At 41.1% G+C, this 72,089-nt stretch overlaps 1 protein-coding gene across 4 annotated transcripts; it reads left to right on the forward strand.

The window, feature by feature from the left end:
- Positions 1-5,517: 5,517 nt before the first annotated feature.
- On the forward strand, positions 5,518-58,832 carry esrrb (estrogen-related receptor beta). 4 transcript variants are annotated; one of them, XM_048228646.1, is made up of 8 exons: positions 5,580-5,610; positions 13,744-13,812; positions 24,335-24,747; positions 33,061-33,177; positions 41,143-41,253; positions 41,843-42,004; positions 52,581-52,850; positions 55,104-58,832. In XM_048228646.1, the coding sequence occupies exons 3-8, from the start codon at positions 24,348-24,350 to the stop codon at positions 55,346-55,348; spliced, it is 1,305 nt and encodes a 434-aa protein (XP_048084603.1). In that variant the 5' UTR covers positions 5,580-5,610; positions 13,744-13,812; positions 24,335-24,347; the 3' UTR covers positions 55,349-58,832. The 4 variants fall into 4 exon arrangements, with proteins under 4 accessions (XP_048084604.1, XP_048084603.1, XP_048084601.1 ...); XM_048228644.1 differs by lacking the exon at positions 5,580-5,610 and adding an exon at positions 8,678-9,154; XM_048228647.1 differs by lacking the exon at positions 13,744-13,812 and having other exon boundaries at positions 5,518-5,610.
- Positions 58,833-72,089: the final 13,257 nt, after the last annotated feature.

A 72,089-nucleotide genomic window follows, 5' to 3' on the forward strand; every position in this document is an offset into this window, starting at 1 on the left:
CACTATATAGCCAAGATGGCGTCCGTTGAGGGCAAAAAGTGTCCAGCGTTCCACACTCAGCTTTTTGACTGGTATGAGTGCACCATCCGGGGACTTGCAGTGCCGTTGGAATTTTCAGTGTGAACGCCCTCACACACTCAAATTAGGTATTGTAAGTGCAGAAGTACGTGATTTGAGACACAGTCCCACTGTCCAGACAGACCCACTGCCTCCTCTTCAGCACGGTAGCTTTTATCCGATCCATGGATTATTCCTTGTTTAATTTCACCCCCTTTCCCAAACACCCCGCAGGGAGTTTAATTCTTTCAACCATATAAATTCAATTGAATTATTTTTGTTCAATGTTTAACTTAAATTGGAGCCCTCATAAATATTCCAAATCACTCGCTATGTGTTTGATGAGGAAATGAGAGTGTGACCCCTGCAATTCCCCAGCTCATCCAGGCTGGAAAGGGGAGGCTTTGAGGGGGCTACATCTGAACTTAGCGGTAGCCATTAAAGACAGATGCACCACAAACATGTCAATGAGACGACACACTCATAGTGCCTCCCCTTCATCACACACTCTCTGACTCTCTTGTTCTCTTTCTGTCTCTCTCTCTCTCTCTCTCTCTCACACACACACACACACACATACTCAAACACTGCTCCACTGAAAATAACCAGCATGAACAACTCAGAGAATGTGCCCACAGCCAAATGTGCTGAGGGAGTATTTAGGCATCCCTCATGCATACTTACTACACTTAATTTTTTTTATAAATAAATAAATTAGAAAACTGATAAACACTTTTTGTTAATTTTGGCCATTGGGAAAACGTGGAGCATAGACATTTGAGTCCATGTTGCTATTGTCATTAAGTCCATGGAAAAGATAAACATCAACCTGAATTCTTTAAAAATAATGCAAGCAGATACTGTAACTGTATCATCTTTGTAAAATAAACCATTTGTTTCTATGTACCACTATAACAACACAATTGAATATACCTAATGACACATTTCTAGGCCTGTCTAGGCATATTGAACAAAAAGAAGTTCAAGTTTTAAGAAAGATTGAGAAAAGGGTGTAACAAAGCACACGTTCCAGTGTCCTAGTTTAAGCCCATGTTGCGCCATCACTAGACATGCGGTTTGAAATGACCAGTATGCAAGGACAAACAGAGTGCTCGTGATTTATATGAAGACCAGCTGAGAATGTAGGTGAGGATGCCGCTGTGGCAGGAAAGCTCTCTAGCTGTCCAAGAGTCTGCAGAAGTAGGTGATTGGTTCAGCGTCAGGAAATCTCTGAATGCACTGTGCATCAGTAAACTCCAGTATATCTGAACATGGTCAAAATATGGGATATAGTGGAACAGCAGTCAGGGTTAAATCCCTGAATGTTGTGACTCTCTGTTACTTTGATAGCATCTTTGATATCAGCATTTAGTAAACATCCCTTAACTTTACCGTTTTAATAGGCTACTCCAGGCGGACAGTGTCACTCGGCAAAAAATGACATATAAGAGATAAAGTTTGTCTGCTAGGGTTTCGCAGAACTTGTGCACACTAACTCAAAGTTCTATGTTCAGAAATATTGCCATAGTCACAGTGTTCTCTTACATTTCACAATGAGGTGTAACATTACAAAATGTAAACAGACATTTCCTACCATTGTGACAGAAACTAGATGTGGTACAGAACAATTTATTGCTAGCACAGAACTATTAAAGCCTACAGCGCCACAACATCAATCAACTATTGTTTTGTTAAACAACACTTGTCGTCTTAATTATATATTAGCTTTAAGTTGCGGCCGGCATTTCTGCACTTTGCCATCACATCTCTACTAGAGTTTATATATATATATATATATATATATAGAGCACGCATTTAGAGTAGGGTTGACCAGGTCTAGACCCTACCATACTCTAAATGCGTAGTATTTTACATGTAGAAGCCTACATGGATTTGGACATTTAATATCATATGGGGGAGGTAATATAATATGTTATTAAGATATGGTGATCGTCTGAAAGCTAGGAAGTAAACGCACAGTCCACTAAACCACACACCAAAACAGTCCACTAAACCACACACTAGTGACATTTTACTATTTTTATCCAAATTTTGAGATGTCCTGAGGGGCCAGTATAAGGAAAAAGTTAGACTGAAAATTTTTAAGCCGGTTAAACAGGGAAGCTGCCCTGCCATGCCCTGCCCTTTGCACATCACCATTTTAGCTCTGAAAGTTAACATTTTTTACCTTAATATTACAGCTTTGAAGTCATTTTGATGGTAACTAATAATAGAGAGAATGGGAGATTTTCCAAGAGCCTCAGTAGCAGCAGGCTCTGGAAGAGACTCTTCCCTAAGGCAACCACCTGCTGAACTCCACACCACAGCGCTAATAGCATCATTGCACTCAATATTCCACTACCACCAGTGCAAGTTTGCACAGACTGAACCACCCACACTCTGCAGATAACTTCACCACACCAATGTTTGTTGTTCATACCGTACAGACAAACATGTCCTCTCTCTGTCCTCTATGCTATGTCATATAATAGGCCTACACATACACTCACCAGCTTTTTTATTAGGTACACTGGCTAGTGCAGCTAGTACCTGAGTGTACCCCATTTGCCTTCAGAACTGCCTTAATACTTTGTGCCATAGTGTCAACAAGGTGCTGGAAACATTCCTCAGGGGCTTTGGTACATATCGACATGATCTGCTGCACATCCATGATGCAAACCTCTAGTTCCACCACATTCCAAAGGTTATTGCATTGAGATCTTGTGACTGGAGGTCATTTGATTGCAGTGAACTCACTGTCATGTTCAACAAACCAATTTGAGATGATTCAAGCTTTGTTACATGGTGCGTTATCGTGCTGCAGGTAGCCATCGCTGTGGTCAGAAAGGGATGGACATGGTCAGCAACAGGGTGTGGCCAAAGTGTGCCAAAAATATCTCCCACACCATAACACCATCACCAGCAGCCAATTGATACAAGGATGGATGCATCCATGCTTTCATGTTGTTTGTCGCCACATTCTGACCCTACCATCCAAATTTTAATTGAGACATCGAGACTCATCAGACCAGGAAACATTTTCTATGGTCTATTGCGCCATGTTGGTGAGCCTGTGTAAATAATAGCCTCGGTTTGCTGTTCTTAACTGACAGGAGTGGCACCTGGTGTGTCATTGCAAGCTGCTGCAGCAACATCCGTACCACATTCAGGTCTAAACGTACACGGGGACGCGGATTCGAATCAGACCCGCGGTATTTTCCCGATCCCACCCTATTGTTCTCTCCTCCCACTTCTTGTCACTCTTCACTTTTCTATCTGAAAAAAGGCAAAAAGGCCCAAAAATACAGTTTAAAAAATGATTCCGCTAAATAAAGTGTCATTCAGAATCAGTGGGTATGATGACTCTTTCTGACACAAAGAGTTGTAAAGTAGCCTACTGTCATTTTATATCACCTGGGAACATGTAAAGGGGACTAGACTTAGCTGTCAATAAGCAGTACCTGGATTTGTTTGTTCAGTAATTAGATTTGATGGTGTTGATTGATGTGTAATTGAGAGAAATTGGTCAGAATAGGTGTAATTCAATTCTGATTGATAATGGCTTGTCCAAGGTGGGAGCCCACTATTAGGCTGACCCAGCCCCATTTTGGGAAAGGAGGAGATTGTGAGATTAGAACATGTTGCATTGATCCCTGCTATCTGTGACATGCTCTGTGTGTGTGTGTGTCTCACCGTGCATTCTTCTGCACATATTGCATGTATGTGCCAATGTTACATGAAGGAATAACGGCATGCAGAGTGTTTTCTCCTATTGTAATTATTGTGATATAATATCATTATTGTAATGATTGATTGATTGTCATTGTTAATTAAGTAATTGCCTGCACATGGGCATTTTACCCATGATGCCTCTATACCTGGGACTATGTAGAATCAGTGCATGACTTGTTCCTTAAACCTTAATAAAGGTTGTGTGCCGAGACGTCGGTTAAATATACAAGAAGAGATCAGAGTGTGCGGCTACTCTGTATTTTTTTAATTTGATAAACCTTCTGGCTAGCACCTCCACTTGGGTGTGCGTCCCTCTTCTAAGCCTTCCATACTAGATTTCATCGTCAAAGTTGTATCCTGCATCTGAACCAGTGAGAAAGGTGTGTGGTGTAACAGGATAAGATCATTTCTTTTGGAGGGAGTGCTTGATTTTGTTTAGTTCAGGAAGACAACTGTGAGAGTTGAGAGTTAAGCAGATCTGTTCTGTAAGAGTTTCGCTTCTATTTCAGGCTCCAGTTTTTTTTTGACCTGAGTGATGTGCACGTTTATGACCTTAAACTTCACTGGTCAGACCTCACATGCTAACTACACTACAGGCTTTTGTTCAGACAGGCCCCTTAAACTGACACATTTTCATGATATGTAATATGTAGGAATATTTAAGAAATGTAAAGATTTTTTTTTTTCCCAGCAGAATTTACCAGCAATAACCTAAACCTGAGACATAAAATGAAACAAACAATGCTGATGCCTTTCTATAAGTATTAGGCCTATTAACATACTATGTTAATTTAAGAAGAGAAAAATATCTACATATAAATATGTACATATAAACTACAAATAAGGCAAATAAACAACAAACCCAATGACCAATTCACTGTAGGCTATTTTTTCCTCTGAGGGAATGCTCCCTCTAGCGAACGTCTTGGAATCATTTTCCTGGCCATTTTTATTTATTTATTTTTGAAATGGAGTGGACCCTTCACAGTGGACCCTGTGAATACCATTTCCTGGAAGGTTTAGCAGTATCAACATGTCATATGCGTAAAGCTATATGAACTAAACTCTTTTTCTATTTCTGGTTTAGGTAATTAGGGCGATATATGTGCAGTCCTAATAGTAGCCTAATCACTTCATTTATTGTTTAGCCTCTGTGGCAAACTATTGCGCACGCTTTTAGAGTTGATGGCCTAGACTAGAGCAGCATGCTCAATTGTTTTAATGTACAAATATGTTTTCATGTAGGCAACGTCTACTGTTAAGGGACAGTATTTTCGCTTCATTTTTATACAAATAACTTTCGTGTGCCTCCTCTAACTAACTAGGCCTTGGTCAGTTACAGTGATAGGGATGCCATTATCTCAACCTTCAGACGCGACAGGACTGTTGTCTTATAATTTATTCATTACCCTTGGAAGTCATCTGACCTTTTCCGGAATCATGCCGGTAATCAGAATTTGTGCAGTGTTTCACCTGTCACAGATGTCTTCGATGAGAAAATTCAACCGGACTTACCTCCACATGCTGCAGTTAATGGGACGTACTAGGCCACATGCGCTTAAACTAACCCATAGGCTAGTTTAATACGTAAGGCTACTATATCATGTTCAAGGTTAGAGAGATTTTACTGCAAGCCTTCCTATGACAGAGCCCATTTTGGTGGTGTCTGACTGGACTGAGGAAGCTGAGGCTGGAGGAGGAGCTGGTTGCCTCCACTGTGGTAGCCGAGGGCAATACTCGCGGCAGAGCAGAACACCGTTCACTCTTGTGAGCAGTAGTAGGCTACCTGCGGATTCCGCTATGTGCTGTGTGTTAAAAAAGGTAAATCTCTCTCCCACATCTTTTGATTTCTGAGGACACACACTTCTGTGCCATGAGCGATTATTTGAAAAATCATATTATTTGCAATCTTTAGATGTACTGTGGACTAGTAAGGCTACCCAACAATGTCGGTTCAGAATAAATTGAAGTTTGTTTCTCTTTCAGTGCCCTGCCAATTGCATTTGTTAACAGTCAATTGCGTTTGTTGTAGTCTAAATAGTTTTTCCAAAACTATGCAAAGCCTACATGGACTAGATGAATTAAGCTACAACAGGTCTGTATGGCACAACGAAAACCTCAGTGATCCGCTGTCCCAGAGATAAGAGTCCAAGTGGTATAGCCTACCTAGAAGCGTGATCAGGCTTGCAGTGCTTTACATCGACTGATTAATTTGTCGTGTGAACTACCCGTTTCTCCTGATTTGTCATCTTCTCATTATTTATTTCAACTGAAAGATGAACTAATCAGTGGAACTGAAACAGAAATAAACTTGGAAAATGTTCCTTCTGGTTCATAGCCTGAGCACTAGCGAATCTTGACAGGTGTTTGGGGGAGGCGGCATCTCCTTGTCTCGTTCAAACAGTCTGAGAAGTAACCGCCTTCAACCAAATTCACATCAATCAGCTAGACACACTCTGTAGACACTCTCAAATAGTAATAGTTAGTTAATTATTGGGATATATATATATATATATATATATATATATATATATATATATATATATATATATATATTTACGGTTCGAGTGTCAGGATTTAGAGGAGGGCATTGCATTCAGTTGGCCTATAAGCCTTCATTTTCAGCACACAGTAAACTTACATTGTGTGTATGTTCCGTTGCAGACTATAATAATAATGAAATGTGTTTATATGACAAATATATATGTCTAATGGAAGATAATGGAAGACTTGTCAAACACCATTGAGCAGGTGGGTGAATAGTAGGCTAATTTCATTAAAATAGCTTAGAACACACACACACACACACACACACACACACACTTACAGTATTTACATTTATATGCACAAAACCAATGAATCAGGAATTCCTAATCACTGTCGAATATAATTAAAATAAAATAAAAACGATAAAATGCTAGGATGTGCATTTCAGCATCCTAGGCTGTCTAACACCGAACCTACCTAATTTGATTTTGAAAGAATGACGCAGCTTGAAAAACAGCATTGTATTGCATAGCCACCTTGACACAAATGCACAGTAGGTTCCCTGAATTTGAATAAACACTTCCAAAATAAATGTGTGGTAAATAAGGAAACGGGATAAATTTTGACATTGGATTTTGAGGTCTTACCCATGTAATATAAGGGAACTTATACTACACACAGTTCATAAAAATGTCATTTTAATCAGAGGCTACATGTACGTATGGTATACACAGGTAATGATTGGTCAAATACTAGACATAATTTTAAAAAAGAAATTGGAGCCTTGCTTATTGATTCTGTCTGGTGTCATCTGGCTTTATTTTCCAATTTGAATATTTGATTGGATTATTTTTTATCATATACTTAAATAATTCTCATTATTAAAGAGGGTATAATTGATTTTACACTTTGATATGATTTTGGATCTCTAGCTGTCCTATGTAATTCAACTGACATGCACAACAGTAAATGACTTGATTTTGTATTTTAAAGAGGAACTCGCAGGTCTTATTGTTGTGCGTCAGTGCAACTGTGATGATCAATAGGGATTATGTGCTTTTTGGTATTGATTATGGAAATGTGAGATGGTGAATAGAATAATGTTGGATTGTCTTAAGTCTGATGTATGGTTTTGTGGTTATGGGACATCGCTGTGTAGCACATATCATCTGTGAAACTGAAACCACATGATAACTCACATGTGTGTTCTTTTATTTGCCTCCTATTATTCACACGTGTCTTCTCATGTTTAACGTCATGCTCATGATTTCAAGATAGCACTTTAGTATTTCAGCCTCAGCAGACACTCACTCTATAAATAATAATGCATGCTGGTCCTCTTAAGGTTTAAGGGATGTGTTTGTTTCATTAAGTTCAATATGCACTCTGCATTCCTTCCTTACCTCCAGTGCTTAATGAAGAGTGAGGCATAGGCTGTCCACAGGTAATTAAAGTTAGTCACTGATAACTAATGATGACTTACTGACTCAATTCACTCACTCAATTTACTGATACACTTTTGCCAACAATGCTAAGATATAGTGAACATGCATCTTCAGTCATTCTTCCAACAGTGTTAAAAGCTCCATTGTACTCAATATCATATTCTACAACTTTGGGATCGCTTTATAAATCCTTAATCTCGGCATCACTGAAAATGAGGACTACTCTCAATAAACTTCCGAGAATAAAAAAAGGTTGAATGAATGAATTTCCGTTCATGGGGAGTGGGAAAACCACTTCTATCCCTGTTGTCACTGTTAGGAGCAGACTAAGAATATAAAGGGTCCAAGGGATAGCGCTTGGTTTCGCAGGATCCTCTTTTGATTTATCTGGAGATGTTGTTAGTTGGTTACTGGCACTTGAAAGTCAATTTTAATATCCACAAAGTGACAGTGGAATGTGAAAAATTTTAGATTTTTTTGTAAATAATTGACTGTGATTTTGGTGGCCCATATTGTGTTTATGAAGATGACAAATATAATTTAATATAATGTATTTGAAAGTCTTTCGAAAACCGGTTTTAGCATTAACGACATGGTTTCCAGAAATGTCTTAGAAGTTACTTCAACAAACACAGAAAAACAAAGCTATTCTACAAAAAAATGTGAGCTGGTGTCAGTGCTTCGGAAACTTTATTTCAAGAATCTGTGTGATAGCATGGAGAGACATCTTTTTGTGTGTGCGTCGTAATGCACGTGGATCTGTGTAGTGGGTTGTTTGAGAGAGCCCGAGTCCCCTCCCTCTCTCCTGTTCTCCCCTCCCCCTCCATTGAGCCAGCCCTCTCTGTCTCTTTAAGTCCCACCCCCCACCCCCCAGAGCCAGCTAACAGCAGCTGTTCCATATTCATCAAACTCTTCAGTCTTAAAGAGCCCTATCCTTACCATGGAGAGAGTCATTCCTCTCTCTCGCTCCCTCACGGTCACTCCATCTCAGTGCTCTCTCTCTCTCTCTCTCTCTCTCTCTGTCTGTCTTTCTCTCTTTCTTGCACACTCCTCCCTTATTACTTTCCTTGTGTCACTCTCTCCTCTCTCTCTTTCTCTGTCACTCACTCTTCTCTCTCTCTCCTCTCTCACACACACAGACAGGACCGTACGTTGGCTCACTCATACTCGCACCAAAACGCACTCGCACCCACCCTTCTCAGACACATGCACTCGTACACATTGACATACCTGTGCAGATCGGGGGGTGGCAACGTGCTGGAGGTGTTTTGTTTTCCTGGCGCTGGCCAGTGAAGGGTCTCGACGTGTGTTTTGGGGGCAGAAGTGGCTCTGCGTGCCTTACCTCTCTCCACCTCTGATTCCTGGAATGCTAAATCTGGACTGATGGACATTTCAGAACTTTGCATCCCTGATCCTCTCAACTATCATAACCAGTAGGTGCTTTTTTTTGTCTTTTCCCTGTAGCCTATTTATTATGCTTTCTGTTTTTTTTTTTTCAATTTACTTGGTCACTCATACTCAGTTTCTTTTGTTTTAAGAGTTTTAGTGCAATCTTTTTCTTTAAGAGATTTAAGAATGCATAGGAAATTGCCGCTTCTTCTGAAAACTTTTTCTTGCTTTGGATACAGACTGGTACTTTCTCTGCATCTTACCCCAACTCAGTTTAAAGTCCAAACCTGCTGTGACACTTAGGTAGTGTTTCATGCAATTTTACAGGAACTATCCCTGTTTGACTTTGGAGGTGTGAAATTGTAGATGAATTGAACCACATTTTGTACAGCTGTTGTGAACAGGGCAGGTGTAAACATCTGGTGCAGGTGTTTAGCTAATCAAACGGATTTGTGGGGATCCCGTTTTCGTTTCTTCCTTTCTTTACTGCTTGCATTTAATTCTCTCTCTTTTACTCCAAGTGTATTTGGGTGTGCACTGGAAAGAGTAACACCAAGATGAACAGAAATAAACAAAACACAAAAATGGTCCCACGTGTTAAAAAAAAATCCCAGCTACTTTGGGAAGCAGTGGTCACTTTTCCCACACCACTTTGTAGAGATAGAATAAATCTGAGCACATAAGGTGAAATGCATCTATGTACTAGGGATTGGCAGGGATTAATTACATGCCTCAGTGTTTGTGGGACAAATGAAACCGGGCGGTGACCCTGTCGAGCTGGCCAGGCAGCATCCTGGTGCAAAAGTTATCCTGAGCTGGGGCAGTCCCGGGTGAGGAGAGAGGGAGACTGGGGACCTGTGTGGGGCAGTAAGACTGTGTTTGTCCACTACCAGGGAATTTAGTCAGTTTAGCTTCACTCAGTGGACAGCATCGTTATATTTCTATTGGGACATAAACTGTTTCAAGTCATTTGTGTAATTTTACTTTCATTTCATGCACATATATCATTACTTTTAATTTCTCCAAGAGAGATTTTGGTCTCTAATTTAGGTGGTGTGGAACTCAGCAGAGCTGAATACTGATCAATAGTTATTTTCACATTTCTCCATGCTAAAAATATTAATATGGCATGTATAAATGCCACAAGTGCATTCTAGAACTATTAGATAGGCCTATGTTCCATCCTAACCAGTTAATTATGTCCACACTGCTTGACAAATTGAAGAGAAAGAAATCATGACTGACATAAAAGTTTGATAACAGAAAAACAATGGGGTGAAACTACTAAAACTAAATTGCATATTTTTTGTCTTTTCTATGTGAAGTCATTTTTTTGTCTTTTCAAGAATGTCCAAAGTAGACAGGACTAACTTAATTTAAAACCAGATATCTTTGAAAGGTGGGCCTAAGCTCTAATCTTCACCAGTGTATGCTTGGCTATTGGCGTATTACTTTCTAAAGCAAGTACTGTAAATAGTAATCTAGTCTCTGCCTTAATCAGGTTTACAGTACTGAAACTACTCAGCTCCTGTCTGGGCTCCCTGGTGGCCCCAGTTTTACTGGTGTCACTTGCACAAACAATTTTTTAAATATATGATCATGTTGTAATTATTAAACAGCCTCTTTATCTGAAACAATAGAGCATTACGTGCTCACAGATAATAATTTTGACACATCTCTATATTCTAAGATAGCACAACACAAAGACAAACACAATGTGTTTATTGGAATCATAAAAAAGGATAGACAGCCATACAAGGGCATCATTAATAAACTTCTAATTTTATTAAAATTACATAACGTACAATCTATGTTTTCAATCTATGTCTTAGATCTATCCTCAAAACTGAAAGTAAATCCTGCTTGCGCAAAGGCTTTTTTTAAATTGATGCATGATTTTGTGAACTGGAATGGATGTGATTAGTGATTGGTACAACCAGATTACAAACACAAATCCTTTTCTCTGCAACAACTAAGCAAACGTTATGAAGGTGTTGAGAATGCAAATAAATACATATTTTTGCAGTGATTAGTTATCACACATGCACAAGTATTGTACAGAAATATTTAATAGACATGTTGTCTATTGAATATTTCTGGTTTTAAACAAAGGATCTGTTCCAAGAAACAAAAATACACACAAAGGTGTCGTTAGTTATTGCCTGTGGTAAAGAGCCCAATAATGAAGATTCAATTCAATATTAAAGAATAAAACATGATACAATATGAACTGCAATAACGGCGCTGCACACAAACAGGCAAGGAAGACCATGTGTTGATTTGTTGTTGTTTCAGTTACCCAATTTTCTGAATATTGGGAATTGCAGTGTGAGAACTAAATTCATGCTGTCATGCAATAAATAATGTAACAACAAATACCGCTGTATTGTTTCTGTCAATGTGTCCAAATTACATTATGTAGACTAAATTTAGTAGCTCAAGCCAAGTTTGTTAATAAATCTGTCTAGGCATTTTTATGAGATATTTTAAGTTTCTATTAAACAAGGTACATTTCTGACATTTTCAACCTGCTTAAACCTTATGCCAATTTCTAAAATAATACCTTTAAAACATTATGCTTTATGTAGACTTATTGGTCTCCATAAATATATCTCTATCTCTATAAAGGCTAATCTTTTCTTTGGATGTTGATGTTAAAAGTCAGCAGAGAATTTTAGAGAACTCTAAAACACCTTAAACTAAATAAATGTGTTATGAATATCTATGTGTGTTTTTTGCGTGTAATATTTATGTGTGTGTGTGTGTGTGTGTGTGTGTTCATTTTGACTGGACAGAAATGTGAAAGTTTACTCAAATCAGAAGATGGTTGAATGACACATCCTTTCACAGGTGTAGTCTATTTCAACCATGTAAAACCATGAACATTTCATGTCTTAATGGCATCTACTCTGTGTCTGTTTATCACAATGCTTTACATATAGAGCATTTCTTTTCTCATCTGAAAAAAAAAACATGCCACAATTCCTTTCGAGGTACAGTAATCTCAGAAAAAGTATAACATGAAAAAATAAAATAGAAATGGATGAATAAATGAAATAATATGTGCATTAGATGAGCATTAGGTGACTTGATATGCATGGAGCTGTGTGAAGAAGCTGTGGTGAACATGTGACTCCGAGACAGTGCAGTAGTACTGGACCAAATGTGCATATTCTGCCATGCTGAAGTAGAGTGTGAACATGTGTGTACTGTTTGAGCGGAGCAGGGTGTTGTGTGGGCTTAGATGTGTAGCAGAGTGGCCATAATGGAATATGCCTGGGTGCCTCTTCATTAAGCAGGCTCGGAGAGCAGACAGTGGGATGGTTGCATGGGTGTGTGGTGTGTATAGATTGCCCCCAAGGGAGAGCCATTGCCCTGGTTTCCGCTGGTGTGTGGGACAGTCCTGTCCACTGCGTGTTTATTGTTAGACGGAGAGGGCTGATAATCACATCTAGCCAATTTCCGTTTTAATGGGCGTGACAGTTTTATGTTCTGCTAGACTGTATTTTTCTGCAAGTATGTTTAAAGAGTAAAATTACTGTAATCACAGTTACTGCTAAGAACATGGACAGACCTGATCTCGAATGTGATTTTTGGCATATAGTTGTCATATGAAGAGTAAAATGAACTGTTTTGCGTGTGAATTTTGTCTGTTGGCATTCTCCCTTTTCTCTAAATTCCTGTCATCAGCATCTTCTATTTAAACCTACACTATTTGAATCCTCGTATTTAACCCTACGCTATTTGCATCTTCTTCCTTCTTCTTGACTGCAATTGTTATTTTTACAAGGAAATGATTGTAACTGTCCTGTACCCAGTGCAACAAGCACCCAGTTATTAATTACATTTCAATTTGTTTGACTCCTTTCCTGCCTTAACACGTGGAACATTTTCAATGCGTATTTGTAGTGTTGCATTTGGCCTGTGTCCATTTGTGTGTGTGTTTGGATTGCGCGTGACCTGTGTCTGTTTGTGTGTGTGTCTGGGTAGTGTGTGGCCTGTGTCCGTATGTATGTGTGTCTGGGTTTCATGTGGCCTGTGTCCTTTTGTGTGTGTGTCCGGGTGTCTATTTTCCTGTTCTCCTTCCGTCGTCGATTCTATTACATTTTCAGAAAACAAGGAAGCAAAATTGCATTAGCATGTCCTAAGTTAAAAGCTCTTTGGTCTTTGACTGAGTGTTTTCAGTACTGGTAGGTTAATCAGATTTTTCCTGTCTTCATGGTGATGGTATCACACGGTAACCAAAAGCAATGCTGAGCTCAGAAACTATCCAGATGGGATCAGCTTACGGTAATTTGGTTTTCGAATACATTACCTTCCGAGGCTGCCGGGCCGCCATCGGTCACTCCCATCTTCTTAGGCCCGGTCCCTTTGCTCTCCTTCCGTCAGGACAGAGGCCCACTAAGCACCTCTTTGGATTAGCAAATTTACTGCCCTTCTCCTCTTTATCACCTGCCCATCGCTGTCTCCCCTCCTGCGCCAAATACCAAAATGCACCGCTTCTGAAGTAGGAAGGGGAAGCCATCCTGGGGAGGGTTAAGAGCCATTTTACCATATATTTTGTGGGCAAAGAAAAAAGCTATGTTGAAGCTTTGTTTCGCCAGTCTCTAAATGCATTTCCTTGTATCAACAGGAAGTCGTTGTCCCACACTTTAGGCCGATTGCTCAGTCCTTTGGCCTCTCTGGATCCTTCTCATTTCTGGTAAGCCCTGCACAGCAGTCTCATTCCTTTGCAATGTTTAGGTGCATAAAGATGTTGTTGAGTTGTTTAAGTATTAAATGGGACAATTTCTCCGATTACATTCAAACTCCTAAAGCTCATCCCCGGGACCTGTTTACCATATCGGCATTTGAACTAGTTATTGAGTTTTCCTCTCCCTCTGTAGACCAGAGTGATATTCTCAAAAGCTGTAATAAACAACAAACTATTTTCTATGTACAGACTATGTTCTATGTTTATCAATGGAAAATCAGCTACTTGCTTCTTTTAAAATTAGCCCATTCTACATTTAGATGAACAGAAAAAGTAGCTTTGAGCTGAATCCAAGCCTGACCATTATGTTCTAGTGAACTCGTGTGGTCCCAGTACAGAGTCTCAATTGCTCTCATAGGCAGAGCATAGACTTTATGTTCAGGGAAGCAAGACGCCATTTTCAAAAACATTAAGGGAAACATTTGTCTCCACCCCAGTCAAATAAGAGTCATAGTTATTTTGTGTTGTTTATTGTTGTCTTATTATAAAAGCCAACAACATTAGGCTCTATTATTAACCCACTGTTTGAGGGGCGTGTTGGTGAAATAATTTTCTCTGGAGTAGGCTTAAAGTAACAATCAATTAGTGTCAATATTTGGAGAGGGCTGATAGTAGCAATACTGTTCTTCATTTACATTTATGATTGATACAGGCAGTTAATATCAACGGTACGTCTTAATATGCTGTGTTGCTGAGGAAGACCTGATAGCAGTGTAGCACAGTATAAATATATTTTATAGAGTATATATATATATATATATATATACTCTCTCTCTATATATATATACTCTCTCTCTCTATATATATATATATATATATATAGTTATCAAGGAGCTTGTGTATTGCACCTGTACTGTTAGCAGCTTTGGGGTAAATTAATTAGTATAGTAGGATAGTTATAGTTGTATTTTAAGTGGAATGTTTTGTTCAGCATTCAGGGTAATGCATTTCAAAGACCAGACTAGAGGAATATGACAGATCAATGTTAATCCCAGGAGATGTGTGTCTGTCCGCTCTGCGTAATAAGGCTACAGTATTACATCTTTGTAATGCACGTTACAGAGGGCAACAATATGAACTAGTTGTCTAAAAAAATCCTAAACATTCTGTCAGTTTGTTTAAATGCAGCAGTGTTCAGTAGGCTGGTGATGAGTCAAAACTCTCTAAGTGCACCCTGATTATAATGATCATTTATATGTACAAATCTGCATCCACCATCACACATATCACACAGCCACATTGTGTGTAAGGTACCAGACACCAGAGGAGGCACAGACCCCCAACCTCCCCCAATAAATAGGATTTTAAATGCAGACTGCTTTTCCATTTACTTCTGAATTTACTACTAATTCAGACTTTTGATTAACGCCTAAAACTTGTCTTACCTCCTAAAAGATACATATTCTAAGTTTTTATATGAATGAAATCCTTTCATAGCCTTGAAATTGCTTATATGCATCTTCTTTACTCCCTCTGCCTTCTATCCAATGTGGGAGCTAAGTGCCCCCACCCTGACACTGTATACAACTCTGTCAGCTTGACAACTCGGTTTGACAATGTTATCAAATGGTTAACAATGGTATGCAAATAGGTAACTCTGACACATAAACTTGCTTATCTTGTAAAACTATTTTTCCAGAAATGGTTTTGAAAAACAATGACTGGCTATCTGATTTGTTATTCTGAATAGTCAACCAGTGCACTGTCCATCTAAACCAGAAATACTTAGCCATGGTGTTTACAGATTATTTAGCGTGCAATATGTCTTTTAGCACATTAAAAACACTCAATGGGCATGTTGAAAAGTTTAAAGCGTTTAGCTGGAATGGGTCTTTAACACATCTGCTGACAGGCTAGCCTGCATACCATTCTCTCCTCTTTAGCATTGTCTGCTCTGATCTGTCATTGCATGGATTGTAGCACTCCTAACCTAAGAAACCGCTCCATGTCATTTATTGCAATAATCAAAGGACATTCTCAGGTAGTACCTTGGCAGGTTTACATCACATCAACTGAGTCCGAAATATCTCATCTTGGTAAAAGATCAAATATCTTCAAGTGACAACAGCATTTTTTTAACTGAATATTTAAAAATATGTTCACACAATAGAGTTAAAGTCTGTAAGGTATAGGCCATTTATGTTCCTTCAGCTGTTTGTGTTAATATTTGCGTTATTTCGATATTATAATATGCCAATAGATTCACATTCATAACTATAAGCTAAAAGTATTTTGAGGTGGGAAAGGTTGAGCAGCACAAAGCAGTTCCACGTAGGGCACCCAAATGGCCCGCAGCTGCCCTGGTGGAAATGAATTACACTGGGAAACTGATTCATTTACAGAGCGAGGGGTTGAGGAAAGCTGCACAATGTGTGTAACCTGCTCTTTATTATCCCAGCGATCAGGTCATACCAAAGAGATGACACGATAGGAAGTGCAAATAACTATAAGGAAAAGCACGAGAGACATCACATTCAGAAGGTCACAGCCAAAAGCAGGCCCATCATATAGCATACTGGACATAGTTTTTCTACTGGATACTTTTTGCTTTCCCTACACTGTTGATAGTTATATCCTCTGCCTCTCTTTATTTCTTTAAGTGGGTATATTTTTCATTCTCTCTTCCTCCAGAGCATAATGTACCAATACACTAAACATGGTTGCTTCTATCTAATGTTTTCCCTATCCTAAAGGTAACCTTGGCATCATGCCTGCAATGTGACAGTGTGTTTAAAAATAAACTGTGGTCCATTAGGAGGGTGTAGGACTTTGGGGGTGGGGGGGGGGGATGATAATGCCTGCGCCAGGAATGGGTCGTGCATGCTTGGGTCCTTGTGTCCTCCTCACCACTGCAAGGGTATCACTGACAGAGCGTCAGCATTTCTACTGTCTGTTCCTAGAGTGAACGGGCTCTGTCTGATTAGCACCTGGCAGGTCAGTTCAGAGTACCCTTCACAGTTCATGCACACATTCAAATTCACACACATGGGACTTGATATGTAGACATGCATACTGTGGAAGAATTGAAATGTGTAATTGTTGAATGCATAAATATGAGTGTATCAGAGGTTTTTATGTTAACCTGATGTTGGATGTGTATCACGTTGTGATTACACATACAGTACATGGTGTTTTTTTATTGACTTGAGGTTAAATCACACAGAAATTTCACACAACATTTCTGCTGATTGCAGCTAATAGACCGTATTCTTGATAATCCTGTGTAATAGCGCAGTTATATACTCCACAGTTGCCAGTGAGCATTGAATCACTAAGTCCTCATCCATCCATGAAGTATCCATCATGTCACTCTGATGTATATCTGCCTCTGTAAATTCTTTAGTGGATTTGAAATACTCAAGCCCGAAGGCAGCAGGGTGATGATGATGCTTTTGTGTCTTTCTGGTATGAATCAGAAGTAATCGCTACAGCATCTGTTAAGTCCACTAATTTTCACTTCAGAGATTGTAAGAAGAATAAAAAGCATACAGTACATGGTGGGTCAGACTACAGTATGTTAGCACTTAGCATTGGTATTATTGGTATCGAGCATGCAGTCATTTGAAGGTTATATTTCAGAACAGTAATTGGAGGGCAGAATAGCATTAGGTTCGACGCTTAACTCTGTTTATTTATTCAATCAATATGAAAACAGTCCATCTCAATAGTAGCTCTGATTTCTCCTGACAGCAGAGTGGATGGAGACCTCTTTCTGACCCCAGCAACACACTGCGTCCACCCTCAAATCATTACTATTACCACAGTGTGGGAGCTCCAGAAGTTCTTTATATTATCATTTTATGCTGGGATGACAGAACATAGAATTTCTTGAATGTTGGGTTGCAAACTACAAATCTAAGGATGTCCAAATATATATTTTTTAAAATACATGAATTATGACTATAAACCTTTGCCATTTCTACTTCTTTCATGTGATCTATACCACACTAAAGGTAGATGCAATGGGAATGCACAGCTCTTATATCAAGCCCTACCTTGAGACACAATGAGTCTATGACACATGACACTATTGTAGTCATTTTTCTCAGGCTGTGTTTGGTAGCAGAAATATCACACTTATACACACTTCATTTCTCTTTTATTATTATTATTATTATTATTATTATTATTATTATTACTATTATTATACATTCCAGTAATAAAAATAATAGATTTGTTTACAACAGTTGTTTCCAAGCACACGCTCCATGTCTATTAATGGGTATGGAAGTAGATTCTATCCTCCAGGAGGAAAAAATAGGGTTACTTTTGAATCTGGTGTCATAACCCCACTCAGACTAGATTCATCTTAAGTGGCAGCATGATGCATTGACAGTATGTGTTTATGACATTTATGCCATCCACATGCATTTTAAAAGTACAAGCAAGAGGCAACAGAATGGCGAAGACATTAGCGTCAGGTGGACACAGGACTCGGAACGCTGTTTTGGACAAGGCCACTGCTCTTATGTATGCATTGTACTTATTCAATGCATATTTAGCTGCATTGCTCACATTTTAGACCCAGCAGCTTTAACATTACAACATTAACAATAATACTTACTTGCAGGTGTTCTATTTACCATACCACGCCATCCAGGGAGTAGAATCAGTAAAGTTGTTGCACAGCATAAAATGATTGTGTATTTCTTGGAAAATGCTGACTTAAGCCATTCTAAAATATAGCTTGTAAATTACCTTTTAAACTAATCTACCTTTTTAACCTTAGTATTTTGGTGAGACTGACATTGTGTTTACGTTAAACTCATTTGTGAGAAGGGAAGTTGGGCGGGCCCCTCCTTTCCAAGCTGTGGGTAATTTGTCAATTATCTCTCCGTTGCTATGCAAGGCTACTGCATGGGCTCCAGGTGACACAGGTGGTCGTAACAGTCACAGGAAAGAATTAAGAACTTCTTTGTTGTCATACAAGTCCTTTTATGTGCCGGAAAAATCAATTATGTTGGTCACCAGTTAGCAGGTTCACTGCATTTGTCACAATGTGCAGCTGTGTGTGTACACGTGTGTTTAGTACCCAGTGGCAGCCGCGTAAACACTGTTGCGTTCAGCAATGCTTTAATTGTACAGCACAGCCAATAAACTCACAAGTACTCAGTGGTGTGCATTTCCCCATGTGACACCGTTCTGTGGGAATCCCCATGGGGGGAAGGGCATAATTTATGATCGTACAGGGAATACTGTGGTTTTTTTCAAAGCAGGTGGAGCACCCCCATCTCAACAAGGACAGTTTATGAGACAAAGATTAATGAACTAATTTCATGCATCACTCCTCCACCTCTGTCCCCCTGCTCACAATGCCATCTCCATCTCTATCTCTCCCTCTCTCTTCATCTCTCACACACACATATAAACACACACACACACACACACACACACACACACACACACACACACACACACACACACACACACACACACACACACTCATAGTACACACACACACAATCACCACTGTGATTTACACCAGACAGAGCATAGACGTCTTTAATCCATAACAATAATAACTCCATATCTCTGAGGCCGGGTTGAAAGATTGTCAAAATGTCATGATCAGGTTTCAGAACAAGTAAAAACCAAACCAAACACCAGAAATGCATACATTTTTGTAACCAATTCAAACTTCAAGAGACTCTTTCAGAGAAAATAATTTGCTGTTGTAATGTTTTTTTTAGTTTATTTTATTTAATTTATTAGGGACCATGTACAATTTTAAACGCTAAATAAATGCTACTATTCAATGCATTGTACCAGAGTTACAATTTAATTTACAGAGTAATTCACATCTGCATGTGAGTTTACCTTATAAGTGATGTCAACATATAAAATCAAATTTGATCTTCCATTATGACACCATGATGGAGGGTCATACAGATTTATTTTTATGGCAGGTAGAAAATGGAACAAAGATACTTTTTCTCTCATTTTCAGAGGCCATTTTCTGGTACTTTTGATATGAAAAATTACTTCTAAAAACCCACAATACATCTGTAACCCACTGTACTGTCTTAATGGTTTAAATGTTTAAATCACATTATACCTTACAGTTAGCCTGGGTGAACCCAGATGAACCTGTTAGCAAATTTGAATTTGCTCTGTAGGTCCGTCTGGAAAGGATTCCATGAACTCCTATCATTTCTTGTAAACAAAGGTTTTAAAGGCTGTTGTTTACTCAATTCCAAGGAAAATACACGTTCCTGGGGTTTTGGTGATTGACATTAATGGATTCACCCAGACTAGCTTACAGTCATATTTCTACAAAATGTTGCAAGAAACCAAATAGGATTACTTGTAAAACTGTACAACTATCTGAAGGTTCTGCAAGGTCCTAGAAGTGCAGCACTAAGTGAAGCAGATTAGGAAGACAATATATTGTAAAGGTAGTTCAGCAGGTTATAGTTCCATATTACATTAGGTCTTGATGGCTTTAGAATGTAAAACACTTGGCAAACAATGTTTGTCTATGTTATGCTTTGTTGGTGGGCAAACATCTTTATCTCCAACTTCCAGGTCACAGCAGTAAACAGGATGTGAATTAGTATCTTAACTAATCTTTGATCAATTAACATAAAGCTCGCTGTGAGTGCATAGCAATGTCCTTGACAAAGTGACATTGGGTTTCCATAGCAACTATGCCCTGCTGGGTTGCTTGACCCCTCATTATTCCTTTCAACTATGGTTTTGATGATAGTCAACTTAACAACTCAGGTTTCCATTTCCAGCTTTCTGTGATACCTGTGATTCATGTACCTTCCTTTTTACTATGCTGTGTGTATTCTATGCCGTTTGTATCTGCTTCTTGGGTTTTCTGTTGAATCTGAAAAGATGTCTACAGCAAAGACATGAACAAAAGTTTGCATCAATTGTTACATATTATCCAGGTCAGGCCTTGCACGACACATATCATTTTAGTTAGCAACATTAGCAAAGGACTTCCAAAACGTGTCTGATCTTTTAAAGCCATTATACCATCAGACATTAATTCCAGAGTTAAAAAGAAAAAAAAAATGATTAAAAATCCTCCCTTGTGTGAGCTGTACACGAAATGAACTACTTTTTCCATATGAACTGTTCAATTCAAGAGGGAGCTTCACCTCTGGGTTTTCACAGCTATGCATTAACTCCTTAACTGCTATGTAGTGCTGTGCTGCCGTGGCATTGAGCTCACATCTTTAAGCGTGTGTTTTACCTTAAGGTTGGAGTATCAGGGCTAATCATTGCATCCACACAAAATTGTTGTTTAATAGAACTTAGCTTGGCATTTTTGTCACACTCATTATGTTATCATTTGAAGCACTGCAAACTAGGGTTGGGTACCTTTCACATTTGAACCAATATTGGTATCGGTGCCTGGTGTTCGTTTTAGGTACTCAACGGTACTTTATTTTGGTACCTTACTCTCACTGAATCTGTAATGCCTGGTTTGTAACAGCAACAAAATGATTGGGGAAAGGGGATGTTTTATTGGGCAAACACATCTGATCATGTCCATTTTAACTGTTGGCATCAAGCCAATGATGGGAGGAGCATCTTCCTCCTCATTCCCCACATCCTATCCTTTTAAAGAGGAAGGAAGGAAAAGATTGATAGATACAATCAGCATCCAGTCACAGTGCTATCTCACTGGCGGAACACTGGATTTTCATGATGTTGTTTCAAGTGAGCATGGGCTGCAGCAGTAGGCCAATGAGAAGAAACGAGCTCTATTGAATTCTCCACTGAGCTGGGGGTCTTCATTGCAGGACCATGGAGCTGGGTGTTCCCCTCCCCTTCCAGTTTGGAGACAACCAAGCACCGGCTCTCCAGCCTGCACACTTTACAAACTATTGATTTAGCTAACGGCTATTCTCCATTGGCACGAGGGCTGTATGGCAGGCAGCTCTATTATTTTCATAACTAGCTCCCATGCTTTCTGTCTTCATCATGTTCTCTTCCGTTTCCTCCTCTTCCTCTGTCTAAAGGATCTGCTCCGTGGCCTATATCTTTCTCTTCATACTTGCCTTGTTCTATTCAATCCCACCACTTCCCCTCTCCTCTCCACTGTCTCACTCTCTGTTCCTTTGCTCACGTAGATCATCCAATAGTAAATCTGTCAGACTTGTATAAAGGACTGATGTTCTTCACAACAAAGAGTTCCCTTCTGTGTCTGTTCCTATAGATCAGCGTGTATGGGGACTAATAAATGAATGAACAAATCCAGAACTACTGACCGGTTGCTGAAAATGATTAAAAAGGGTCCCTGTGGGGTTGAGGGAATCTCTTTTCTCTCTAAGCCAATCCCATATTATATGCAGATGCATTCTCTCTGCCCCCCTGATATGTACACACAGGCCCACAGGCATATTTACACACTCCATCCACAGACAGACCTACACATTTGGAAATTGCCAGACTGAGGACCCCTCCCATATTCCCAGGATGGCTGTTAACCAAAAGCTTCTGAAAAGGCAGATGCATTATGGGCAGAGCTTTGTCTGGGCTCATCCCACTTCATTTACATGGCTGTGCACCAGATACCTTCTCAGAGACGGGCACACAGTCACACAGATACTGTATGCATAAAGACATGGGGTCCTGTTTTAGCCATCCATATGAATAGTCTGCTCTATATATATTTAGTTTTTATTTTTCAGTTTCAATATGTTTCTACATGCAATTTTGTTTTGCGTTTTCTTTTTATACTGACAATCCTTTTTCAGAGGGTTTTTTTTTTTTTTTTCGTTTTTAAAGTCAACTTTCTGTCTCTGTTTTGGAATGGTCGGGGAGGAGTTTGGTGGCTAGTAAATAAATGAAATTAATTGAATAAATGGTTACATTTTGGACAAAATTAATTATTGGCAAAGGTGTAGTCTTTTCTCTTCTCTTAACTACCCTAAAAAAGGTGAGTTAAGATGCCAACGGGTCACCAACTGTGCCCTCAGTGAGCTGATGCTAGACCACCATCTCGTTACTTTCTGGGTAGCAATGGCAGTACTTGAATTGGGAGGAAAACCTAGAGTGCTCTTGCAAAGGGTTTATTCTTCAAGGTCACTGGATTTAACAGGGGGCATTTTTTTATTATTTATTTTAGCCATTTGCAGAGATGGCTTGAACCTAGAGATGTGATGAATATACATGGCAGACCAAAGGGACGGGAACTTTGGAATGAGATTTAATTTGACACGTTGACCCTGTCCCCATGGTCGGAGAAAGCTGGGGTGAGAAAATAAGGTTGACCCTTTCACCCTTGGACCTGCTGTCACCCATCCTTACGATTAAATCAGATACGTAGAGGCAGTGTGTAGCACACAGAGAGATGGAGTGGAATCATATACCTATACCTATCCTATACCTATAGTGTACCTCTTCCAGCATTATTCTTGTTTTTATTTTCCTTTAGTGTTCTTTAGAGTCAGAAAAAAGAAAAACACTGTTACTCCACGGTACAGCCGGTTTATTGACGGACAGCTGTTTTATTTTTTCCGGTTACTCCTGCACCTGCAGTATAATCTATCAAGGTGTACAGGCTCCTTTGGATCTCCTTAGTGTTCTTTACCACAATATGCTTCATCATTCATTTTAGACTTTATTCCTCTTGATCATCTCTTTAAAAGCATGTGGCATTATTTATTTTTTGTGATTTGTGTTGTTACCCAATACCCAAATGTTCATTCCCCCAAGAGTGTAGCGCTGTAGCTGACTGGCTGCTTTACCAATATTTTTTTTTTTTGTTTTTTCCGTACTGACAGTACTCGGTGACTTTGTTAAATGGAGCTCTATATGAACAATTGCTGGATTTCTCTTTAGTTTCATTTAAGCTACATTTAAGCTACATTTTCTAAGTAGCTTGCCCATTACTGCTCTAGGAAGCACATTACACTGGCTCATTAAAGTTGCACTCAAGGGCCCCCTATAACCACTCAAAATCGGAAGTGTTCCAAGGGAGGAGACATATCTGGAATGGAGGTTTATTCCTCCATGATTTTTACTCCATCACTCCATCATTTGTTTTTGTTCCATCATGGAATATTCTCACCCACTTATTTCACTGATGGGAGGCAAAAAAAAAGTTGGGAAATGTCTTGCATATTAACTAAAGGTATCACGTAGCATGTGGGATCACTATTGCTGACCTATGTATATTTCTGGTTAAGATCTTGCTAATGGTACTAAATTAGAAAAATCATTTTTTTCCCAGTTATTAAATTAGCTTTGCTTGTTGCACATCAATGACATTTTGCCTAATGTCTTTAATTGGGATCACTTTATATCTATCTATGCCAGGCATAAGACAGCGTTGGTTGGACCTGATATATCATTTTCCGTTCCCTCGGACTTTAGCGAAGTAGTGACATTTTACCTTCTGACAATACTATATGCCTCATGTTCTTCAGCCACAGCTCCAGCTCCCAACATTGTCCTGCCACTTCTTAACTCTGTCCTCTCCTCTGTTTCTTCCCTGTTGCCCCCATCGCAGGCTGCTGAACAGAATGGCCGCTGATGAGAGGCACCTGCCCTCCAGCTGCGGCTCCTACATCAAAACCGAGCCCTCCAGCCCGTCCTCACTCATAGACACCGTAAGTCACCACAGCCCAAGTGGCAACTCGGACGCCAGCGGTGGTTACGGCAGCGGCCTGACCGGCCACCCCAATGGACTGGACTCGCCTCCTATGTACACACCGGCTGGCCTGGGCCCCAATGGAGCCTGTCGCAAGCGCTATGACGACTGCTCCAGCACCATCATGGAGGACTCGCCCATCAAGTGCGAGTACATGCTCAACTCCATCCCCAAGCGGCTCTGTCTGGTGTGCGGCGACATCGCCTCGGGGTACCACTACGGCGTCGCCTCCTGCGAGGCCTGCAAGGCCTTCTTTAAACGAACGATACAAGGTAATGTTCATATCTTGTGTCATTTTCGTTTGTGTGTGTGTGTGTGTGTGTGTGTGTGTGTGTTATGTGTATTTTATATTTCCTTTTTTCCCTATTTTCACTTGTCCCATTATTGCTGTCCATACCTGTAAGCTAACACACACACACACACACACACACACACACACACACACACACACACACACAACATACACTCTCCCCTGACCTACTTTTATGGTGTCCCTTGCTCCCCACTGCCCTAAGCAGCATTGTTTCCCACACGCACATGCATGCACAGACACACACACACACACACACACACACACACACACACACACACACACACACACACACACACACACACACACATATACACACACACAGATCTCTCTCTACTGTGACTGGAATATACTGACTCTGGATCATAGTTGTTTCTCTGCTACACCTCATTCAGATCATATTGCATGTTGTATTTATCTTTTTCACCCCTGAAAACACACTCACACACACACACACACACACACACACACACACACACACACACACACACACGTGTCCTAGTCAAAGGGCCAAAACACTCAAAAGTAAGGCAGATTCTTTTCCAATTCCAGTTTAAACCATTACCATCTACTGTATGCTTTGCCTGTATTTTTTTATGACTGAAGAAAACAACCAAAATATGGTATAAGTATGAATTCCATTCTCTTGATTAACATTTATACCTATTAGAATAGGCATTAGAATGGTTTATCAAATAAAAACATTTACTCTCTGTCATCACCTACAGCACACTGCACAGCTCATAACTTGTCCAATTACGTTGAGCATTTCTATGATTATACCAGTCAGACTATTATACCAGTGAAATATGAGTTATATAACTCAACAGTATGGATTTGGTTGTCAAAACGGTTAGTATCACTATTAGCATTAGCATCAGTATTGGTCGAAACAGTAGTTGTTATTGAATGCACTGTCTCATCATTTCCACATTATATGCTACAATAATCAGTGGGGGTCAACTATGCCACCTAATGCCGGCCGGAAATGCATTAAGAGATCATTAAGCAGACATGCCTTAGCTAAGCGCGTGGACAGAGAGAGAGAGAGACCTGAGTCAGTTTGTGGCGCCAGATAATGACATCATCAGCATGATCGATTCATGTGATCATCAGAAATGCATATAGAATTACAGTATCTGATGTAAGGGTTAGCACACTGACTAGATAAAAGCCCATGCTGGAGATAACATGGCTGCTCTGAGTTCTTCAGATTGTTGTCACACTTCCATTAGAACGGACCACTGACCCCAACTGAACCAAGTGGTTAGAGGTCTGTGGAAAAGTCTCCGTTCACTCACTGTGGTACTCATTACTCTTTCTCCTCCTATGTTTTAACAATTGCCAGTAACATATTTGGTAAACTTACACTGTCATAACCACATTTATGTGGCATGACATTTTTAGAATAGAATTGTTTTGTTGTTGTATTGGTGGTGGGAAATATATATACCGGTATATATATATATATATATATATATATATATATATATATATATAATGCCCTTGACTGTGTATATGCACATGATGAAGCTGTAAAGAAACATTTTTAGAAATTGTATTTGTAGAATGATGAATGCTGAGGGATGAGAGAGAGGCAGAAATATGTGGCGTTCTATTTTTATCTCAGGAAAATCAACCTGCTCTAGACTGATTAAACTGTGGATTTAAACATCTAACAAATAGTTAGAAAACATTTTTGGTTTGGACAGAACGCAGGTGTCCAAATATCACTGTCTAGGTGTTGATCCACCAGCCCTCTATGTATCAGCTTCAAACAGTCTATGTACCACTTTTTGCTGTCAAACAAAGGCTTTAGTCCAAACGCTGCTGTTTGCAGCCGCCTCCACCAGCAGCAGCCGCCGCTACTGTTGACAAAGGATGGACATGCCCCCCACGCCACATATTTAGAGGTCAGCTTTTGTTCCTTCTTTAAACACATCGACTGGTGACTCGAAGGCTGTAACAAAAGAGAGCAGAAGAGCCGTCTCTTAAGAGAAGCAATTGCCTGAATAATTAAGAGAACAGATACATAAAAAAAGAAAAACTTGACTATCATTTCTCTCTCTCTCTTCTCTTTCGCGTCCTCACTTTACATTGTCAGTTTGAGAGCCCCCCTTCCATGTCTCACCCTCCCATGTGTTCCTTCTCTTTCTCTTTTTTTCCCTCTTTCTCAGAGGGCTGCCTGTAATGGACCTAATCTTGTGCCGTTTGTCCAAGCCACAGGAGTTTTGTCAATAACAATCAGCGTTTGGAAAGTGTAATTAAGGCCGAGGCTTTTCATTAGGACAAGAGGAGGGGGGTGTCTCCGGGGATAGCCATGGCAATTAGAAACGCAGGCACGCGTCACCGGGTAATTTCAGCGGAGGGGTGGAAGAAGGGATGAGAGGGAGAAAGGAATAAGAGAATGACAGAAAGACATAACAAGGACAGCTAGAAGATGAAGAGGAAGGCAGAACAAGCTAAGGACATTCTTCAGATTGAAGAGATCATTCTTTTGAAAGGAGGAGCACTGGCTTAATGGCATAATAATCTGAGCTGGGTTTTCCCAGGATGCACGCTGACAGGGTGTGTTTCTCTTCTGCATGAGGATGAAAGTGAAAGACAAGACGTGGTGACTGACTAGAGAGGTGACGAGGAGATCATATTATTTAGACAAAAAGCCTTTAAAGAGGAAAACAAGTGACTAATGAGCTTAATAAGGGTGGAACAAGCGCCACACTATGCTAAAGAAATAAAGGGGAGACAGAGGACCATTTCTGCTCTACTTCTGATCAGATATGGTCTTGAGAGACTGTAATTGTTAGTTGGTTTAAACATATGAGGCACTATCTGTCATGCGCTGTTTTGTTTTTTTTCACACACAGAATTCCGTCTGTCACTCACGACTGATGTGCCTTTTAATCCATGGGCAAAACGTGTCCTTTTAATCCATGGGCAAAACGTGTTCTTTTAATCCATGGGCAAAACGTGTCCTCAGAGTATCAGAATTGATTTAACATTTTCAGTTGGGGTTTTTTTGTTTTCCCTGATAAGGAACAGAGGGGTTTCGGCCTCGGGTGGGCTTGTCCCTTTGGGCCTTTAGTTGGTTAGGCCCAAAACAGATTTTGTGCAATAACTCAACAACTGTTGTGCCATTGGGAGGCCAATCACCTTAGCTCATTTATGGAGCAGCAGCCATCTACTGAATCGCTACCTACAGTACACTGTAGTGAATGAAATTTAGTGCTTGACTGTGCAATACCTTGTGATGAAAACATTAAAGAATTTGAGATGTATACTGTAGTATAATCATAATCACATTTCTGGATGCCAAATTTCATGAAATGTTGTCAGTACAGGGGTAATGCTAATGATGCATTTAAAAATCACAAGAACTGCTTTAACTGAAATGTTGATATTTGGTATGATTATACATGCCTATACTGTATTTCCCCAAATTCCCCAAGGTCCATTTGGCTCACTGAATAAACTGGTCATTAACAGCCAATCAAATTTCAGTTGCCAATGATGCCTGCATTATTATATTATGATGCACAGGTTCAAACATCGCTCGCACAGTTTTTAGAGGCACACCTGATTCTGTGACATTTCATCCATAGCAGGTGCTGCAACTGACTCATTTCAGTATCTCAACATATGGTTGTGCCAATATCCTGTGATGTAAGCGCACAAACTGCTCGAAAAGTGACGTGTTACTGCATCACTACCACATTAAGGAGACATGCCACATTTAGTGCAATTCTGTTTGTAGGGTATAACTTGCTTGGCTGTCACAAATGTATGCCTTGTCCTAATCAAGCAGTTTGTATTGAAAAGTTGGTAACACTTTACTTGACAGTATCGACATAAGAGTGACATGACACTGTATTGACACATGAACCCTAACCCTAATACTAACCTCTAACCCTAATCCTAACCCTAACCCTAACTATAACCCTAACCCAACTCTAAACCTAACCCTATCCTAACCCTAACTAGTTATGACAAAAACCGAATGACACTTAATGACAGAAGCGTTATGTCATAAATGTTTATGTCATGACACGTTCATGACAGTGTCATGCCACTCTTATGTCAAGTAAAGTGTCACCGAAAAGTTGGTGGTGTATGACAATATGTATGGACTGTATGGAGGATGTAATGTGGCATCATTTTCATTGTGTGCAGATGGTGTTCAGATTGTATTTGTATATTTGTACAAGTATAGTTAAGTGGGAGAATGAGCGAGAATTCAATGAACCGCGATTACCGGGTGTGGTAGTGGCTGCACTTTGATTGTTTGATCACGTGTGTGGGGGTGTGACTCTAGTACCCATTGGATTTAGGACAACTCTTAAAGGTGCAGTCCAAGACCCCACAAACTTCTTGTAAAAATTCAGCAAATTGCTCTTCACAGTCCTAGCTGTCTGTTTTTTTCAACGTTTATTCAGTAAACTGTGGTGTTGGTAGGCCTACGCAAGCACCCCTGGCTCTAAACATGAGAAAAGAAGCATAGTGGCTTCTATACCTTCAATAACCTTTCACAAATCTGAATTACAGACAATATTGTTCAACAATGATCAGATCTCTTATTTTCATAGGCAAGCTATATAATAGGCTAATTGGTGTAACCAGTGTGTTGGTTTAATAATAGTGTCTTCTGAATATCAATCCCTTTTCTTTTACTTGACACTGTAATCAATACAACCACCATATTTCTGTACTGCCATATCTAAAGATCAATCAAACTCAGTTGTTTGAATTCATTCACCCACTCAAAAACATTTTGGTAGTTTGTGATGTGATTTGTGTGATTGCCCAGTGAAAACACTGTGGCTCACCTGGTTTTCAATCAACCTAAAAGGGCACGTCACTCTGACCTCCACTGACTACCCCTGGCTGACAAAATCAAATTCAAGTCACTAATGCAGAGTGACTTCTGGGTCTGCACCCGTCTACCTCAACTCAATAATACAAGCTTGCACCTTCTCAGCCAGTGTGTTCTAAATGCTCTCAGAACAGGCTGCCCCTATCTACTGTACCTTCAGGAAACTCCTGTCATCTCTTCCCAGAGCACTTACCTTCATGACACATCTCACCAAACATAAATAATAGTTAGTGAGCAAAAAAAAAATGTTCTGACTTTGGTTCGGGGGTGGAGTAAGATGGCAATGTGTCAGTGATGTAAAGTAGCCTGCAATTGAAATGATTTTGATATCACAATGCCATTCGCCTCATTCTGGTGTTCCATTTCATCCTACCAACCCAGTTCTAGTAAGCTACAAGGAGGAGATTTTTGAAAAAGCTTTGGCCTTTCCCTTTTGATACTGTATGAATGTATCTGATTGAGTTCTCCACACATCCTCATTGCTGCAGGGGACATATGGTAAGAGACTGTGAGATATAAAAACTGATCTGTTCTTTCTTTTGCATTTTTGTATAATTTCAGATGTCAAATAATTCCCATCGTTCAGTTAAGCCTGTCCTCATTCCCAATCCTTCTAGTTCTTTAGGCTAAACATGTAATTTGGCCCTACCAATCAAATATATACTGTATATAAATGTGTGTGTGTGTGTGTGTGTGTGTGTGTGTGTGTGTGTGTGTGTGTGTGTGTGTGTGTGTGTGTGTGTGTGTGTGTGTGAAAGTGTGAAATTGCTGGAGAACCCAGCTGAACCCCACCCACTCTTCTTATTGGTATATGAGGTAATAGACCTTGACAGTAAGCCTGTAAAAGTCAGTTTAGATTTTCAGGAGGAATACCTGCCATTTTACTGTAATTTACTTACAGAACCTGACTTCTCCAATACGCCCCGGTCTACTGGCACAGGTCCTGAAAAGCCATATAAGAAATTGACATATAAATACTGAGAAAGGGAGTGTATAAGGAAACAACCTTTCTTTTTCCAGTTTCTATTTATGTTAAATAAAATAACCTTTGATACCAGACTAAATGAGATTAGAAATGTTAGGTTTAATGGGATGACTGGACAGTATACCAGGGGGGCGTGTGTTTGTTTCAATTATCCTATGCTCCAAATCTTCTACTGTTTACCATTAGGCCGCCTTCAAAAAATACTTTGTGAATATTTGCATTGCCCTCGGTATTGTCATCAACTCTGTGTGTGTGTGTGTGTGTATACTGTATGTGTGTGTGTGTGTGTGTGTGTGTGTGTGTGTGTGTGTGTGTGGTTCAGGGTTTTATATACTTTTTTATATACTTATAATTATGTAAGGTTTCACATTGCACCAGCACGTACATACTGTATGACACCAGCTACTTTGAGTTGTTAGCTTGCATGTAGTTGAAGTGTCAAAATATTACTGTTAGGAACACATGCCAGTTCTGTTGTTCCCCGTTGGTGGAACACACTACTTGTTCCTACCAGAGAAGTAGCATCCCTCTCTACCTTCAAAAAACTCCTGAAGACCCAGCTCTTCAGAGAGTATCTCCTCTCGTAGCACTACCTACACTAGACTTACTAATTCTCTCCATTACCACCTGACTAGAACTGACACTTGACTGTATATTCACTGCTGCACTAACTTGTTCTTATCATACTCTAACTTGATTTCCCTTGTTGTGAGTCGCTTTGGTTAAAAAGCGTCAGCCAAATGTAATGTAATGTAAGAAGAACATATCCTTCCTTTTGATATGATTTTGCATTCACGGTATCTTACATTGGAAGTATACATTTTATTTAGCTATCAAACCAAAGCAATCATTGCTAAGTAGCACATAATTTAGATTGTTTTGTGCAGCAGCTGCTTGACAAATGCAACATAAATGATGAATGCATGTGAAACACAATAACAGGAAGAGGTTCTATCACACTTTATCAACATTATCTTTTCTGCTTTATTAATCCCCCAAAACCCGCAGCCAGAGAGAGGAGTTGGCATACTGATTCAAATAACCCAGATAATGGGAGGGAATTTCTAATTATTTAAGACATCTTGGGACATAACACTTGAGCTGTACAATAATGTTGGCATAATTGCAAAGGCTGGTAGTCTTTCATTTGTGCCAGAAAAATACGACTGCAAATCTAATTTGTGAAGAAGTCATTTACAAATATATTATATAGAAACACTCACACACACACACACACACACACACACACACACACACATACACACACACATTCATGCACATTTTAATCACCCATGCTACTCAGAATTCAGGACCTTATTTGCCATCATCCTTTACTCTAATTGAAGTTCCTGTGCACCACCTGGCCTGCAGGAAAACAAACTTGGTTGCAACCACTCACCATTGTTAGCAGCACCATACAATGGAAAAAAAAAAGTTTTATTTATTTTGATACTGAATTTGCTATTCCCAAGTATCTAGAGTCCAAATGCTGGGTGTGAATAATGTATCAGTACAATGGGTGTCATGTAAATAGATTTGGTGAGCGTGTGGTTGTGTGCATGGGAGCGGAGTGTGGATGCATGAGTGTGGGTGCAGACTGGCGAGGAGGAGCCTGGGCTCTGGGAACTCTGCAGAGCAGCGTTGGGTCCTCCTGGGGCCCAGTATGGAATTAATGGCACACATGCAGACGAGCTGAATGGAATGGGAGGCGCTGCCTGCCTCTCTGTGTCTGGGCCCACAGCGGCGCTGTGCTCTACATCTGCTCTCCTCTCCTCTCCCCTCCTCTCCTCCTCTCCTCTCTTCTCCTCTCCTCCTCTCTTCTCCTCTCCTCTCCTCTCTTCTCCTCTTCTCCTCTCTTCTCCTCTCCTCCTCTCCTCTCCTGTCCTGTTCTGTCCTCTCCTGTCCTGTCCTCTCCTCTCCTCTCCTGTCTTTTCCTCTCTTCTGCTGTCTCGCTCAGTTCTCTGCAACACCATTTCCTTCCTTCTTTGTTTTCAATGTGCCACAGTATATGCACACTTACGCTATTTATTGATGATAGATAAGAAAGCTTTTGTTCTTATTTCTGATCACTATGTTCTTTACAGATGTCTAGCTCTTCTCAAAATAATATTTACAGACATGTCTTTCTAGATGCTTGATGGGTGTACCACTGTGTATGTTTGTGTAATTTATTTTAATATACACACATTCAAGAACCTTCCTATTCAATTCTTTGTATTTTTTAAGCTGTACTTTTGACATGGGTGTATCAGGGTTAGGTCTGTGTGTATATTTTAAATGAATTGAAATCATTTACCTTTCCTATTTTTTTTTTATAATCTTCAAAGCATTTTACGTGAATTAAAATGGCCACTATGACAAAAAGTACCTTTAGTAAAACCAAGAGTGAATAGACATACCTGTCCTCCATCTCTCCACAGGTAACATTGAGTACAGCTGTCCGGCAACAAACGAGTGTGAGATCACCAAGCGGAGACGCAAGTCCTGCCAGGCCTGTCGCTTCATGAAGTGTCTTAAAGTTGGCATGTTGAAAGAAGGTAAGAAATATAAACATTCTTCTCGTCTGTGTGTGTGTGTGTGTGTGTGTGTGTGTGTGTGTGTGTGTGTGTGTGTGTGTGTGTGTGTGTGTGTGTGAGTGTGCATGTGCGTGTTTTGTAAATATTCTAGTTTCACATTGCCATGGGCTCATGATGCAGTGAATGTGGATATGAAGTGCTGGTCACAGAGTGAGTCTGTCCACCTATGTGTGTCCACCACCCTGCCTGAGCCAGCTGGTGGTAAATAATGCAGTGTGTGGCTGTGGGGACAGAAATATGCTGAACAGGTCAATCTCTGCATCCCACTAATAGAAGTGTAACAGTATTCCAACTGGAAAAGCTTCAGCATGGTCTCTTAAGCACACACTGCCGCCTCTCACAGGCCTCCCTGGCTTATTGATTTGCTAAATGTTTTCCGAACATCCAAACTCCCTTCCTGTGGATGTTTTTTTTCCCCTAGTCATGCCATCTGGGAATTCTGTGACAACTGAACACGCTTCTAGCGGATTTTCCCTGTTCTCTCTGTCTGTCTGCCGGCCTTTTGTATCTTTCTTTTAATCTATCTATCTATCTATCTATCTATCTATCTATCTATCTATCTATCTATCTATCTATTTTCTCAGTCTAGCCTCCCCCTGCCTGTTTTCAGGTCTGGTGTCTGGAGAGATACAGAGACCTGGCTGGTTACAGTTTTTCTTAGTCGCTTTGGTGCTTTTTCTATTATTAATTTTACTTTATTATTATTATTATTTTTATTTTATTATTAACATTTGCACAGCAGTTAGTGCATTTCTCAAAATAATTAGTGCAAACTGCAAAACCTAGTGGATAACCTGCAAAAGCACGTCTCTTGCTCAAAATGGATAGTCCATTCCTCAAAAGCAAGTATTTATGTCAATGAAACTGCCAGTGTCATCAAAATGAGAAGTCTTGACACCATCATTTATGAACAAGATAGTCAAATGGCTTTGTCATGTTTTTTTTTACGACAGTTTATGCTCTCAGTGTTTTCCCATGCAAAAAAAGGTCAGAACTCGGTGACACTACCTGAAAATGCTCAAGACAGCACTATACAGTACTTGTACAGCCATTTGAAAACTACAGTAAAGTTACAAATTGCTGTAGTTAGGGGAGTAAGTGAGTACAAGAAACTGAATATGTACGTTTCACAGTTTTACTGTATATGCTCTTTGCAATTCTACAGCATTGTGACATAATTTGATAACTAGTTCACCAATTTTGTATGTAATGACTCAAGCAATAAAATGAAGACTACTAGTTTTATTTGGAACAACTATTCAGCATCCATAAGTATAGTTCATTTTGACTGACATGACAAAGCAACTGATACATGTTCCAAGTTATTTGCAATAATTGTTTAGAGGAAGGAGAAATTGCTACTATGATGTGCACAAATGTCTAAATGTTGTGGAGGTTGATCTAATAGTTATGAGAATTTTCATTCTGATCTGAGAAAAGCACCAAAGTGACTGAGAAAAACTGTAACGCGTTTCCTCATTCTGGGGCAGCAGCTCCTTCTCTGCTAGTGACTTGCCCATCAAGGCCAGTTTTATTCAAGTCACAGCTCAAGTCAAGAGGAAAAACCCAGTGTGAGCCGTAAGAAATATGGTTGAGGAAAAGAATAGGCGTAAGCAGTCTCCATTTCAACTATTGTCCTTGTCCTTTCCTTTTTATTCGTCCTTGTTTTCTTTTGCTCCAAGTCATCCCAGTGTGGATGTTAAACTACAGAGCTTTAATTCCTCATTCCAAGAAATGTTTTAGATGTTAGAAGACCTTCAGGAGCTCACAGAATGATGACAACCTGTACTTTATCCACGTTTGTGCTCACAGACATGGCATAGAAATGAGCATATCCAGGGTTAGAAACTTCTGAAATGCATGCTTGTGTACATGGATGCCACTTTTCTTATCTCCATTTAAACCCGATATGAAGTGGTTTTGCAAGTTTCCTGACATTGTGAGTGTTGATCTGTATAGGAAGCATAGCAAGGTAATGGAATCTCCCCTGCTGCATGTCAAGCTAGATAGGTAGACAGAGGGCTGGAGACTAGAATGGGGGGTAATCACATTACGAGCTGATGAAAAATTAATGGAAATATATTATCTGGAGGAATAAGAGACCATCAAAAAAACAAGACAGAGAAAGATGTTCATAGATGAATCGCCAATGTCTTGGCAGTTTTAACACGACATTTGAGCACGTCTTCATTGGCTGGTACTTATTACCAGTTCATTTGGTTAATATTTAGCAAATAAAATAAAATAATAATAAACAATAAATAAAATAGTAATAATGAAATTTGGTCAGGTTGTACAAAAGTGTCAGTGGTATTGAGGAATTATAGCATTACTATACAACAAAATATAGACAATGCTTACAAGCACACACTCAAACAATATATTAAATGATGTAGTGGAATGTTTTCTGAAGCCTCTGAAAATATCCCTATTTCATGCTAACTACAGTATATGTTCACTACATATTTATTAAAGCACAAATAATCATGTGAAGGTTTCATAACATAAACAGCTTTACTCCAATATTTTTAAAACACACCTCACAATAAATTGATGCATTTTGCAAATGACATAACCTGAAATCAGGTCCATTCTTCCCCTGCCATCTCTCCTCCTGAAGCAAGGTCAGCTGTCTATCCTCTTGCACACGGTACGTGAGTGTAAGATCAATCAGCTCCTCAAGGAGACATCAGAACAAAATTACAAAGATGTAATGCGCGCCCATCCTATTCCCAGTTGAAAGCCTTTCCACTAAACAAGCTGCCGTGGTTGTATCGGTGGTTTAGAGATATGAGTGGTGGAGAAGGCATATCTTTTCACTAAACAAATACATCTCATTGGAGTTCACCAAAACGGAGACAATGAGCCAATCAATGTTTAACATACACAATTGTAATACCAGTGATTTTATTCTGTGATGTTTCCTTAAGTGGAAGTAAGTAATGTACAACTAAATAAATGGATAACTGAACACTATCCATAGCTTCTTTTGAGTTGTTTTCAGGTGCATTTCTCAGATCACAGTTGCAGTTCTCAAAGCTTTTTCAACCTCCACATCATTATTTTGAACAAACAGCCACTGTTGTTCCACATCCTAACAAATGATCGTGTGCTATTGTCTGCTGTATCTTATATCATCAGTTCATATAGGGGCAAACCATGGTGGAGTATGCAGAGCAGCATATGAAATGCTCATAGTTCTGTTTAAGGTATGCCAGTTCGGCTGAGGTCTCACGTTGACTTGTGACCAGAGACTGGCCATGAGCTCTTCCGTCATCCTTCGTCCGAATGAACCTCGGTGAAGAGCGTGTAGAGCAGCTCTGGTTGTGTGTTAGAGTGCTGAAGGTCACGGGTCTCTCATGCCTCTCGGGGAGACTGAGATTCCTCAGTGGGTGAAGCGCTTGTTTGGCTCCGCTCACCCCCAGGGTCTCGCATGCTCCGCTGCCCAACAGGTGAACGGGATTAGAGCGCGCGCAAACACATGTTTTCCACCCGGGCTGTAGGCGAGGCCAGGCTGCGGTGTCCCCTTCATGTGGCCAGCAGTGTGGTATATCATTTCTGCCAAGAGACACACAGGGAGCCAAAGCTATGACAGGCGCCACAAGAGAAGGCACTCTGACACAAAGACAAGTGCAAACACACACACACACACATTCACTGCTTTTACTCACAGTGTCAGTCTACATGCACTCTTACACAGAGGAATGAAGAGCACTAACAGATGTCCCTTGTGTGAAGAGGGAGGGCCTAACTGTTGACCATAGGTTTATTGCATTTACATTTATTCAATTAGCAGACACTTTTATCCAAAGTGACTTACAAGTGTCATTCTCCCCAAAGCAACTTGGGGTTAAGTGCCTTGCTCAAGGGGCACAACAGTGGAAGTTGGGAATTGAACCCACAACTTTTCTGGCTACTGCATGCTAGCCCAGCTCCTTAGCCACTATGCTACCACCGCCTGCCTGGAGGGACATGGAGCCTCTGTCAGGTTTGGTCAGGACCAGATGGACCATCTCTTCCTATGACAATAATTTACAATGCAGGTACCATAATCAATCTATCTAAAGAGCCTCTGAGAGAAGGAATGCTGCAACACTCCTCTGTCATGACAGCCTGGCTGCGGAGGCCCTTTTGAAATAGACGTGGCCACCATGAAAGGCAGGATTTGGCAGAGGAAGGGTGGCAGGGCTGATGTCACCGTTTTTTTACCCAGCTAAAATAGGGTCCCTCTAAGCCACCCTTGTCAGTGCCAACCATCTAAGCCATGCCGACAGCCCCCCACCCCCACCAGCGTACAGGCGCTTTTGAACAGGTGAGCATCCCAAAAATAAGCACCCCCACAACCTCAAACAGTCATGGTAGGGAGGGGGACCAGTGTGACAAGAGGGCCCAATAGTCCTCCACAAAAAAGTGTGAACAGGCCATTTCTAGAGTGTGTGAATGCGTGTGTGTGTGTGTGTGTGTGTCTGTGTGTGTCTGTCTGTCTGTCTGTGTGTGTGTGTTTGTTGAGTGTATTGTTGGCTTTGGAGAGAGAGAGGAGCAGAGTTCAGCTGCCCCCTAGACCTCATGGCCCTTACTAATCAGTGTGGGTATGCCAGCCACACTGACCCCTAGCCTGCCTACCTTGTCTATTCTCCACTAGCTGCTTTGAAGGACTGTCATCCGAAACCCTGTCTGCAGACACAAGGATCCTTTGTTTGGCATGACACATACGCCCAGATATTCACATACACTATCCCCATCATACCATCAAACATACACACAGATGATATCTATAAGGAACTCGAAGAGAGAAGAAGAGTTTAAGTAAATCCTCCCCAAGCTCTCTCTTTTACTCAGTAAGAACGCTCTTAGCCTCTCAGCAGGTTACAAAAGAGATAAAAACATACTCTGACCCATACCAGTTTTTACAACTATTTCTTAAAATAAGAATTTAGATCTTTTGCTTTATTTGAGGGACTCAATATAGGGATACTCTCTCTCTCTTTTGTTTATCTTTGTCTTATTGCAAGAATGCTCAACATGCTTTTAATTTATGTGAGGATATGCCAGTTATGCTCTGTTCTATTAAAATCACGCATCCTCCATATACCTTGGAATCTCATGTAGGCCTCATGCCATGCTTCACTTCAGCTTATGCATACAGTCAGTAATGCGGGAACAGGGCACTCATGCGCTGGGGTCACCACAGTTGTTAAGTGCCTCAGTAGGACAGGGAGAAGCATTAACGTTACAATGTGACAACATCACAATTAGCACAGTCTGGAATTTTCCATCCAGACAATGGCAGATATGTGGTGCTGACATAGAACTCAAACTCTCATCAGTATACTGTGTGCTGCACTACTGACATTCTCATCAGTATACTGTACTGTACTGTATGTGCTGCACTACTGACATTCTCATCAGTATACTGTGTGTGCTGCACTACTGACATTCTCATCAGTATATTGTACTGTATGTGCTGCTTTACTCATCAGTATACTGTGTGTGCTGCACTACTGACATTCTCATCAGAAAGAGTTCCAATTTGGTTTTTAATACATTAAATCCATCTGAACAATGTCATCATATGCATTTTTATTGTTTTTTCATACTTTAAAATGCAAAAAATGACCCACATAAATACCATGAAATAAATGTACTTTGAAATAGTCAGTTTTTGTCTGGATTGGAGGATGGGGAGTTAACATATTCTTTTGTCCTTTTCTCCTCTCTCTGATGATGTTCAAAACATGTTCTCCAGCTTAGGCTTAATCTGTTTCAATAATTTGCATGTTTTTTATTTCAATTTTGTATCTTGCCAATTATTGGTGCAGAAATAGAAAATGACAAATTACAGTTTGAGATGAGATTTTTACTGCAACTTGGTAGCAGTTCAAATGATCTCACTGTGTTTGCAAGAGAGACGGAGAGCCGTTGGGACTGGGAGGTAATTAGGTTAGTGGGTTGTCAGTGTCAGGAAATTGAAAGACAATCCTAATCAGATTCGTGTTTCTTGGGAATCAAATAATTTATATAAGCAGGAGAAATCTCCCTGTTCAGCTGTTGTAATGATAATATGGTTTGCTGGAGTGGAGAGAGGGAGTTTGCTGTTTGTTGCTTGGCTTGTGACATAAATGAATGAAGTATACTTGCACATCATTGAAAGGTACAATTTACATTTGCGTGGAAAATAAAGTTTACAAATTTAAAAACAGCCCACTTGAAAATGCCATGCTTGAGTTTGAGCTTGGGTTCTTGATGTTAAGCGATTGCATAACATGGGATTTGTCAATTTCAAAGCTTTCAAGGTGTCAGTGTCATTATTTCTCTCCCCTGAAAGACATGGCCTCAGACATGAGTATTTACAGTGATTGCAGAGATGCTGATAGTTTTTAGTTTCATTTTAGCATCTATTTTTGTTATAATATGTTGTATTTTTTTAGTTGATTTTTATTTTATTTTTTGCCTTTAGATGGAGAGAGATAGGAAATGTGTGTCAGAGATAGTGGGAATGGGATCATAAAATTTGAGTTGAATTCAGACCTGGACCTTCATCACTTGACCCCATGCATGGTTGATAATCTAGTGCTTGCACTATAGTTCACCCATTATCTTCCAATTCATTGTGATAACAGATGAACACACCTAATCCACTAACCATCCAGTGATCAAAGCAAAACACCGCCATTTATATCACTGATTGATACCAGTTGTGGTGGTGTCACTGCTTTTCACCCCACACACACACTTTAACCCCTGGGTATGTGTGAGTGTGTGTTGTGTGTGGGTCAGAGTGGGGTATGTGTGGTGGTGGTGGTGTGTGTGTGTGTGTGTGTTTGTGGGTCAGGATGGGATATGTGGGGGGGTGGTGTGTGTGTGTGTGTGTGTGTGTGTGTGTGTGTGTGTGTGTGTGTGTGTGTGTGTTGTGTGTGAGTCAGAGTGGGGTACGTGTGCGTCAGTGTGTGTGTGTGTGTGTGTGTGTGTGTGTGTGTGTGTGTGTGTGGGTGGGATATGTGTGCGTGAGTGTGTGTGTGCGTGTGTGTGTGTGTGTGTGTGTGAGAGTGTGTGCGTGCGTGTGTGTGGGGGGGTCAGGGTGGGATATGTGTGCGTGAGTGTGTGTGTGTGCGTGTGTGTGTGTGTGTGTGTGTGAGTGTGTGTGCGTGCGTGTGGGGGTCAGGGTGGGATATGTGTGCGTGTGTGTGTGTGTGTGTGTGTGTGTGTGTGTGTGTGTGTGAGAGTGTGTGGGGGGGTCAGGGTGGGATATATGGGGTGGTGTGTGTGTGTGTTATGTGAGTGTGTGTGTGTGTGTATGTGCCTAAGTGTGTGTTGTGTGTGAGTCAGGGTGGGGTATGTGTGCGTGAGTGTGTGTGTGTGTGTGGGTGAGGGTGGGATATGTGTGGCGGTGGTACACTTAACGCAGGCATCTCATTTACATTCCTGTCACCTCTCCTGAAAGCAGTGTAATTACAAGCCAGTGTGTGAGAGCATTGACCTCTATGATCGCACACACACACACACACACACACACACACACACACACACACACACACATACACACACATTATGTTTTACGCAATTTTTTTATTTCACCATCAAATTAAGAAATGATTTATTAACACTTACATTTTGGCTCTCCGTTTGTGTGTGACAAATGTTAGTGTGTGTGCTGTGTGTCTGAGAGACATGAATAATGTTCAATTAATAAAGAACTCTATCCATCTAGAGTGTGTATAGAAGTCCACTGGGCACTGATGAAGTAGTGGGCTACATTTACTCTTATTTTTTTACATGTAACTCATGAGTACAGTATGTCACATGACAGAATTGTGTGTGTACGTTGCCTGTGTATAATCCTCTCTCTCCCAGTGTATGTACAGTACAGTATGAGTTTCTGTCTTCCGTTCAGTTGTGTTTCTTACACACTGATCCTCTCTCCCTCAGGCGTGCGCTTGGATAGAGTGCGAGGGGGTCGGCAGAAGTACAAGAGAAGATTAGACGCAGAGAGCAGTGCGTATTTGGGCCTCACAGTCCCTCCCCCTGCAAAGAAACCCTGTGAGCACTCACACATGCACATCTCACGCATGCACATCTCACGCATGCACATCTCACACATGCACATCTCACACATGCACATCTCACACATGCACATCTCACGCATGCACACAGCACAGCAGAACAGTGTCGTCAAGAGCCAATCATTTTCTGACTCCTTATTCCCATTAGGGAATTTCAGTAGAGAATATGGGACAGGTGCTATCACACTCTACATGCTGTTCACTCATCGTAATTAATTGATTTTACAATCCAATCCAAAACTCACATGTCACGTGTTAGCTAGACCTTTGGATTGCCAATGTACTTATGCCACTTGTTTCTACTGTATGACTACTGTACAGCAAAGGTTACACTTTGCAATATGTACTATAAATTATACACGCAAAGGTAGATGTGTTTTTCAAGAAATACCTCCTTTGGATAAAAACATATCTTAAATAAATAACTATAAGAGGTGCATTAAATGTGCTGTATGTAACTAAAATAGAAATATCTGAACTTTCACAACAGACAACTTAAACTTATCAACATCAAAATACGTTGATGCTCCAACCTCACACCGCCTCACCTTTTCTTTGACTTTCAGTGACAAAGATTGTGTCCCACCTGCTGGTGGCAGAGCCAGAGAAGATCTACGCCATGCCAGACCCCACCATGCCAGAGAGTGACATCAAAGCTCTCACCACCCTTTGTGATCTGGCTGACCGTGAGCTCGTGGTCATCATTGGTTGGGCCAAACACATCCCAGGTAGGTGGCTTACTGTACATGCACACACACACACACACACACACACACACACACCAAGTTGTAAAGTGTACACAAGTGTTCAAGCAGGTGGAGAGGTGCTCGCCAATGTCACACACACACACACACACACACACACACACACACACACACACACACACACACACACACACACACACACACACACACACACACACACACACACACACACACACACACACACAGTTCATAATCAGGAAGCCATATAGACAAACAGGGTCTTTGAGATCCTTTCTGCCAGTAGTTAGTATTGCATGTGCTTTGTGTTGGTTATAAGAATGTTAGTTGTTCTAAGGTAAGGTACAAATAAATCAACTTTAGCTTTTAAATCGCAAACAAAAATAGAGAATAGAACAGTGAAAATGGAATTTATAAAATAATGTGAAATAGCCTATATCTCTAGTCTCTAAATTGTATAGACTTAACAAAACTGGAATACCATTCAAAATGTAAGAACCAAATGATCTATAAACCTCAGTCAATGCATTTTAGACAGTTCCCATGCCGGTACAATAATGTACATCTAGTAGAAAATAGAATTATAATAGTTTATTCCTTCCTCCTTACATTGCATGAGCTGATGAGAAAGTAAATAGGCCTACTGTAAGTTGTCTCATTTCAAACAAGACTGCACATGCATATAACACATGCAGTATCATTTGATCAGTATATGCTTGTCAAAGCACAGATTGCAAAAAAAACTCATGACATTGGATTAAACAAGCTGTTTGGCAAACCAGCCTGGCTTCCATTTCAAAGTCATTATTATGGGCCTGTTCAAGAACCACTATAGGGCAGTAAGCGGAAAAAATAATCCAAACAGGTAACATTGCCTCGTCATGAAGAGACTAGGGCCATGGAAACATTTATAGTATATTTACAGCAACAATGTTGTTCAAATTAACATCCATTTTCAGATTTAGCACTGCCTGCCTTGCTTGCTCTAATTGCTTACTAAACACTGCAAATTTACCACACTTTAAATGGCTTTACTGTGACCCTTAACTATATGTCCTCCAGCACCCCACCCCACCCACTTCCCCTCATGAGGAGCAGCCCACCCCACCCCACCCACTCCCCCTCATGAGGAGCAGCCCACCCCACCTCATCCACTCCCCCTTAGTAGCATGAGGAGCACCCCACCCACTCCCCCTCAATAGCATGAGGAGCAGCCCACCCTACCCACTCCCCATCAGTAGCATGAGGAGCAGCCCACCCCACCCACCCCCTCAGGGGCATTAGGAGCAGCCCACCCCACCCCACCCAGTCCCCCTCAGTAGCATGAGGAGCAGCCCACCCCTGACTCTCACCTGAATGGCAGGACAGCACTGATTACATTGTGATAGATTTTTAGCCTGTTGGCAATGAAATTAAAAAGATTAACAGTTCATTATAGTAGGGAAACATTGATTAGGGCATTGACAAAAAGCCAGTGACCAGAGTGGAAGGGTAGCAGTTTATAAATCAAGGAAATTGGCTCTCAAGATTCTCAATTGGTTTTTTATTGCCCCCTTTTCTGGGACATCTGAAAAGATGCTTTGTGAGTGGCAATTTGCTGTGAAGAGGTTGCTTCCTGCTCTAATTAGTGATTGAGAGACGGGGGCAGTAGTGGCAGTGGCCTTTTAGCATGCCTTTATCGGCCCTTCCATTTAACCTTCTGAGAGACTAGCTCCTAGAGAAACACTATTTACTTGGATGAAGGTAAACACAGACCAGTCCCTAAACAATCCCTAATGCCTTCCTGCTATATTTATTACTATATCAATGTTCCATACATTTGTAGAGTGATTGAACGTACCGCTATTCCCATTATGACTATACATCACCTACTCCCATTGGAGTGAACTGGAGACGGGAGATTACTCTATCTATCGATCTATCGATCTATGTATTCAAAAATGTGTTTTCCAGGTGATTTAGTGCACTTCAAACACACACATCTCAAATCTGGGTGTTAGTCTATTAGCTATTTATTTTCTATAGCTGGAAACTCTACTGAACTTTAGAACAAGCCTTCTCATTCACTCCAGCACCTGTCTGCACTGCTGATATTTATAACTCTTCCCACTTGAGGTCTGCTCTGGTGCAAATTAGGACAAAGGATGATGTCCCCAAGTCTGATTTATTGGCCTTTGTGTGAAAGGTTTGGAAAACTGTAAAAAAAGTGTTTGTTTTTTTTGTTTTTCATCATGATTTCATTGTGATTTCATTGTGTGCTGATAACCAAGGTTAGCTCTTTCTCACAGACTTGAATGACTGTGTAAATTGAGGCAGGTTATGAAGTCTTGTTCGCCCAGAACTGAACTTCTCGGTACATGATACTGACAAAATTGTCACTATCTGGACTACAGTAATAACCAGCCTGAAGTTGGCTAGCTGTCAAGTGTTCCAATGAGTGATCTCTTGAGCGTCTACTGTAATATGCTTGTAGCGTGAACGTGCGTGCTTCGCTCTTAAAGGAATAGTCCAAACCCAAAATAACCTAGGGTCTAACTTCCATCTGGGAACAAACATATTTTAATCTGAGGGGTTTTGAGCTAGACCATTATTTGCATTAGCAACTAAATGGCTTATAGTTCGTAGCAGCGGCCCTGGTGCCACGTCAAAAAAGATTGCTATTTTTAAACCACTGACAAGGCTCAAAATAGCTTTTCACTTCGGTGGTAGTGTGGAGAGGGCCCCAATAGCCAAATCGTAAGTATTGTAAACTTTGAAAGTGTACAGAGAGGTTATAATAAGGACTGTTTATGAAGTCAGTGCATTAGCTCGTCTTTTGGTAGCTTAATATCAGTGTTTGACTTCTTGCAGCGCTGCGCAGATCTGTCTGGCTGATTGTGATGCATGTTTGTATTATAAACTCCTCCAAATAACATATTTTTGCTCCGAAATGAAAGTTTGAACTCGTTATCATCCATAAATAGACCCTAGATTAATTTTAGTCCAAACCATTCTATAGTATTTAAGTGGTGCTGTCCATTTAAACTGTGCTGAAATATCCCCCAATGTGGTGCTATCGGTGTCATCACAGCTGCTTTTTTAACTTAATTGACTTAAACAAGATACACAGACATACAAATTATGTAAAAATGTATTATGATACTATTTTTAGTTTGTTTTATGACGTGTGAACATAACAGGCCCAGGCTACTCAAGACGTGCAAAATAGTGCCTGCTATTTGCCACTTGTAAGTGTCCAACAGTGTGTGGAATTCTGCCTGCACAAGAGTGTTTTGAAGAATAAATTTGAATATGAGAAGGTAAGATAGTAAGGGAATTAATAAATGCTAAATTATAACTGATTTTGACTCAGCACAAGTCTTGTAGGCTAGGCCCTATGCTCTTTGCTCTGTTCTACTCTGCACATTTTATTTAGTGTAGCCTAATACAAAATTGGAATAGCTGAACAGTGTTTTTTGTAGTAAAGACACTAAAGCAAAACAATACAATGGAACCGTCCTGTTCATGCTGTTATGTTTGTTATTGGGATGTTTTATGCCTGGTTAACTAAAGCTTGCTTCCAGCAGTGCTCAACATCACAAGGGGTTGCAGATAGAAATGGGTGTGAATACTTTTTTAGACTGCTGGGCTTTGAACCTGTCAGAATGCAAAAAGACAAGTAGATTGACTTTTTGATTGAGTTTTTTTATTTATTTTTTTTGCTAAAAGAAGCAGCAATCCCTGGGCAAATATGAAATGTATTTCATAACTCTGAGTGCATTCATGTCACAGATAACCAGTGCATGACACTTGGCATCTCACAGTGTTTTGGGCGATATCAGCAACAGAAGCAAACAACGTTGACACTGCTAGAAAATCCAAAGCCTGTATGACACTGCTACTAAATGCCATTCGTGCTGAGGCACGAAAACAGCTCAGGGTTGTTGGAAAATAGCGTTAGCTCAAAACACCAATGGAATTAAGGATGTGTGCGACCGGACCTGTCCATGGACTACAAATGTGATGCATAATCCAATAACATCAGAAGATGGCTCGGTACTCTAAAGGACAAACAGCAAATTTCTGGGCAGACCACCTCAGCTCACTGCCCAACAAACATCTTTCTAATCTGTTCCTGATTCATGACCTTATCTCCTTAGAATTACTTGTTTGATGAACCTCCAAAGTTGACTTGATAAACCTCTAAAGTTCGGAGCTGTGATTCCATAAGACTCATCAGTTTTTTCCGTCTCAGGGCATATCTTAATAACCTGACGTCACTACACCAACTCATGTGTACTCTATAGTCAACAGCAGGGGAAGGTACAATAAAACCTCAGGATCAGAAAGGATCACACAGACAAACCCAGGAGAAATGCACAGAGCAGAACAAAGGCCTTGACTTCATAGTTATTGATTTGCCTTTCACAAGATTGACAAAAATGACATAGATTAAGCAGGGAATGATGATCACATCTGAAAGATTGTAGCTTTGTTATTCCTTCCCTTAAGTAATACCTTTCTCTGTTTAGGATTGCTGGAGTGATTTGTATAATAAGGACCACCGAACATATTTCCTTGATGTTCCATCACACCACCTGACTACTTATTCCCAAATACATTTACACTGTATTTATGCTGCTGTGAAATGGGATCAAATCAAGACAAGACTAAAAGATTACTGTAACATCTTAACATAGTTTACATTAAATCAAGACTAATTCATAAACTGTAACATCTTAACATACCGGTAGTTTACATTAAATCAAGACAAGACTAATTGATAAACTATAACATCTTACTTTAACATAGTTGTATCCCATGAACACATTATATCGACCTAATCCACTATGTCTGTGTGACACTTGGCTAAACCTTTGAGGTGTACACATAAACCTCACACATAATCCAAACAAATACACAAATTATGCTCCCCACTCACCTCATTTCCCTGCTCATTTTTCATCTCTAATATGTATATTTTCTTTAGCATTTACAAGTGAAATCTCAATGTGTAGCTGTGGTTAGGAAACCTGGGCCTGGGCTCCCTGTTTAGTCCCCTTGTAGTAGTGTGTGAATATTGCTGAGGATCTGAGCACATCTCACTAAACATAGACACCAACAGACAGGCCTTGGTGTTTTCAATTTGGCCCTGTGACAGGCCTCAGCGTCCATAGATAAAGATGGATAGCGTAATCAGGTGGTGTGGTGTGGTGGGGGCTGCACATAGTCAGAAGGTTTGTGAGGGAGGACAAAAGGTGAATAAGAGTCAAACATGCATTGTGGGCCAGTGTGTGCATGTTGTATTTCTTGGCTTTGTGATCTAAATTTTAGAACCTCTGCTACTGGATTCCATGCTTGTTGTTATTGTTATTTCATAAAATCGTCATATAATCCATATTTTCTCGGCTAAAATCGTCATATAATCCATATTTTCTCGGCACAAAGAGTTTCACTCAGCTGTCCACTGACAGTCCCCCTTCTTAGATGGTCTGTGGTCAGACTGGTCAGCTAAGGAGATTAATGACACCTTATTAAAGGGTCTGATAGAGGTGTTTCCGAGCATGTCGTGGACCTCTGTAATGCTATATAATGACCAACTGGGGTTTGTGGCCCTCTTGGGAGAGTTAAAGGCACATGAGCATGAGGGTCATAGGGTCACACTGCCATTAAATAAGGCTGTCGCTGTATTTAACATTATGAAACGTCCGATTGTTTACACTCCACAGCACAAATCACCCATTTCCATGGCAGGGAGTGAAGGCTAATGAGGATAGCTCAAAGCTTGGAAAAAGACATACATTGAGAGAATGGTGAACAGGAAGAGCTCAGAAAAATATGAATTGAGAGATGATTAATTTTCTACTATAATCTTTGAATTATCTTATTATCTTATCATTGTTGAAATACCTGAATGTGAATACACTAAATTAGGGTGTATGTATATATTGAATTTTACATTTTGACATTTTTTATGTCAAATTGACAATAAATGAAGTGCAAAAGTAAAGAAAGTCCCTATGGAAACATTTTCCACAATACCATAGATTCTCTTAACCTGACCCTAGCCAGATGAATTTCGTTCCGCTTAGCTCCGCCTAGCTTCACTCACATCCATCTGGGACCTCTTCCATCGAGAGTGATTTCTGCAACCGACTTTATGGTTCAGCCAATCAGGAAAGCAGGGCGGGAGTTTCATAGATGTGACATAGCGTAGAAGCGACTGTGAGACTGTTATTAGCGTCATGGGTTGGCTTCGATGTGAGTGGTTGAAGTAGCACGTCAATAGATGATGGACAAGTGGCTTATTCAATCATATGCAAGCATTTTTTGATTAGGCCCAGCCTTCTGAAGCAACACTTCAATGGATCGGTTCCAGATGGATGAGTGGAGCTAGGCGGAGCGAAATTCATCTGGCTAGGGTCAGGTTAAGATTATCTTGCTCCTTGGCAAAATAGAACTAGAGCAAAGAACATTTTAGCCGTGTTGCAATCATTGTCTTTGACCCTTCTATGATCCCTGATCCCAGCCGTTAACATCTTCCCAACTTTTGAAGATTTTGAAGTGATAGTAAACCAAAATAGTTGGAGGTTGTTCATGTGATTCCCACAAAAGTTAGTAGACACATCTTTTGACAATGCTGACAAAATGGTCTTTCTTACATCATTTGTTTCATTTTCATATATCAGTCTGTTTTAATTACACAAGCCAATCAAGTTCAATCAAAATGTTTGAGTATAGGAGATGTGTTTTGTCTTGTCAACAGAATCTAATTGTCTCAAAGCCACATAAAGTGTATGTGCAATCTTTATGATTTTCTATAGATGATTCCCAAGTTATGTACTGACCAGATATTGGTGCTCTAACTAAACATTGTTTGATACATTTTCAAAAAAAGAAAATGAACCATTGAAAAACGTCGATCAAAATTCAGCAGCTTTATCTACAAAACTCTCCTTGGTTCTTTGTACTCTCTCTTTGTATACTCTCACTTTTTGAATCTCAAGTCTCAGTGGGCTTAGATTGGGACCTGCTTTTGCCACTGTAGCCAACAGTCACAAATACAACAATTCATGGATTCTGCAACACAAATCCTATATGTATTCTACACTTCTAAACTAATTGTAAATTGACATTTTAAAAAAGTAGACCATAGTTTTTTGCTGTTTTTACGTAATCAAATGTTGTATATGTCACTTTTAGACAAAATTGATTTTCCTTGGACCCGGTTATTGTCTCTTGCTTCTTCTTAATTTTTTCTCCCCTTAAACTGTCCCCACTCAGGCACGCACGCACTCAGGCACGCACGCACTCAGGCACGCACGCACGCACTCAGGCACGCACGCACTCAGGCACGCACGCACTCAGGCACGCACGCACGCACTCAGGCACGCACGCACTCAGGCACGCACGCACTCAGGCACGCACGCACTCAGGCACGCACGCACTCAGGCACGCACGCACTCAGGCACGCACGCACTCAGGCACGCACGCACTCAGGCACGCACGCACTCAGGCACGCACGCACTCAGGCACGCACGCACTCAGGCACGCACGCACGCACTCAGGCACGCACGCACTCAGGCACGCACGCACTCAGGCACGCACGCACTCAGGCACGCACGCACTCAGGCACGCACGCACTCAGGCACGCACGCACTCAGGCACGCACGCACGCACTCAGGCACGCACGCACGCACTCAGGCACGCACGCACGCACTCAGGCACGCACGCACTCAGGCACGCACGCACTCAGGCACGCACGCACGCACTCAGGCACGCACGCACTCAGGCACGCACGCACTCAGGCACGCACGCACGCACTCAGGCACGCACGCACTCAGGCACGCACGCACTCAGGCACGCACGCACTCAGGCACGCACGCACTCAGGCACGCACGCACGCACTCAGGCACGCACGCACGCACTCAGGCACGCACGCACGCACTCAGGCACGCACGCACTCAGGCACGCACGCACTCAGGCACGCACGCACTCAGGCACGCACGCACGCACTCAGGCACGCACGCACGCACTCAGGCACGCACGCACTCAGGCACGCACGCACTCAGGCACGCACGCACTCAGGCACGCACGCACTCAGGCACGCACGCACTCAGGCACGCACGCACGCACTCAGGCACGCACGCACTCAGGCACGCACGCACTCAGGCACGCACGCACTCAGGCACGCACGCACTCAGGCACGCACGCACTCAGGCACGCACGCACTCAGGCACGCACGCACTCAGGCACGCACGCACTCAGGCACGCACGCACTCAGGCACGCACGCACTCAGGCACGCACGCACTCAGGCACGCACGCACGCACTCAGGCACGCACGCACGCACTCAGGCACGCACGCACTCAGGCACGCACGCACGCACTCAGGCACGCACGCACTCAGGCACGCACGCACTCAGGCACGCACGCACTCAGGCACGCACGCACTCAGGCACGCACGCACTCAGGCACGCACGCACGCACTCAGGCACGCACGCACTCAGGCACGCACGCACTCAGGCACGCACGCACGCACTCAGGCACGCACGCACTCAGGCACGCACGCACTCAGGCACGCACGCACTCAGGCACGCACGCACTCAGGCACGCACGCACTCAGGCACGCACGCACTCAGGCACGCACGCACGCACTCAGGCACGCACGCACTCAGGCACGCACGCACTCAGGCACGCACGCACGCACTCAGGCACGCACGCACTCAGGCACGCACGCACTCAGGCACGCACGCACTCAGGCACGCACGCACTCAGGCACGCACGCACTCAGGCACGCACGCACGCACTCAGGCACGCACGCACTCAGGCACGCACGCACGCACTCAGGCACGCACGCACGCACTCAGGCACGCACGCACTCAGGCACGCACGCACTCAGGCACGCACGCACTCAGGCACGCACGCACTCAGGCACGCACGCACTCAGGCACGCACGCACGCACTCAGGCACGCACGCACTCAGGCACGCACGCACTCAGGCACGCACGCACTCAGGCACGCACGCACTCAGGCACGCACGCACTCAGGCACGCACGCACTCAGGCACGCACGCACTCAGGCACGCACGCACGCACTCAGGCACGCACGCACTCAGGCACGCACGCACTCAGGCACGCACGCACTCAGGCACGCACGCACTCAGGCACGCACGCACTCAGGCACGCACGCACGCACTCAGGCACGCACGCACTCAGGCACGCACACACGCACTCAGGCACGCACGCACTCAGGCACGCACGCACGCACTCACACACACACACACACACACACACACACACACACACACACACACACACACACACACACACACAGTAATGTCATTCTGTCACGTGGAGATAAACATCAGCCCTTCAACTCTTTCTCAGTGAGATCATTTATATGAAAAGGCTAGATGTGTCTGTCCACTTTGTTTGTACTGTACCCCTGCCCCTGCGTTTGCCTTCAGACTCCTCCTCTGGCTTAAATACTGTAAGTGGGAACCCCATAGCAGGGGCAACAGTAAACGTATAAAAGCAATCATTTAGTATTATCAGATGCTTTTAAGATGGCCTTAAATCTGACCAAAATGGAAGCGCCCAGGGGCCACAGGGTTTATCAACAGCAAATGGGTGGGGTAGAGACAAAATGGGCCCATATGAATGAGATGGTTATCTGCATGTTGACGTCACACACAACAACAACTTTTGGTCAGGCCGACATGACCGCCAGGCTTTAGAGAAGTCTTTACGTTGACTTGTGTCAGAAGGAGTAGGAGTTAGTAATCGCTGTTTCATTAACTGTATTTGATGACAATTGTAATTTGAATGTCTCTGTGTTACACGTAATATGCTGTGGCACATTACATCCATGTGTGTTTTGTTCATCATGAACGAGTAAGATAGAGGAGGAGGAGAGAAAGAGACTGTGTAACTGGCAGTTAAAAGAGGGAGGGATGACAGTTGGTCCACCCCAAGACCGATTTCAGAATGAGCCTTCCTAACAAACTAGAGAGCATTGTAATATAATCTAAGCAAAATGAACGTGATTATTGTGATAATCAATCTATGTGATGAAATGTAATAAAAAATACCAAGCTGTAACATGAACCTCTAAAACACACACACACACACACACACACACACACACACACACACACACACACACACACACACACAACACATCTCAACAAGACTGAAATTTTGTTGTAATACATATTTTGCTTGTTCATGCTATGAAATTATCAGTGATTTTAAAAGATTATAATTATTGTTGTTTTGTGTTATTTGATTTACTGCATGTTTTTTTTATTATGGACTGGGTTTATCTGGAAAATTAAAAGTGGTCATGAATTCTTTGTAAACCTGTTGTAAACCTGTTCTACGCATGTAGTTGCCAAAATGTGTAATTCAGACCTTCTATGCACTAGCAGTCCTCCAGCACCCCAATTAAAAATAGACAAACACACACACACACACACACACACACACACACAAACTCACACACACACATACACACTAACACACAGATACTGTAGAAATAAGCATCATAATAATTTCTCCCTCTCGGTCTCCCTCCCCCCCTCCCTGTGCCTTTGTGTTGCAGGCTTTTCCAGCCTGTCTCTGGGGGACCAGATGAGTCTGCTGCAGAGTGCCTGGATGGAGATCCTGATCCTGAGCATTGTGTTCCGCTCGCTGCCCTACGAGGACGAGCTGGTCTACGCCGAGGACTACGTGATGGATGAGGAGCACTCACGGCTGACAGGTCTGCTGGACCTCTACGTCTCCATCCTACAGTTGGTGCGCAAGTACAAGAAGCTCAAGGTGGAGAAGGAGGAGTTTGTCACCCTCAAGGCCATCGCACTCGCCAACTCAGGTAGTGTGTCAACGCAGCCAGGCCCTCATCAGCTGTGGAGCTATGGAGTAGCACATTTCTCTCCTGCACTATACCTTAGAGAAATCCTGCAACTAAAATCTTTCTTCTCTTTTTGTTCATTTTACTTACAACCCCCCTTCTTCTTTTAAATGTAAGAGATATCTAAGTACAGTTCATACAGTGGATTGGTTAATGAGACGTATGTACATACATACAATAGAATTATAAGATAATTATAGATTTTTTAAATCTAGCAGGATAAAGATTAAGACCATTTCCAAAAAAGTTTTCCTATAACAGAAATAATATTTAACAATTAATCGGAACAACTGGATGACTAAAAACAAACAAATACCATGTAATGAGCATGCAAAAAAATGCACACATCTCCCAAGTAATATGGATCTAATTTTAAGTTGCTTGTTTGAACTGTAGTTCAAATAAAGCATGAATGAGAGTGAAGAGAGAGAGAGAGAGAGAGAGAAAGAAAGAGAGAGTGTGTGTGTGTGTGTGTGCGTGCGTGTGCGTGTCGCAAGGTAAAGGTGTCAGGTAATGCGTGTGTGTGCGTGCAATAGTGTGTGTGTGCGTGTGCGTCTGTGTGTGCGTGCGTGGGTTTTGGGGGATGAGGGTGTACTGCTGAGCTTTTAATTGAATGCCACCCATCCGTGGCATCCTCCATTCTGGTTCCTCTATCTCTATAAAGAGCCAGGGGACATGGCAGCCACGGGAGATAAATTTAGCATTTCATTAGTGGCACAGGGACTGTCAATAAAATGTGTTAAGTGGAATGGAATGAGTATCAGGGAGTGATGTGGCTCGTTTGTTCACTGGTTAGGGGGCATAGCAGCAATATCGACAGCTTGCTTTTCAGAAGGCAGCGCTTGTCCTTCTCTGATCAATGCCCGGCCCTGCCTTTGGACATTCCTGTCTCCTCTCTTTCTCTCTCTCTCTCTCTCTCTCCTACACACAAACACGGCTTCCTCTCCCCTCCCCCTCTTCTGTCTGAAAATAAAAAAAAATGCTGATGGTGCCTATTGCTCTCTGTTCTAATCGCGATCCTTATCGAACAAAGGAGGTGTGATATAAGAAAGATGATAAAAGGCAAGCTGCAAAAATACAATGGAGACAGACAAAAGAGAGAGAGAGAGAGAGAGAGAGAGAGAGCAGGACGAAAGCCGTAGTGATCAGAAGTGAATGAGAGAGAGTCTGATGCTGGGGAGAGATGGCAAGAGACAGTGACAGTGACAGGTTCAAATGAGGCAGAATGTTCTAATCACCTGAACAAGGACTCTCTGAGATCGGCCTCCTGGGAGCACCACTGTCTGTGTGCTGTGAAAATTCATAGTAATTGATTTTGTAATTAGCAGTTTATCAGCAGTATCGACGGGCTTCTCTGATGGATTGCAGGGAAATTGTTTCTTCATTTTCTTTTTTTTTTAGCTTGTACAGGCCTCCCCCATTAATGTTTCATGTTTCACCTTCAAACACACATGCATGTAGACACACACACACACACACACACACACACACACACACACACACACACACACACACACACACAGTGTATAGTACTGGAGAGAAATCATGCGACTGAAATGTTTTTAGAAGCCTTTTGAATGTGAGAAATATCTTGTTCTCATAAATACATTTTTGGGAGAATTAGCAAGTGTGTATTCCCTTTTTACCATGAGGTCATTCAAATTTTAGTGCTGTTTTATAGATGTAAGGTTGGCTCTCTAGAGCAAGGCTGGCAGTCTCATGTCACACACATCAGAGGTCAAGCTCTTGAGTGTGTTCCCCAGCACATTATACACATTTTACCTACAGTACAGATTTCCGTATGTCTAGTAATAATTGAAGCAAATAATAATATAATAATAATATTTCAACATTACATTTTTTTACACACAAATCATTCTGTATTATCAGAATAGCTGACTCCACTGTATGACTGATTGATTCACTATAACTGGGGCAATTATATATATATATTATTTTCTTTCTCTATTATTGTGCTAAATACTCTAAATGTAAAGCACTTTGAGCTGCATTCTGTGTATGAAAGGTGCTACACAAATAAATATTATTATTATTATTATATTATTATTATTAAACATGCGGGGCACATTGTTAATTGGCTGTTAAAAGTCCAGCTTTAATGGAAATTTCCATTCTGACGGCACCGTATCAACCTGGCACCTCTCCTGTCTCAATGTTGCTCGCCTTTCTCTTTCTCCCTTGCTTAACTCTTAGACTCCATGCACATAGAAGACCTGGAGGCGGTGCAGAAGCTACAGGATTCGCTGCACGAGGCCCTGCAGGACTTTGAGAGTGGCCAGCACGCCGAGGACCCACGGCGAGCTGGGAAGCTGCTCATGACCCTTCCCCTCCTGAGGCAGACCGCCACCAAGGCAGTGCAGCATTTCTACAGCATCAAGGTGCAGGGCAAAGTGCCCATGCACAAACTCTTCCTGGAGATGCTGGAGGCTAAAGTCTGAGAGAGGAAGTGCATAGTCGCCGCGGCAACAGTGGTATTGGTGTGGCAACAGGAATCAGAAGGCAACAGTTCAACTGAGGGGTGCATGGGAGAGAGAGGGAGGGAGGCCACTGATAGACAAGCTGGATTTGGACTTGGATGTCCAGTGCATCCTTCTCTTCATCCCCCATTGTTCCCCATTCTTTCTCCTTGACTCTATGTATCTGTCTTTTGGACCTGAGACATTTTAAAGAAAGAAAAAGAGAGAAGTAACTTGTGAGAACTTTTAAGTAAAATGAAAATGGGTCCCAACTATACATATGAAATGGAAAATTTAAAATATATAACAAATCCTAAATACTTGTACAGTAATGATTTTTGCTGTTGTGGTTTTTGGTTTTCTTTCTAGTCTATCCTGACCAATGTATGACAACAGATTATTCTTCTTCATTCACTGTACTCAGAGTGGCTGTTACACCCTCAGTAATATGATTGGACATGTTTTATTTGTGTGTGTCTTCTTTCTCAAATGGAAAACCAAACGCTGTGTTTAATGATAAAAGGGAAGAGGGAACTCTAGCTAACATTACAAAGGACCTCCTCTGTTCTCTGCTATGATACATATTTGGAAGCTTTGAAAACATTGTAAATATTAACTCGTTAGACTGAGCATACATGGCTGGGACAGAATGAAAATGGCTGATTCATTTCATTTTCCATTTTAAAACCACACAGCTCACCAATCGTCTAACAATCAAGTACATAAATGTAAAAAAGTAAATATCAGATTTTGTTACCTGATCACTTTTAAATATACCTCTGCTGTGCCGTGAACCTAACATAGTAAGCAGCACACTGGAAATGACATGTTAACAAAACTTGCATAGCAATTTAGTCCTTCTTTTTGTTTCATAGTAACTAGCAATAAAGAGATCTGTGGGCCATCTATGATCTCATAGCCCCATCTCTGCTTGTGTTCTATAACGCTAATATAAAAACAAATCTGTGACATTAACTTCAGTTTCTAAGCCGCCGTGGCAACGTGACAACATAGTCACCGGGTGCATTGTACATCTCCTTTCACTGTCATTGTCCTTTTCTCCCCCTCTTGTTGTTGTTGTTGATGATGTTGTTGTTGATGTTATCTTCTCCCATGTTTGGTCATGGTTATAGGTAGAGACTGCAATTCTAAACCAATACGCTTTTTCTCAAATTCAACAAATTAATTACTGCTCAAGGTCCTCGCGCTGCCCATTTTGGTTGCACCCAAAGGATAACAAACTCTTGGTTCCCAGTCCTGTAGAGGGGACACAAAGTGGCTCAGACTGAGGCCTACACTCAGCACTTTTGATCACGAGCACAGAAGGAATGGGTGTGATTTGATTGGCTGTTGACTTCAATATCAACAACCTTTGACCAAAATCAGGGACTGTACCTTTAAGGAAGTGCACTGGGAACCACATGTGTTTGGGGGAACCTGAGGGGGAAAAAAGAGTAGATTTGGCAAAGTAACAGGAATATGACGCAAATACAGTGCATTGTCTGGAGAAAAAAAAAGTTGAGAGAAGATCAGTGTGGCAGAAGCTGTTACTAAAACAAAGCCCATTTGTCAAACGTGCTATTTTGGGTCTCTCTAAGCCGAGGGTAGTTGCTCCTCAAATAGAGAGCAAGGTGTCCAGCATCTGCGTGCCCCATTTTTAGAAGCAGCACGGCCTTTTTATAGCACCGCCTCGGTTATATGGGTGCAGCCAATTCAAGGTGTAAGGCAGGTGCATGCTGGGGATTATTTTTAGCTTCTAGGATGCAGTGTTGGCCAGAGGGGGCAGTGGACTCATGCAGTGGGAGGGATGACCCCTATGTCTACACAACAGGCTTGTCATTTGTGAAACTAGACACGATGATGACAAGTAGCCCTAAAACTAACTAATGACTTTCCCCCCCTCCCACTAAGGTCTTAGTGTGACAGTTAAAAACAGCTGACGTTACCCTCCAAATGGCATTGGAACGTCTTTCCCAGCGGTGTTCCAAGAGGTGTGGTGCAATAAGGCCTATGGGAGGCATGATGGGAGATGTAGTACTGTGCTGTAAATTTGTCATTGCTCAAATCTGCCTTTTAAAGAACACTAGAAAGCGAGGATGGTGTGTAATTTCATGTATTACCAATGTCATGTATATTCATGTGAACTGTATATTGTGACAGTGTCACACTTTGATACTGGCATCACTGACATCAAAGCTGAAGGACAGGTGGTGGGTGTCATTGGTCTGGGAAACTCCTTATGCCCTCATTGGCTACTTAAAAGAGGTGGGCTGCATCCCTTCTTACCAAACTATCTAAACTTGAAGTGGCCATAGTCTTGGCTAAGAGTTCTACTGCACTTTACCCAGACGACATGGGACAACTGGGACCAATTCTGACTCTGAGTTTCGTGTCCGTGAGACAAAAACTAATATTCAGGCATCATACTGTAGAGTACCTGTTTAATCAAAGGCAATCTAAACCTCTGACTTCTGCATATCATATCTGCCTAAATTAACAACACCTTTCCCAAAGTACAGTGTGTCTGAAATTGCATTGGGCTAACAATTAAAAAAAAAGTTCCTGAAAACTATTTTGGCCCAGCACTATGGCAGTCAGTGGGCCAATCACACATGGCATGTCATTGAAAACAAAGTATAGTGTCCTGCAAACTACCTCATCTCTCATCCTAACAGCCATGACTGGTTCTTTGTGTCAATATCTGTTAACCTTTATCTGAGCCACTACTGTGATGTACCGGATTTATAAATACCTGCTGTCTGTGAAGTAATTTTGATGGCATTTTGCAGTAGCAATCAAGAACGTAACAACTGGTGGACGTGACCAGTTTACAAGTCATCTTCATACAGTGTTTGTGTGCATACACACTTTAAACTACCCTTCAAAAGTTTGGAATCACCCTAACAAGTTGGTGAAATATGAGAATTGTTCACTTTTATCTTAGAAGTAACTCACCATGATTGATAACAAGACCAGCAATAATATTTTTCTTTTGATTACATAATGATCGTAATATACCATTCTAATCATACTTGCATCTTATGGCAGCTGTGATTCCTGATACATGGACTTGACCATATTTTTGTAAGGAAATATAGGTCAGCCAACTTTTAGTATTTTTCTTTTGTAATTTATTTTATTTTATAAAATGTCTTCCATAGTCTGTGTTGTCACTTGTTGATACAAAGTAAATTATGCAAAATATGTGAAGCATTTCCAGACTTTTGGAGGGCAGAATGTGTATATGTATATGCTCACACAGTGTAATGTCAGAATTGGTCCCATGTCTAAAATATGGAGCAGAAAAGGGTTTTGTTTCTGTCCTGTATAAATATTTATTGTGTGTATTATATCATTTTTGCCCACTGTACAATAATAACTCTGATTGTCCATTTACCAAATGTGTCAATTTTTCAGTTTTGATGTCAAATAATGAAAAAGGAACAAAGACAAGATTTACTCCTAAGGTAGTGTCATGGTCTTGATTGCTCTTTTTTACTTATTTTCATCGACACACTTCTGGGGAAAATACAATTCACTCTATTATTCAGTAATATCTTCTCTGAATCTACATAGAACAGTTAGAACAGTTATGTTAACTATGTAAATGCAGAGAAATTAAACAAACTTCTTGCCTTAGAGACGAGGGCTCCTATTTAGCAATCTAAATGGATGGTCTGACGTGAGAGGCATATGTGCGTTATAGGGCATGTTTGAATCCACACCCTTTTACGTTTACCTTTATTCATTTAGCAGACGCTTTTTATCCAAAGTGACTTACATATGTCAACTATATTACAAGGGCCATTGTCCCCAGAGCAACTAGGGTATAGAATAATACTGTATACACGCATTCTGCACCCACCTATGACTTGAGCTTGTAGGCTACAAGAATATCAAGTTTTGGATTTAGTCATTTACTTTCACAGTACTGACTGACAATGGTTGGCCATTGAAAACATACCGAGAATGAACACTGAAATACTTACTCCAATAACATTTAAATGAGTAAATAAAAATCCTGAGGACATTCATCCCAGCACACCAGGTAAAAAACACTCAGCACAGCACACACTAAAGAGTCATTGCTGGGGACCTGGTAGTACGCTTTTTTAACCCACACTGTGAAATGATGCGCCATCCTCTGACCAGCTTTTTTCTGGTCAATCACAGAATCACTTTCAGCTTCCTCAAAACAGTAGTGTGCCAACAATGTGCCTGACAACAAACTCGTCTTTTCACCAGCACATCAACGGATGCACATATGGGCGCAAGTTGATTTGCTATTTAGACAGTGTGCGCTCCAAACGGGAGATTGATAACTGCATTGGTCACAAACTAAAAAAAGACACGTTTTGTCCCGCCTGGAGCTATGATGCATCAGGCATAGAGCACCCCAGGGGTATCCAGAGAGTGTAGTCTATCGTGAAATACAGTGTTTTCAAATGAGGTTGCTTCTTGGTAGTAAATCATTTTCTGCCCTATATAATTGTACAAGTAAAATAGTATTTATATTGCATGAAATCTAACCAATTCCACTCTTCCAAGTAGAAATGATTTACATGAGCTAAGCAGTTACTGTAGAGTTTAACATATACTAACTTTACTTTTAAGAGCACTCATCATTTTTTTGCACTGACAAAACACACACACACACACACACACACACACACACACACAGAGAGAGAGAGAGAGAGAGAGAGAGAGAGAGAGAGAGAGAGAGAGACAATTAAGCACATATTAAACCTTTAATGCTGACAGAAAATATTCAATTCCAATATCTGGAGAATATTGCAGAACTGGGGACAACCCTTGTTGCTCCTTTATTGGGTCAGTAACAAATGTTAAAAAAAAATCCAGTATCTGGATGTGGATAATTATGTTGGAGGATTGACGTGTTGTGATCCTCTGCCAAACAATTTAAGCAGACTCACGTACAGGTGGATAGACAGACAGACAGACAGACAGACAGACAGACCCATTTACAATTCCCTCTGGGAGTAAGGGTAACAAGCTTGGCTCTCTGGAATTGTAATCAAACTGTAAGATTAGTATCATGTAGATCCAGGCTTTTGTAAACACACTGTGATCAGTCCCAGGAACCTAAAGCCATATTTACAGGTTATTTTACAATCTAATATATTTGTGATGCTTAGATTATATTAAAGGATGTATTTACAATTAAATTAGAGAAAAAAATAATTTCAGTGGGTTTTTGGAATATCAGAAGAGACACTGAGAATTCCACAACCATTGTTCTCCTGTTCCACAATAAAGTTATTGTTCTATCTTAGAACCCCTGTTTCAGCTGGAGTCCAATAAGAATGCACCAAGGCCAGCAGAAACAGAGGAAAACGAGAGGCATGTATGTTGGTTTTAGGAATAATATCATTTCAACATGAGAGGGAGTAGTGATGACTGGTCAATGGAGGCATAAGGAGATAATGTGCAAATATTCTGATACTGATGGAGAGAAAAGGGAAAACAGAAATAGCATTTGTAAAATGTGTCTGTACACAAGAAAAACACTAAAGTGATTTTAAAGAGGAAAAAAGATTAAATGCATTCTTGGTATAATTAATTTAAAAAAGAGAAAACTTATTTAACTATTTTATATTATCTGTAACAAACTACACATTTTGTTTATGAAGTTGCAGTGGGTAGGTAAGGCAGGGACAGCATTTTCTGAGGGACTCGTGGCTGATTATAGTTCAGTCTTTGTAGCGCCTGGAGAGGGGGTCTGGGCAGGATTGAGTTGCCCTTTCCTGCATGTCAGCCAAAGGTTACAAATCTCCTATGGCCTTAAAAGACCAGCCCTGACTGTACCATTATGGTAGAGAATATTTCTTACAGGTATTTGGAGAACCACCGAATTCCTAAGGGAATCACCCTCCGAGGAGGATGACTGGTGCTGTCCAAGAGAATACAACCGTTCCTCCCCCTGTCTCTTCGACACTAAACATAACATTTAATGACATATTCAACCAATACCAGTCTTCTTGTTCTATCAATGTAGACAACAAAGAGAAAACACAGGTCAATGTAGAGAGAGAGTGAAACAAAAACAATAATATCATAACAAATAAAATGATTCAGGTCAGCAAAAGAGCAATGAGACTTCACCCGAAAAAAGGCAAGGGCTCCTCCCACTCACTGCTGAATGTGGTCAAGACAGCATTTAAAATGTAATGCCCGGTGAAGTAGATATTATCTTTAAATCTCTTTAAACATGGTATTGATTTCACAAAAGTTGACTTGTGTCCCATATGAACTTAAAATGACATTTTCAATGTTAGCACTTGGTGGGTGCATATTTCTATGCATAAATATGATTCTGTGCTCTATACGCCCCATAAAGCATGATATATGGAAATGGTAGATCATATGTGACTCCTGGATTAAATGTCATATAGATCACATACTTTATGTCCTCTACACATACATGTACTCTCACTCATTCGTTCGCCCCAAACACACACACACACACACATGCATCCCCACTGACACCTACACACATTGACTTTGCCTGTGAGTGGATCCTTGACCATGCAGGTAATTTACAGTGTTATGGGATCAGCTCAAAACATGTGGTAAATAAATAAGAGTCAATCCATTTTCCTTTTAAGGGGGCTGGGGAGAAGGACTGCCAGACATCCCCACCCCCACAGCACACACCACACCCTGCACACACCCCACACCCCTCCCCCACACCCCACACTCAACACTCCACACATCCCACACACACCACACCCCACACCCCTCCACACCCCACACCTCACACTCAACACCCCACACTCCACGCCCCCCACATCCCACACACTCCACACTCCACGCCCCACACAACCCCACAACTCACACCACACCCTGCACACCCCAAGCCCCACACAACCCCACACTCCACACCCCACACACCTCCACACCACACACACCCCACACACCTCCACACTCCATACCCCACACCTCACACTCAACACTCCACACCCCACTGGTCTCTTAGATAGAATTAATCTGACTTATGTGAAATAGCTCTACACTCCTGAGCCCCCATGCTAATGCCCCCAGTGTAGCGCTGTGGCTGCGTGGCTACTCTACCTGCTGGCTGCAGCAACTCCAGCTGTAGGTTAAACTGATTGTTTTCATTCTTTTTTCATACCGACGGTAAGTTTTCATTCCCTTGTTTGACTTGGCTTCATGTTTTGACAGGTATTATTTGTGTCATTGCATAGCAAATAAAGGAGGCTGCACTATAGGTAATTCTAAATAATCTGAATAGTAACATGTAAGCACAATAGGCACTTTAATTCACAAGTTATTGATACATAAATTATTCAAAGAGATATCTGGGCTAAGTAAAGATTAAACTAAAGTATATATGAAGATTGTATTGTATTTTATTTATAGTTGTTGCAGTTTTTAACATAAAATGATATTTCAGTCAGGGTCACAAATTCAATGATCTTCAGAAACGGACTTTACTTCAATGGCCTACTACACACACACACACACACACACACACACACACACACACACACACACACACACACATATATATATATATATATATATATATATATACATATATATATATATATATATATTCATATACAAATTCAATGATCTATATATATATATATATATATATATACATATATATATATACACACATACACACACACACAAACACACACACAAAACAGAGCAGCAAGACATTTTACTAGTATTATTATTTCAACAATATGACAACAAATATTTGAAATGCAACAACATCATGATAGTTGCAATAACATGCAGCAATAAATGCAGTCAAAATCAGTTGATATGGATACAATTCTAATCTAATCTATAAATTATGTAAAAAGGATGAGGTGTAGTTGGTGGGAGGTATTGTCAGCAGGTTGACTGTTACTGTGGTTGACGTTGATGAATCAGCTGATGAACTGACGGCAGTGGTCAGTCCACCTGAGATGGCACTACAAACGCTCTCCACCTGCTCATTTGCGACCACTGGATACTGGAAAAGAAGGCTGGATTTGTCGGCCGAAATTGAAGGAGCCGTCGAAAGGGGATAGCACTTGTCGTGCCACTATGACGCAACTGGTCTACGAATCTAGCCTTAGAAGCATCCTGCCCCTTAATTGGGGCACACCTTGTAACTCTTAAGCACAGTGCTGCATCACTGCGTCAAAAAGTACAATGCCCAAACCAGTGGTCTCACAGACATTGTACTGAAAACATGAACATTCACGATTAGAGTTTCTACACTAGTGCAGGGGACAATTGACTTGCTTTGGTTATAAAATGGATGTAACTATTACTGTAAGGCTTTCCACTTACCGTCCAATTATCATGACGAGGACGGACAGGTACAGGCCGGTCAGGTAAAAGTTATATTATCTGTTTTCTTCACAATTGCCTTCTACTTTCCCTTTGTCATATTTTACTCCAGGACAGGTTGGCAAGTGGTTTCAGCTGAAATGAGGAATGACAGGTAACCTGGGCGTCTAATTCTTGATGTATTCTAATGAAAACAGCACCATCTATGGATCATCTATTTAACTGCAGAGAGGAGGTGCTGTAAACAGAACGTGACTGTCTGAAACATACATGAAGTCTTAGCATTACTTATGCTCTTAAAATATAAATTGTGCTTACTTGAATGGAGGGTAAATCATGTTCATTTACAATTTAGTTGCAGGTCATGCATTTCCTGATATGAATTCACTTTTCCAGTGCTGGCTCACTATTTGCACCAAAACTGGTCATCCCAGGTTGCTTGAAAATCAAAGCAGTTTCATTACCTGTTGTGGTGGGGGAAAAGACTTTGCAAGGGATGGGGTAATTTATTCCCAGCATGCCGTGTGGGGGCATTTTCTTTCTTTTTTTGACAAGGGGTAGTGCAGCGGTTTCTCCCTCTCATGTGCGTGCAGCTCATTGCAGGGGTCATTTTCACTGGTCTGTGTTAAATTTATAGCCTCCTTTAATATTCTATCATAGTTAAAATATTTTACTGCGCCTTTTTATTACCATATCCTTATGTCCTAAGCTTATGAACTTCTCTATGCAAATCACTCACTTCCTCTATCGCCCCTGTCCATCCTAGTCTCCAAAGCTCTCAGACCGACTGATGGAAATATGAGTGGCTTACACATTTGGGAGACTGGAATGTGTGAAGTGGAGGCCACAGTGTCCTCACATCCAGGCTACTCAAGGGTTTAAATCCTCCTTTTTTCTCCTTTAAACTTCTTTCTTTTTTTTCCTTTGAAGACAACAGGAACTCAAGACATGTTTTCTTTTTTTAACTTCACACAAACCACCGATTTTGCCATTTCACTCATTTATTCACTGCATGCATTAGAGTGAATACATAATATCTGTAGGAATAAGTTTGGGTATGTAACTGCAGTCAAGAATCACACATTGTTCACCCTCTTTACAATGATCAGACTAGGCTAGCGTTACTGATTTTTTGTCATTACATTACTCATACAATTTATCTCATTGTACAACCAGAGTGAGTTCTTGGGGGATGATGTCAGAACCGCTAAGGTCCAAGCTGGCAGCGGGATCGTTGTTAGCCAGCGTGGTAGTGCAGTGGGGACCACCGCCATCCACTGACTAAACATCCAGGGCTCAATACCTGACTGCTGTAATGTGTCTGTTTGGATGGAAGTGTGCTAAATAATGAAGTTTTACCTTTACTAATTGAAATTCTAAGTATAACGTCTTAATTTAGCTTCACAAGGTGAGGGTGTACTGTGTAGCATATTTGGAATGGCAAATGAGTCAAGACAGGTAACTCCATCCTTTCGGGCTATTTTCTATCTGCACAACAACAGCAAGACGGGCAGTAAGAGTGGAGCCATTTTTAAGATCTCTCTTTAAGCAGTGTTAAAATAGTTTATGAACGATTTAAAATAAAGGTGTGCTTGTATTGTAAGATGTCATAGCCAATCACCATGTCTTCACGTCTGCTGTCAGAGGTGGCAACTGATGGTCAGAAAGCCAAGTCACAGATGAGGGGGCACATCTGGATGCATCAGAGTATCTTGGAGATTGGAGGATTGGAGGAGATCACACTGAAAAGGGGAAGCTGAAGTCATCAGAGTCTTGACATAGGTGTTGGTGTCCAAAATCAGAAAAACTACTTGGCACTCTCTTTTAAAATAGTTTTATTAGCCTTTATTTTCATGGCTTGGTCTTGGTGTTAATGTTTTAAAGCAGACGCGTTTTAGCGTCGGTGTTGGTGTCTTCAGGGGCAGGGACTGAGGTTCACAGCGTCGTCCAAAGAGCACTGGCTACGTAGAAGCGGAATGGATTCAGCAGTGGCTAGTGATGTGTTTGAGGAGGGACATGTGCCTTTCAAAGTAATTCAGTTGAGAGCAGCAGGTCCCTACTCATTCAAGCATCTTTCTCTCTAAATCTTGGGATAAGGAACATGTATGATTGAAAGGTAGGGTAGCGTAAACAATGATGGATGATGTCACATTTGTTTATGTTTATGTTTCTTAGCAGACATTTTTGTCCAAAGCATCTTACATTGTATTTAAACCAAAGACCAAACAAAACCCACCAGAGAGGAAGCTCACTTCTCCATTCAGTGCTCCCCAAGAAACTCCGCACAGAGTTTTGTTATTATTTGGGGGACCGGCAGCCCCTTTTTGCTTGTTTCCAGTTCACAGAGCCAGGACTGTGTTAGAAGACAGTGTTCTCAAAGAATGGAGAGCTAGCGGATTGTGAGGAGATATTCACTGAATGTTACAAAAACGTTTTGTAAAAACAGCACAAGATATTGCTGCGATATAGCTGGCATCGCTAAAACCTCTTGCAGCACTTAATGTGTGAGGAGGTCTAAGAATACCATAAAAAACACCCTGAACCCCATTTGTTTACACTTCTCCAGTTAGGCACGAGCAGAGCTGAGCAGAAGCTGTTTTTTCTGTTTGTGTGTGTGTGTGTACAGATTTATCTAATGTGCGTCCACATTATTGTGCTGGCTCTCCTTAGGCTCCTCAGAATATAAAGGCATTGTTGTGCCTTATTCACTCCTGCTGGTCCTGTGTGATCTTCACTCCCAGGAAGCTGAAGCTGGGGACCGCTGCACGACGTGGAATTATTTGCTGGTATATATAATGCACTAAATCAGCGATAAACCTATTAACACATTTGAATTTGCGCTGCAGAGACGTGGGTTCGAGGCCAGGTGGGGTGAATGTTCTATCCTTTCAGTACAGGTAAGAAGTTGGATGACTTGATATTAGTGGTTTGATGGTGTGATGCCTGGCTGTCATACCAGTTAAATTATCATAGGTAATGCCTTCGACAATTATCTCTAGATTTATCAGGTCAGATCAATGGAGAAATACATACCGCACATTATCCAGCACAATAAACATGGTAGTTCTTCCAGGAGAGAAAGTTGTTTGGTGTAAGAGGCCATTACTTGCCAAGACGGAAACAAATGTAGCCTAGTATACTTGATTCTTGCTAAAGTAGCCTAAAGCATGAGCTACAATCCTATAGAACGTTAGTTTCCTCTCTCACACCTTTAGTCTAGAGTGACCAAACGTCCTCTTTTCCCCGGGCATGTCCTCTTTTTGAGACCTTACAAATGCGTCCGGCCAAAATTTCAAAATTGTCCATTATATTGTACTTTAGCAGGGGCGTCATTTTTAACTCAGCCCGTGCTCTAGTACTGAACTGCTGTGCACCAGTAAAATCTCAAGTCCAGGTTCAACTAGTCTAAATGTATTGCAGAGTACTCTAAACACAGATATCACATAAACGAGCGGAAACTACGCTTTCCAATGATATTAGCACCAGTTGCTGTTGTGTGATAAATGGTTTGCGAGAAAATTAACATTGAACCTGCATGAATCATATTTGCATTCTGCAAGCTCTGCACACCCATTACTCTTGGTGAAAGATCTCACAAACTCTTCACTCAACACATGACAAACCATATATCACAATAAACAACAGACCTACCGTATATTAGGATATAAAGCATGCCTATGTGCAATAAGCGGTTTCCGAGTAATCCAGTTTTGAAATGGCAGCACATTTCTACATGGTCTCCAACCATGTAAACTATGTCAGTACATACCTTTTTATAAATTGCTTATCCATAGAGTATCCCACCATCTTATATTGCCAGATTCCAGACAATCCCACTTACATAGCTATGAAATATATTTTTGTCCTGGCTGAAAAGGGAAGATATAGCATGTATTGATTGCCATTACATTACAATTAGAGTAACTAGCTCAGGGGTCGGCAACCCGCGGCTCCGGAGCCGCATGCGGCTCTTTGATCCCTCTGATGCGGCTCAGCTTTTGAAAATAATTAAAATGTATTTTATTTTAGTTCGTTCATTTTCAAAATGTAACATTGTAGGTCTATCTGAGTTCATATAACTTTCCACCTCACTTGACTCCGTAACCGTAGCCTGCACAATATTGTTACATTCGTGGTTCATTGCCATGTCAATATCAAACAAAATTTCCCTCCATTTCAGTCAACGAGAACACTTTAATTGTTATTGTTGATGTGTGCGCTTGCTGTAGGCTAGATACGGAAAATTTCAAAAAGGAAACGTCAGCGATCACAGCTTGCGAGTGCGAACACAAGCGAGCTGAAATGGGAACGTTTCCATCCGAAGACTGATTCTGAAAACGCGAAATGAACTGCCTGTTATATATCGCACACTGCAACGAGTTAGTATTGCTGTGTTAACCCTATTCCTCTTGCATGTGAGAAATCTTTCTCACATATGAAAAATATAAAGACAAACCTGTGCTTGCGTTTAAGGGCTATTCCGCATAAAACTGTCACATCCATAATGCCAACTAAATGTGTTGCCGTTATGGATATATGACAGTTTTGCGTGGAATTGCCCTTAAATGATGACAGCCTCAATTCTTGCATGAAACTTCACCTCACTGAATATGAGTCAGCCAGACTCCCAGGCCATCACCAAATCTAATCTCTGGTAGGCCTAATGTTCAATTTCGCAAATGACAATGAAAATTGAGTGTTGTGTTGTTAACTATGATGTTACTTTGCATACCAAAGGACACTGGGAAAATAGGGGGTGATGTTTAGCCTACATGGGAAGCCTGGCCTATACTTCTGTCATTCCACTAGTAGAAAATGTATTAAAAAATCCTCTGTTGAATGAAAGTAACTGTACGTTAAATATCCAAACTTTTTCTTGTAACCGTCTTTATGTGGCTCTTCTGAGATTAAAAAAAGATACATTTGGTAAAAGTGGCAAAAAAGGTTGCCGACCCCTGAACTAGCTGAACAACACAGGTGACCACTTCTGCATAATTCAATGGAGTGCTGAAATGTACACTATGTCTGACTATTTCTGAACTGTGAAACTCATTTGCAGTATCATCATAACTATTCTACCTGTATGTGCATGGTTAAAATTCTGAAGTGCAAAATGGTTTAGGCAGCAGAAATATTTCCATCCATAGATAAAAAATAAATCTAACCTCTGAATTTCTTTTTTTAAAGTGCACCAGATTGATGCATTTAAACGTTAAAATATGCAACATTTTGGATCATGCCCCCGGAACCCCCTAGGATGACAGCATTGGAGGAACACTGTCACAGGTTCAGGGAATATTTTAAAAGAGGTTACAAATGAGGAAATTCTGGCTTTGCTGGCTGAAGTGCATGGCGTTGTGCTGAGTGTCGTAAGTCTAGTGCCTCACAGAAAGTGATGCAGCTGGTTGCTAGGATGTTGCTCAGATTATTGTATCTCAGACTTTGTATCTCGAAATTTCTCAAAACTGTTTTTTTTTAGTGGCTGAAACAGGCTTCCATAGAAAGAAGACACAGTCATCCAAAATCTCCAAATTAACCAGTAGCCTATGGGGGAATGTTGTGCCAGTAGTGTCCTGCCTTAATCATTAACTGCATTTTGATTGTAGGCTCCTTACCCAATAACTATAGGCTTATTCATTCTACTAGTTTATTCTTTGCCAATAGAGCTTCATCAATACATGATATAGACAACCCTGCCTTACATGTGAAAGCAGGGATTGTATAATACCACTACTGATTCTTTTGTAGAAATCTGTTGAGTATTAAATATTTGCATGTGTGAGGGTAATTTAATAAATCAGTTAGTCAGACATTTGCTAGCCTATACATTACACACACGCTTTAAAGCCATTTTTATTTGGAAAATTATGAGAAGTGTCCTTTTTTTCACTTGAGCCACTGCCCCCCAAAATCTCTGTGCACGTCCCAACATGGTAGTAATGCGACTTTAGTGGTTTGTGTCAAGCTTGGATGTGTGGCACAGCCCACACATCCCAGTCCCTGATTCATGGACAAATTAACCATCTCATTGTCACTCTGCTTTAGTCAATATATGTCAATAGTGGATTGGCTGGAGGACAGGGCAAGAAGGGAACATCAATGAGCGTATGATGGGGCAAAGAGCTGCTTTGTGTTGTTAATGACGGCTTAAAGAGATGCTTCCCCTCTCCTCCGTTTAGCCCAGACAGCATCTTAGTAGTGTGTTTTACAACGCTTCCAACGTGGCTCAGCCAATCATTATCAAAGACCGGAACTATCTGTTTTAGAATGGCTAATAAGGATTAATTGCTTATTGAAGATATTATAGTATTCTCTGTAGTCTGTCAATGATTTACTGTTTTATGTCTAGCAAATAATATCGTTCATGAGAAATTAATCATGTTACTGCAGACGGTTCAATCAAAAAATTCTACCTCTGATTTGAATTAATATAGATATGAAAAATGCCTAAATACATCCCCTTTGGTATTAGGAACATGTGCTTCATTATCAATTCTATTCAGAGAGACAAGACACTATGTGACTGACCAGTTGGATGGATGGCATTTTGCAGAATGAGGTGCATAACCACGCCATGGTGCTCCTCTCCTCTCATTCCCCCTCTCCCCCTGCTGACAAGAGCTTTACGGTGTTCCAGTCACACCATACCTCCCAATTACTTTTCAATTAGCGCAATGCACATTTCCCACTGCAGCACAATTACTTTATAGTACTGTGTCTTTGCCCATTAATGGTGTGAGCCACAACTCCGAAGTGATAAACCATCTGGACTGGCTCCCAACGAGATAGCGCAGAGTGAAGAAGAGCACAGTTAATGGAGTGAAAAAGTAAAAGCAATTAATGTCACATTAATGTAACGATAATAATCCCACCCCCAGTAGTAGCATTACAAAACCAGGAAATGCTCCAACATGCTGGTGAATTGCCTCATCTGCCTTCTCAGAATAAGTCAGGGAATACCATCTGAATCTGTGGGGACTGGACTGCTAATCGTAGATCAGTTTTCCAGGAGTCCATACCTCTTAATGTGTAATGAAGTAATCAATCTAAACCATAGATGTAGATATTTGATATAAGATTGGCATGGCCATTATCTCTGATTATCTCCAACATCTCTGCAGAAATACTAACGAAGAGAGGGGTTGTTTGCACTGGAATGAACATAGAATTGTGTGCATACTGTAGGTATGTATATAGTTTTATGGAGCTTTAGTGAATCGATCACTGATTAACCATATAATGGTCTATTTAAATAAATCTAAATTAAAAAAATTAGTCGGTATTGTGTGGTTTTAAGAAGAATCAATATGAGCATGTCTGGCAGATTCCTCCCATCACTTCCCATCCTCTCCTATCTCCTGACCCCTCGCTCCCTACCTCCCCTTTCTGTGTTCGTGTTAATTCCTCTACATCTCCAAGGTGGTTTATATTAGAATATCTTAACCACCGGGCAGCATTAGCATAGCGTGATGGATGCCCATGAATCTCACTGCCTGATAATGTCCACATTTTGCATTTTAAACTAAGCTACACCATGGATGTGCTATCTACTTTTTTACAAGGGACAGTGAAGTTAAATATCTAAGGGTTGCTCATTGTGTCTTTACCAGATAATCATGTCAAAGGCAGTCGCTATGTGTGATTACTGTTTTTTTATTATTATTATTGTTCACTGAAATACTCCTCCACTGAAATGAGTCAGTAGACAAAATGATTATGTAATGTCTTATTTTGCCACAGCTTCTAAGAGCATGAGATTCAGTTACGTTCAATCTACCTATAATACATGTTCAACAATAAAGAGCCTATCTTAGATATTGAGTATAGCTGGACCTCCAGTTAGGAACTCCAATAGCAATATGTAATTAATTTGTTGAAATTAATGCATTGCCACCTGGGCCCCGCCTCCCCCTTTTTTTTTTGCTAAATGGTAAATGGACTGCATTTATATAGAGCTTTTCTACTTCTAAGAGTGCTTGTGCTTGACAATTTCATGCCTCACATTCACCCACTCCCTCACACACCAATGACATGCAAGGAAGCACATCGGGAGCAGTTTGGGGTTCAGTGTCTTGCTCAAGGACACTTTGACAGGGTCAGCAGGGATTGGGCTCAAACCAGCAACTGTTCAGTTACTGGACAGCTCCTCTACCTCCATAACCACCACCACCCTTTCTCCAGAACTTTCCCTGCACACAGAACTCCTATTCCCCACTGTCACCCATTCATTTGGCCTCTCATTATTCTTCATGGTGGCTTCGCTCATCAGCTTGTTGAAGCAAGGCCTGATAGGGCTGACAAATTCCCCACCAGGCCAAAATTTTCCAGGCATATTGTTACCTTAGAATTATACGCTTCTATCTGACATTTTTGTCCAAAATTGAGTTAT

The sequence above is a fragment of the Alosa alosa genome, chromosome 19 (genome assembly GCF_017589495.1).
Source record: "Alosa alosa isolate M-15738 ecotype Scorff River chromosome 19, AALO_Geno_1.1, whole genome shotgun sequence".
Taxonomy (NCBI): domain Eukaryota; kingdom Metazoa; phylum Chordata; class Actinopteri; order Clupeiformes; family Clupeidae; genus Alosa; species Alosa alosa.

Excerpts from the sequence above, each read along its gene's own strand:
- esrrb (XM_048228644.1), top strand. The coding sequence starts at position 9,105 with ATGGACATTTCAGAACTTTGCATCCCTGATCCTCTCAACTATCATAAC. Across the intron at positions 41,254-41,842 it reads TCCCCCTGCAAAGAAACCCT|TGACAAAGATTGTGTCCCAC; the intron begins GTGAGCACTCAC and ends TTTGACTTTCAG. Across the intron at positions 42,005-52,580 it reads TTGGGCCAAACACATCCCAG|GCTTTTCCAGCCTGTCTCTG; the intron begins GTAGGTGGCTTA and ends TTTGTGTTGCAG.